Here is a 72,089-nt window from a genome sequence, read left to right on the forward strand (position 1 = left end):
TGAAACAGACATTGTGGTACACCGTTTTCCTCTCAAAGAGGATTGTCCTCCGGTCAAGCAGAAGCTCAGAAGAACTAGACTAGACATGGCTGTCAAGATAAAGGAAGAAGTGCAAAAACAGTTGGATGCAGGGTCCCTAGCAGTTACAAATTATCCGCCATGGGTTGCAAATATCGTTCCAGTACCTAAGAAGGATGGAAAGGTACAGATGTGTGTCGACTACCGGGATCTGAACAGAGCTAGTCCTAAAGATGATTTCCCATTACCTCACATCAACGTTTTGGTGGATAACACGGCTCAGTTCTCGGTATTCTCCTTTATGGATGGCTTTTCTGGCTATAATCAAATTAAGATGGCACCAGAAGACATGGAGAAGACAACTTTCACAACCCCATAGGGCACCTTCTGCTACAAGGTGATGCCGTTTGGTCTGAAAAATGCTGGGGCAACATATCAATGACCTATGGTAACTCTTTTCCATGATATGATTCATCATGAAATCGAGGTTTATTTTGATGATATGATTTCCAAATCTCAGACGGAAGAAGAACATCTGGTGAATTTGCAGAAACTATTTGAGCGTTTGAGGAAATTCAAGCTGAGGCTTAATCTGAACAAGTGTACTTTCGGGGTGAGATCTGGAAAATCTGCTGGGTTTTATTGTTAGTGAAAAAGGGATTGAGGTGGATCCGGCCAAAGTGAAAGCGATACAAGAAATGCCTGAGCAAAGAACAGAAAAACAAGTCCGTAGTTTCTTAGGAAGGTTGAACTACATCGCAAGGTTCATCTCTCACCTAACAGCCACGTGTGAGCCAATATTCAAATTGTTGAGAAAAGATCAGACCATCAGGTGGAATGATGATTGCCAAAGGGCTTTCAAGAAGATAAAAGAGTATTTGCAGAATCCTCCAATCCTTATGCCTCCAGTCCCAGGGAGACCGCTGATTATGTATTTGACAGTACTTGATAATTCCATGGGTTGTGTTCTCGGTCAACACGACGAGACAGGTAGGAAAGAGCATGCCATCTACTACCTGAGTAAAAAATTCACAGATTGCGAGTCGAGATACTCAATGCTTGAAAAGACATGTTGTGCACTTGCATGGGCTGCTAAGCGATTGAGACAATACATGCTGACTCACACGACCTTACTGATATCCAAAATGGATCCAGTCAAGTATATATTTGAGAAGCCATCTCTCACCGGAAGGGTTGCTCGTTGGCAAATGGTACTGACAGAGTATGATATCCAGTATACATCCCAGAAAGCCATCAAAGGGAGTATTCTGTCAGACTATCTTGCTCTGCAGCCAATTGATGATTATGAGCCTATGAAGTTTGATTTTCCGGATGAAGACATCATGTTCCTCAAGATGAAAGACTGTGAAGAGCCAGTTGTTGAGGAGGGACCTGATCTTGATGAAAAGTAGACTTTAATGTTTGATGGGGCTGTCAATGCCAAAGGAAGTGGAATTGGTGCTGTCATTACCACTCCGAAAGGTGCCCACATGCCTTTCACCGCTCGTCTGACTTTTGAGTGCACCAATAATGAAGCTGAGTATGAAGCATGTATCTTGGGTATTGAGCAAGCCATTGATTTGAGAATCAAGACTTTGGATATCTTCGGAGATTCAGCTCTAGTGATCAATCAAGTGAATGGTGATTGGAATACTCTCCAGCCTAATCTGGTCCCCTATAGAGATTACACGAGAAGACTGTTGACTTTCTTCACAACAGTAAAGCTGTATCATATACCTCGTGATGAGAACCATATGGCAGATGCTCTTGCTACTCTGTCCTCCATGATCAAGGTGATTCGGTGGAACTATGCTCCCAAGATCGATGTTATGCGCCTTGATAGGGTCGTATATGTGTTTGCTGCTGAACTAGTAGTTGATGACAAGCCCTGGTACCACGACATCAAGTGCTTTCTGAAGAATCAAGAGTACCCTGCAGGGGCATCCAACAATGATAGAAAGACTTTGAGAAGATTGGCAGACAGTTTCTTCTTGAACAAAGACGATGTGCTGTATAAGAGGAACTTCGACATGGTTTTGTTCAGATGTGTGGATAGACACGAAGCAGACATGTTAATGCAGGAAGTTCATGAAGGCTCCTTCGGTACTCATGCCGGCGGACATGCAATGGCTAAGAAATTGTTGAGAGAGGGTTATTACTGGATGACCATGGAATATGATTGTTTCAAATATGCTCGGAAGTGTCATAAATGCCAGATTTATGCTGATAAGGTGCATGTGCCGCCAAATCCTCTGAATGTGATGTCTTCACCGTGGCCGTTTTCTATGTGGGGCATTGATATGATTGGAAAGATTGAGCCGACTTCTTCCAATGGGCATCGCTTCATCCTTGTTGCCATCGACTATTTCACTAAGTGGGTCAAAGCAGCGTGATTTGCGAAGGTCACCAGACATGTGGTTTCCCGATTCATCAAGAAAGAAATCATTTGTCGTTATGGGATTCCCGAAAGAATTATTACTGATAATGGTTCTAATCTCAATAACAAAATGATGAAAGAGTTGTGCAAGAACTTCAACATTCAACATCACAAATCTTCCCCTTATCGTCCTAAGATGAACGGTGTTGTTGAGGCAGCAAATAAGAACATAAAGAAGATTATGCAGAAGATGGTCGTTACATACAAAGATTGGCATGAGATACTACCCTTCGCCTTGCATGGGTACGGTACTTCAGTACGTACATCGACCGGGGCAACCCCTTATTCCCTTGTGTATGGTATGGAAGCAGTCCTACCTGTTGAAGTGGAGATTCCTTCTCTAAGAGTCATGTTGGATGTCAAGTTAGACGAAGCTGAATGGATTCAGACAAGGTTCAATGAGTTGAGTCTTATCGAAGAGAAGTGAATGGCAGTCATTTGTCATGGGCAATTGTATCAGAGTGGGATGAAGAGAGCCTTTGATCAGAAAGTGCATCCTCGATGCTTCCAAGTCAGAGATTTGGTGTTGAAAAGGATCCTTCCTCCTCAGACAGATCACAAGGGCAGGTAGACTCCTAACTATGATGGACCGTATATTGTCACCAAGGTTTTGATGGTGGAGCCTTAATGCTTGCAACTATGTGTAGCACCTCAAATTTGCACCCTACCCTTTGTACATACATTCTCATATTAGGTCATAACATTAACATAGTTCACTGCATAACATTGCATTGTCCCTTTTGCCCAAGTGCAAGCCATTCAGAAGAATTAGGTCAAACTGGTCAGGAGATCAGTCAATCAAGCAAGTAAGTGCATTTTCCTTTGAGACAAGGCCCTAGGGTTGGTCTAACATGTTCACATGACCTAGGGGTCCTTTTGAAGTGTTTTGGTCAAAGATTGGGTGCCCAGAAGTCATCAGTCATGGCTCAGTTCACCAGAAACCCTAAAAAGTCAACCATGGTCAACTGTGGTCAACTGTGCCTGATTTTATGGATTTCAAGGTGGGAAATGGTTTGAAGGGGTTCATTCATGTCCATATAGGCCTCATATAACATGTCAAACATCATCATGGAAGAATTTGAAGTCAAACAAGAAATTTCCAAATATAGAAAGTTGACCTGTAATTGGAATTTGCCAAAAATGGAAAGTCTTGATCCTCAAAATTACATCATGATACAAGCTTCAAATGAATTTTTGCCCAACATGAAAGTTGAAGATCTTGTTCTCCCATTTTCAAAAAGTCCAAGAACACTCAATTCCCATGAATGGTTGGCAAGTTATGATCAAATCATTCTCAAACATTTTTGAACTTCAAAGTGGCATATCTTCCAAACCATTTGGCCAAATTGGGTGGGGTTTTTTGCTACAAGTCACATTTGATGCCCTCTTTCCAAATATGTCATCACAATTTACCAAAAACTCACCAATCAAAATGGCACTTTTTGAAGTGACTTGAATTATTTCAAGTGAGGTGAAAAAGTGATTTTGCAATTTAAGCCTTTCCAATATATTTTGCCAATTGAAATTGCTAAGAAATCATATTTGGAGTGTGTACAAGGCCCCCTTTCGCAACTGTAACCACAGACCTTGCCATTTGAGTGAAAATTGACAAATTAACCAAAACACCTCCAATTACAAAAATCCAATTACCACATAACTAACCAAGCTTAAGGACACTAAAACACAGTATATATTCTTCATTTTCTGCAGAAGAAACCCTAGCAGCCACTATTCACAAACAGAAAAAAACTCATTTCTCTCAAACACACCATTTTCTCATTTTGCATTTTCTGCCAAAAACCTCAAAAGAACTCGAGTTGGCCTTGGCTGCTGCATCATATACCATCATTTTCAAACTCATTGCAAGCCTCAAGCCATCACTGTAGCACCATTTTCCACGACTGTCTCAACAACCTTCATCCATGGCAGCCCACGATTTGAGCCGCCTTGGACACTCCTGAGCCAAAATCCTTCAACCATTCATCTCTTGGGAGCTTGTGGAGTCACTGTTTCAGCCATTTGCAACCAAACAACAACTGTAGCTCAACTGTACTCCAACTTTGGTCAGTTTTCGAATCTCCCATTTCTTAAAACTATGTTATGCTTTGTATAGATCTTTTCTTGCTGGTCATTATGAGCTTTGAGTCATTAAAAATGGTTGAGTGATGAGTGAGAAAAATGGATTCAAAGTTTCACACTCAAATATGTTTTTGATTAGTTCATCTTTGATAGCTCGATTTGAGGAAAATGAATGTTATATTATGGATGTGCATCGTTTGCTTGTTCGATTGTCATGCTTATTGTTAATTTCTGGAACAAATTTTTTGCATGATTTTGGAGATGATGATGAACAGTAGACAAACCCTAGGTCACTTTTCCAGAACACGTTTGGCTGTTGTCGTTTTCTGCCTTGCATGTGAATGACACTGTTCCATTGCCATGACCATTCCCAGCGTGCCACGCTTCTTTCCGCAACGCCGCGTTTCATTAACATTTCCAAGGAATTACACAAATGCCACTCCCGTGCCAATTGGTCTTATTAAGTCATGTTGTTTTCAATATTTATTTCATTTGGATGCTCAATCTTTGAAAATTCATAGCTCAATCATTTTTTATTCAAATTTCATGAGACTTTTTGCATCATGTTCATCTCAATCTCTAGTTTTTTATCATGTATTTTCCAGAATTTTTGCATGAGTGAATTTTAAATTGTGCTAGGGTTTGTGACATGTGCTCATTTTTTGTACCCTTTGCCAAATCCTTTGTGAAATGATGATGCTTTATCCAATGGCTTCCAAATTTTTTGTGCTCAAACTAGGCACATTCATGGTGATTTTGGTGTAGAGTTTGTGAATTTATCATCTCTGGTTTGTGAGCTATGATTTTTTGAATTAGGGTGTGACAATTTGTGTCACACCATTGATGTCCAACTTCATGATTTTCATTACCATGCTTCTTGACCTCCAATTGATGTGAATCTTTGCATGAATGTACTCTTGGATGTCTAGCTTACATGTGAATTTTCTTGGAATTATTTGTGGCATTTCCTAATTGTTTGGGATTTTCTCCCCTGTTTCACCAAAATGTTGACCTTTGTGATACATGTTCCCATTTCATTTGTGAAATTCTCATACTTTATTGGATGAACTTGAAATTTGACATGTGATTAGTAGACATCTTAAGCTTTGCCATGGTTTTAGTCCCATTCATTTCTCATATGTTGTCACTGATTTATGAATTATTGCAGTTGGTACATGTTTGGTTGACTTCTTTGAGCATGCTTAAACTTGCCTTGCCTTTCTGATTTTCGTTGACCAACTTCCCTTGATCCAAATGAGCTGAAATTTTATATGCATATCATATTATGGATAATTATTGATCATGAATTATTTGATGATTTATTGAATTGTTTATGATTGGTTTTGAGTTGAGTCTTGCTGTTGACTTCCATGAGCTTCCATATGCCATGCTTTGACCTAATTTGTTCATGAAATCATAATGATGAATGATATGAATGTGGAACCAATTGAGTTTGCTTCTTGATTGTTTAAACTTGATTTTGGTTGAATTTCATTTGTTGTTTTGACTTTCTTATCCCTTTTTGACCCTAGGCTTGTCCTAGTGGTCCTGTTGCTCATGTTTGAGTTCTTTTTTCAGGATAAGAAGCAGTTGCCTTAGAGAGATCAATACAAATTAATTGATGCCTGTTTGATTATCATTACTAACTTGTTTGTATTGTAGGTTGCTTGGCTCACATGCCTTGAGCCTTGTGCATTGCATATTTAATTGCTTGTGTTGACTGTTGACATCTGTCTCATTTTGATTTAGCTTTGACTTGTATACTGATGTTGTCTGACTGGTTTCAGGTACTTTTAGTTGCTTATAGTTCTTTAAGAACTTTGCTTTGCTTTGCTTAAGAGCAATTTTCATTGAGGTATAATTTCTTATCTTCATGTAGTCTGGAAGACCTGGCCTGTTACTTGGCCAGGCACCTGTCTGAAGTCCTCCTTAAGAGGCAATGTTTGTGACTGTTTACATTTGTCCTTGTATAGAGTCAAAGACCTCCTAAGTGAAGAGGCAATTGGCAGAACCCAAGGGATATGAAATCTATCACCTGCTATTCTATGTGTCATCTGCTTTGCTCACATCACTGTGTTGATGCATTGCAGATACAAACCCAAGATCTTGTACAATTGTCCAGTTGAGTCAGTTTTAAATGTGTAGAAGGGTTCCCCCTTTCTGAACCCACACATTCTTGTCTTAAGCTCTCCCAGGCCAGGGATAAGAGCTGTGAAGTCTTATCTTCACTCACCCTTCATCAGCTTCACCCTAACTCTCATTGTTAGGGTTAAGAGCTAACACTACCCAGTTACAGTGGTTTGTTTGTTGAGGTTGATATGACCCCTCGACTAAAACTTAACCTTGATTGAGCCCATTGCTTGCATATAGTGTGTGTTACTTGTGCTTGTGTGTTCGTCTGACTTGCTTCCTGTGCAAGATAGGTTTGGTTTGGCTTGCTTCTTGTGCAAGTCATGTTTAGGATAGGCTTGCTTCCTGTGCAAGTTAGCTAGCAACCTTAACTTAGGGATGATTTTGCATGACAACATCTAGGATCGAGTCGTAGTCTCCCTAGTGTTGTGTCTCCCTCTGTTATCTGGTTAAGCTAGTCCTTTTTCCCTCCGTAGGGGAACTACATCGCCCTGATTCTCATGTTCAGATGAGATACGTAGGCAGGAGATCGAGCGAGATCTCCCCGGGCGCCTTTTTTCTTTTTTCAAACCTTTCTGTTTCTTTTGACGTCTCAACGTCTCCTTCTCTTTTTGTTTATGTAACTATTAGGTTCGAGTTCCAGACTCCCTTTTAGTTTGTTCTTTCCACACCAGGGGAACTACGTCGCCCTGATTCTCATACCAGATGAGGTACGTAGGCAGGAGATCGTGCGAGATCTCTCCGGGCACCCTTTTTCTTTTTTCAACCTGTTGGTTTATTTTGACGTCTCAGCGTCTCTTCTTGTTTGTTTGACAGCTATTAGGTTCGAGTTCCAGACTCCCTATTAGTTTGTTGTCTCCTTTCCCCTGTTAAGGGGAACTACGTCGCCCTGATTCTCATACCAGATGAGGTACGTAGGCAGGAGATCGTGCGAGATCTCTCCGGGCACCCTTTTTCTTTTTTCAACCTGTTGGTTTATTTTGACGTCTCAGCGTCTCTTCTTGTTTGTTTGACAGCTATTAGGTTCGAGTTCCAGACTCCCTATTAGTTTGTTGTCTCCTTTCCCCTGTTAAGGGGAACTACGTCGCCCTGATTCTCATACCAGATGAGGTACGTAGGCAGGAGATCGTGCGAGATCTCTCCAGGCACCCTTTTTCTTTTTTGTGTGTGCTTGACAGTTATAGGCTCGAGTTCCCGACTCCCTATTAACTTGTTTGGTTGTTGTGTGCTTGGAAGCTGATGTAAGTCCATCGAGTGGCATTCGGGTTCCAGTGTGCGTGTGCTTTGGTTCGGATGCCGATGTAAGTCCAGTAATTGGCGTTCGGGCTCCATGTTTGCCTTTTTGTGTGTGTTTTGGTTCGGATGCTGATGTAAGTCCAGTGATTGGCACTCAGGCTCCATGTTTGCCTGCTCGTGTGTTTATTTGTTTGGCGTGCGTGAGCCGAACTACAACAACTCTGATTCTCATGTTCAGATGAGATACGTAGGCACAAGATGCGATGTCTTGCCGAGTTTGACTAACGACTAACAACTAATCTTTGTTTGCTTTCGCCCTGGTTGCGATCCTTTCTCTCGCCCTCGTTGCGATCGAGACCTTCCCTTTCTCTTGCCCTAGTTGCAATCGAGACCTTTGTTCCCGTAGTTAGCTGAACTACGTTTTGCTCTGATTCTCATTCCCGATGAGATACGTAGGCATAAGACGCGACGTCTTAGCGAGCACACTCCTCTTTAACCCATAGGTAGCCGAGCTACGAAGACTCTGATTCTCATATTCAGATGAGATACGTATGCAGTGGATGCGACATCCGTGGGAGTCATTTTCTTTGACCCTTTTAGTAAATAGTACATTAGATAAACACACACCCTTTAGACAAGAAACAACAAGAGTGGATCCCGTAGAGTACTACGGATGCGTAGGGGTGCTAATACCTTCCCTTCGCATAATCGACTCCCGAACCCAAGATTTGGTTGCGAGACCTTGTCTTTTCCTTTCCTCTTTCAGGTTTACTTCGAGCGTTTCCTTTCCCTCCTTTGGGATAAATAACGCACGGTGGTGACTCTTCTGTCATTTCTTTCTCGCCGGTTGTTTTTTTCGCCCTATGATTTTTTCAGGCTGCGACAGCTGGCGACTCTGCTGGGGACCCGGTTTCCCTAAGCGAGTCCCTCCTAGCTTTTGTAGGTTTCTTGTTTGTTGGGTGTTTATTCTTTTGAACAGTTATTTATTTTCAGCATTTACCTGCTTTACCTTATTGCATTCATGTACATATGTTTGTTGTATCTGTGGGTTCTGTGGGTTGACTGTCTGTTGGGATGGGATATTTCATGAGAGATAAGCCCGCTACCCAGGCTTGAGTGTACACATAGGTGTTAGAGTGGATAGTCATGAGGCTTGCGTGGTATGTTGCTACGTTAAGTCGTTCATGAGACCCATATTCCAGACGAGGTTTCTTTTGGATATATTTTGTCCTATGGGTGTTCCATAACGACAGATATTCCTTTAGAAATCGTCGACTCTGGTGACCATTTCCCGAGAACTCAGTCGAGGCCTCTCCTCCGAGACGTGATTATGTTAGCTCTGGTGGGCGCATTCTCGCTGCTCAATCTGAGGACCCCGAGACTGGGAACTTGCTTTAGGATATCCTGTTGAGGGGAGTCAGCAGAGGTCTTTTATCCCGTAATAATGCCAAACCTTCAGTGGTAAACGTATTATTCTCGACTGAAGGGCTGAAGCTGACAAACTTCTGTTCTTAGAACCTACCAGTAAGGGGAGGGTTTGATCTCTACAGATACGGTTTCTGCCAGTGGTGCTGTGATGGTGACTTTGGTTCAGCCAAATTTATGGACATTTATTTCTGGGACGCCGGAGTTCTGTCCGTGGTTTATCAATGGGTTCCGTTTATTTCGGATCCCCGGGTTGAATTTGAAAGTACCTGTTCAGAGGATCTGACTGTCATCCGTTCAGTGGATGTTCCTGTGATGATAGTGATGTAATCTCCAGTTCCGTTTATTTCGGAACTCCCCAAGTCGGATTCATGGTGACTCAGTTGACTGTGACTGGTTCAGAGAATGGGTCTTCAGATGACTCGACGGCACAGTGACTTGCATTCATGCATTTGCATCGCATTCATCTGCATTCAACTCATGTCTATCCGTACTCAGGGTCCACTTTTTGATTAAGATTCTGGTTGAGAGACATCCAGATGTCAGAATGTTATCGATGAAAAATTATCTGTCTCTGTGAAACCAAAATCAAAGGAATATTCCTGGTACGGATAGACATTGCATGCGTGAGTCATACTAACCCGTTTGCTGTTTTGTAGGTGTCAACCGGTGCGCATAGCTCTTCCATTCAGACATACAGTCAGACTCAACAAATCCAAGCTGATGGATCTTCCCAACGCCGACATCCTTGAACTGAAAGAGATGATGAGGGGATTGTTCAGTATTGTGCAAGGGCTTGCCTTGGGGCAGAAAGCCATGTCTGAGAGATTGGAAAGGATTGAGAGCTGGATGATCGAGGAGAAAGTTCAGGGAAAGGCTCCATCATCCGATGTAACAAATCCCTCTGGCTCGGTAGCAAAGAAACTCTCTGACAGTGGCCCGCTCAAAAAGGAGGTTGAGTCAAGTGGTGTGCCAGCAAAGAGAGAACGCAGTAAGGATCGTTATCATCCTTATGCTGTTGCTGTAACCACTCTTGTTGGTAACTCACCCGTACGCCCGCAACAACCACCACCTCAACAGAAGGCACCGAGAGCTAGGAGCCAGGTGAAGAAAAAAAAGGAGGATCGTCAGTTTGAGGAGCCACCTGTGACCTACACCCTTCTGTTCAGGAGATTGAGGGATTTGGGGTTAGTCCGGCCAAGGATTTTGATTCCCATAGCACAACAGAAGAGGCCTGCACACTATGATGAGAATGCCAGTTGTGAATTCCATTCTGAGGCACCCGGGCACAGTGTTGAGGGTTGTAGAGCTTTCAAGCATGTCGTCCAGGACATGGTGGACTCCAAGACCATTAGCTTGGCCCAGATAATGAATGGGGATGTCAACCCGATACCCAGGCAGGGTCCTGTAAAAGTGAAGATGGTGAAAAAGGTCAAGAAAGGAATGGAGATGACTGAGGAAGATCAGCTAAAGGTTCCCCTGGATGTGGTTCCAAAACCTCTGGTGCAGGATGGAGCTTTCCCTGTTTGTTGATTTTTGTTGTGCGACCGTCACCACAGAGGGGTGTGTATTGATGAAGGACATGACCCAAAAGATGAAGAAAGTAGAAATGGACGATGTAAGATGTAAAGCGCCCAGTCTGGCCGTTGAGACCGTCCCGGTGGAGAATGCCTTTGTTGCTGAGAAAGAGAAGAAGCTGTCCATTTCTTCTTATAAACAAGCTCTAGAAGTGGTGAAGAACAAAGAGGCCCAAGGCTGGGGAAGGATCATTGACATAGTGGTAAAAGCAGACATGTTTGGGGTCGGTTATCAGCCAGATCAAGAGTCGTCTAGACCAAACAGAGGATATCGCCCACCGTACCCCTTTGTCAGTGCAGGAATGTTGGATCCTGATCATGCTTGCTCAGTGAGTGAAGAGATTGACCGTGACCACAAGCTCGAGTTGTGGATAAAGTCGTGCGTACTAGGCAACTGGAAGGTCTCCAAAAGCATCACTGTCGCTCATCCGGAAGTGTAGTATTTCTGTTTTAATTTTGTTTGCATGAAAGCCATACGTTTTGCCCGAAACGTACTGGTCCATTGTAAGGGCCATCTCATGTGTTTCATTTTGCAACGTTTTGCATCAGTAATAAATGGATGTTTTTGTGATTAAAAGCGGTGTTCCTTGTTTTTCATTTTTTTTTACCGTTTAAAAAAAATGGCAATGTTTTTCGTTTTTCTTTTGAACTTGTCTCGTTCCAACCTCAAAAATGATTACCCTCCTGATCTCATCGATAACAATTTGGTTACACCTTTGTATGACTTCGACAATTCGATCTATCATGCCGAAGGAGAAGGCGAAGAAGATTGTGATTTGTTAAAATTAGCCGGGTCGTTGAAACCAGAGGAGAAGATGATTCAACCGCATGAGGAGTGTTCAGAATTGTTGCTCCAAGCACCGCCGAGGTCAGAAAGCGAATATTGAGGCCGCTTCAGAGGCAAGTCAAGAACAGGATGGTATATGTGCGCCTGGTTGTATCTAGATACACCAAGGTAAGATACCAATGTTGTGGAGGCACGAGTTACCATGGAGAGAAGACTGTCCTCCAGGGAAGCGGAAACCGGTGCTGAAAGATGAGAATGTGTGTGGACTGTCGAGATGTGAGCTGAGCCAAAAGATGAATTCCCGGTACGTCACAACGAGGTATTGGTTGATTATAATGCTCAGTTTATCTTCATGGATGGCTTCTTGGCCGAGACCAGATTGAACTGTTGCCAGATGATATGACGTAAACCATGTCCATCACACAAGGGGCACCTTCTGGTTATAAGGTGATGTCGTTCAGTATCGAGAAGGCCGGTGCCAAGTATCAGAAGTCTAGGGTGACTTTGTTTCATGATATGATTCATCGTGAAAGCAAATGCCATGTTGATGACATGATGGCAAAGTCCCAAGCAGAAGAGGGGCATCCGATGGATCAAGTTGTTTGACAGGTAGAGATAACTCATACTGTTGAGTTTGAATTAGCGCACTTATGGAGTGCTGTCCAGCAAGCTGCCGAGGCATGTTGCGAACGAAAGAGGAATCAAGGTTGATCCTGCAAAAAAAAAAAAAAAAAGGAACAGTACTAGAAACACCTGAACCATAAACAAACGAAAAAAGAAAGAAATCAAATGGTCAGATGGAATGAGGACTGCCAAGGGGCATGGAAAGACAAAAAAAAAGGGAGTAGTAGGAACCTCTGATTCTGATACCTTCCGGGGAAGAAATGACTGCTAATCTGGTACTTGACAGCCCTTAAGGGGTCTATGAGGTGCGTATTGAGTCAGTATGACTAGTCTTGTCGAAAAGAGCACGCAATTTACCTAAGCAAAAAGTTTATCGACTGTGAAACAATACACTCACTGCTCGAGAAAACTTGATGTACTTTGGCATAGGCTGCTCGCCGATTGAGACAGTGTATGTTGGTTCATACCACCTGGTGGATGTCCAAAATGGATCTGATCAAGTACGTGCTTGAGGAGCTAGCATCGAACGGACGGGTTGCGAGAGGGCAAGTGATGTCGACTGAATACGATATTCGGTATACCTCCCAAAAAGCAATCAAGAGGAGAGTGTTGTATGGTTATCTCGCACAACAACCCATCGTTGATTCTCAACCAAGGAAGTCTGAAGTCCCTGATGAGGACATCTCAAGGTACTCGAATCGAAAGATTGAGAGTGACCGATCCCGGAGGAGGGGCCTGACCCTGAATCCGAACGGATTTTGATGTCTGATGGGGAGAGTTTAAAGTGAGTGAGCAAGTGCTTCCCTGATAACATGTGAACGCACCAATGATAATGGCTGAGTACGAAGTTGGTATCCTGAGTGTCATACTTTGGTACGTGCATCTACTGGGGCAACGCCTTCCTCATGCGGTATGGGATGGAAGTGATATTGCCTGCTGGAGGCTAGATTTCATTGTGAAGAGTCCGGATGGATGAGAAGTTAGAAAAGGGCGAGTGGATGAGGACTCGGTATAACGCATTGAGCCTGATTGAGAAAAGAGGCTGACAGTTACTTGTCATGGGGCAGTTGTACCCAGTAAATGAAGCGTGTTGTTGACCGAGAAGTGCGACCTCGTGGGTAGCATGGAAGAGATGTGGTGTTGAAAAGGATCCTTCCTCCTCAAGACGATCGTGGGGCAAGTGGATAAACAATTATGAATGTCCGTTCGTGGTCAAAAAGGGTTTTCTCTGACAGAGCCTTGTTGCTGACGACCACGGATGATGAGGATTTTCCATCCCTTGTGAATGCGGACGCAGTTAAAAGATACTTCGTGAGAAAGAGACCCGCTGGACAAAAAGAATAAAAGAGTCCAGGCAAAAGGGCATCCCGGCGAACCAAAAAAAAAAGAAGAGAGAAAAGGTTCGGGCAAAAGTTAGGGATAATAAAAGAAAAGAACTGTACACCCGGCAAGTCGAAAACCCCACAAGGGCGACTTGGGCAAAAAAAAAAAAAGGGTATCCCGGTGGACTGAAACCCGAAAGGGCGGTCCAGGCAAAAGAGGGAATGAAACGAACAACTGTGTCTGGCATGATCGTTTGTGCTTTGATTAAGACATCACGGCTAGTCTCCGACAGAAATCGATTGGAAGCGTCTTGTTCAGAAGGCCGAAAGTGAGGAAAGTCTTGAGGACATATGGGGTATAACTGAGTTGGAACCCGATGAGATCACAGTTTCACATTGCCATTAGGATAGATATTTTTTCCTTTTGTGTGCAATCACCTCTTTCCAGGGTTTGCCTCCTGTGCGTCGCTCAGTTCTGGGCCGTCCTTTTTGTTTCAGTCAATAAATGCGTGTTCAGTCAAATAATTTTGTTTTTGTTTTCATTACCGTTTTGATTACGAAAACATCCATTCGTTTTGATAAGAATAGTTGCATTTGGAAACATAGAGGTCCCTTCCGATGCGTGCTTATAAGATTGAAATCTGGAAATCTTATTCAAAAATTTGAGTGACCAAGGTGTTGAAATATGGGGCACGCCTGGGGCACGCTTTTATCTAACAATCTCTTGTGCAGGTGCTGTTTGATATCTTCATTCACTAGCATGTAGTGGTATGAAACCTTTTGACAAAAGAGATCCCTGCAGAGCCCGACCAGGGGCAATGGATAGACTAACGGTGAAAAGCCCGTGACAGAGTTGCGACGACGATCCTGAAAGCTAATCAAGAAGACTCTTCAAAGTCTAAGGGCTGGAAAGTTTGTATGAATCCCAGGAATTCGATCTTCGTGGGATGAATCAGAAGAGTCTAGGCGAGTCTGGGTGTTCTCAGGAGAGGAAAGCCGACACTGTGGGTGGATGATGGATGCTGCTGTTCGGCGACTCGACAGGTGTTCCGTATCCAATAAGCTGTATTTCCCCAGTGGGTGTGAGAGGGTTACCTCCCTAACAGATTTGAGATCAGTGTCTCCTCAGCGAGCCTAAAGGTTACTGCCTTCCCAGTAGGGTTTGTGTTGATGGTTTTCCCTCAGCGAGGTCCCCAAGCGGATCGGGTTCGGAGAAAATCATCCCCAGTAGAGATAAGAATGGGTTGCCTCCCCTAGCAGGGTAATCTCCAAGCAATTCGGGTTCGATGGAGTGCATCCTCAGCAAGGTTTGTCTTTCCCCAAAAGGGTGGAAGTTGACGTGATTATAAGATCCTCAACACAGTTCCTGGAGTTCCCCGGTGTTGTCTCTGGAGGAGACGTGTGTTTATGCATTCATCATTTAGATAAGCATAGCATATCGCATCATTAGTGCATAGCATTTCCATGATCATGGGGCATTGTGTAAAACAAGAAAAAAAACTCATGCATCAACATTGCAACACATATCCATTAGCCCTAGGCCGTGGTGACCAGCCGAGATTGGTTTGTTGGAAAGAGTTTAGCATCGCGCCATTGGATCGGCTTCAGAATTGGGTTCATCAGCATGGTTGAGAGGTTGGTGCTTTCCCAACAAGTGACTCCTTAGTTGAGTGGGTATCCCCAGCAGTGTTACTCCTCGAAGTTGGCAGCATCTTGCAAGCTTGGGTCCATTCCCTTAGCAGAAGTGGGTGTGTCTGATCTCTCCATGTAGAGTCTACCCCTTAAGCAGAAAGTGTCTACCATTTCCTTCTGCGCTCCCCACTGAGTTACATCCTCGTGGATGACGGTTGTTTCCGTTCCCTCCCAACACACATTGGGATGGGTTTTCCCTATTGAGTTCTTTCCTCATTAGGATGAGTCTTGATTCAGTTTGCCTTCTTGGATCGATCCTAAATTGGCTTCTTGTTCGCTGTCTCTTGTACTTCTCTGGGGCATAAATGAATGGTTGCTCACTAACCGGCACTCATTCATCTCATCCTCAGCGGAATTTTTGGCTTCTACCAACGAACCGGTAGTTGTAAGTCTTATCTTTGTGGTTTTCTACCTACTAACTGGTAGTTGTAAAATCCCACTTTCATCCCCTAGCAGAGTTAACCCTTTGTGCTCATCCTGGTTGATGACTGGTTACTTTTCTGTGGTTTTCTGCCTACAAACCGGTAGATGTAATCCCCTCTTTGTGGTATTGATAGTCTTGTCCCCTTTGGATACTTGCCTTGATCAAGTAGTATTGTCCCCATTGGGTCTTCCCCTTCTTCTTGGATACTTGCTCCGAGTAAGCAACTTTATCCTCTTTTGATTGGTCATCTTTTGCATACCTAGTCTGGTACCCCGTTGCTTTTCTTTTCGGTCGTTTATCCATTTAACAACCTACAACCCGGTTATGGATAATCTTCCATGCGAGTGTATTATCTACGTTTTGACGGCTATAGATAATATATCTCATGCACTCTTTGGTCAATCTTTCGATTGTTATCCCCAACATGGGTCTTTGGCATGCGTGCCGACTCATTTATCACTGTTTTGTTATCTTCGCCGATGCTGATAGACATGAAGAATTTTCCGGTGTTCAGACCGAGGCGGTATTCAGACCGAAGTGGCGTTCAGGCCAATTTTCGATTTTCAGATCGAAGAAGTTTCCGACGATCAGGTCGATGTACTTATGGCATTCAGGCCAGTTTTCCGGTATCCAGACCGAAGTGGCATTCAGGCCAGTTCCCGGTATCCAGACCGAAGTGGCATTCATGCCAGTTTTCCCGGTATCCAGACCGAAGTGGCATTCAGGCCAGAGTTCCTGGTATCCAGACCGAAGTGGCATTCAGGCCAGTTCCCGGTATCCAGACCGAAGTGGCATTCAGGCTAGTTTTCCCGGTATCCAGACCGAAGTGGCATTCAGGCCAGAGTTCCCGGTATCCAGACCGAAGTGGCTTCAGGCCAGAGTTTCTGGTATCCAGACCGAAGTGGCATTCAGGCCAGTTCCCGGTATCCAGACCGAAGTGGCATTCATGCCAGAGTTCCCGGTATCCAGACCGAAGTGGCATTCAGGCCAATTCCCGGTATCCATACCGAAGTGGCATTCAGGCCAGTTCCCGGTATCCAGACCGAAGTGGCATTCAGGCCAGTTCCCGGTATCCAGACCGAAGTGGCATTCAGGCCAGAGTTCCCGGTATCCAGACCGAAGTGGCATTCAGGCCAGTTCCCGGTATCCAGACCGAAGTGGCATTCAGGCCAGTTTTCCCGGTATCCAGACCGAAGTGGCATTCAAGCCAGTCTTTCCCGATTTTCAGATCGAAGAAGTTTCCGGTATCCAGACCGAAGTGGTGTTCAGGCCAGTTTTTCCGGTATCCAGACCGAAGTGGCATTCAGGCCAGTTCCCGGTATCCAAACCGAAGTGGCATTCAGGCCAGTTTTTTTCCGGTATCCAGACCGAAGTGGCATTCAGGCCAATTCCCGGTATCCATACCGAAGTGGCATTCAGGCCAGTTCCCGGTATCCAGACCGAAGTGGCATTCAGGCCAGTTTCCGATTTTCAGATCGAAGAAGTTTCCGACGATCAAGTCGAAGTACTTGTGGCATTCAGGCCAATTTTCCGGTATTCAGACCGAAGTGGCATTCAGGCCAATTTCCGATTTTCAGATCGAAGAAGTTTCCGACGATCAGGTCGATGTACTTATGGCATTCAGGCCAATTTTCCGGTGTTCAGACCGAGGCGGTATCCAGACCGAATGTGGCGTCCAGGCCAATTTCCGATGTTTCAGATCGACATCAAATCTCTCATATTCCGAGGCTCAGTATTCAGACTGACGAGCGGCGCTCAGGCCATGGTTATCCCTATGTTACCATTTATTTTGGTATCCAGGTCGACGTTTCTGTTTCGGTATTCAGGCCGATTTCTTTTTTCGTTCCAGACGAATTTTTCTTTCAAGACTGTTTCTTCGCCGATCCTGACGGGCGTTGTTAATTATTTTCCCAACAGAGTGCAAATTTCTACGGTTCTTAGTATTCAATCCCTGTTTACCCTGAAAGTCTGACAGCCGTTGCTCTCATCCATTCGGGTTCCCAGCTGATTGAATAGGGGCAGCTGTAGCACCTCAAATTTGCACTCTACCCTTTGTACATACATTCTCATATTAGGTCATAACATTAACATAGTTCACTGCATAACATTGCATTGTCCCTTTTGCCCAAGTGCAAGCCATTCAGAAGAATTAGGTCAAACTGGTCAGGAGATCAGTCAATCAAGCAAGTAAGTGCATTTTCCTTTGAGACAAGGCCCTAGGGTTTGTCCAACATGTTCACATGACCTAGGGGTCCTTTTGAAGTGTTTTGGTCAAAGATTGGGTGCCCAGAAGTCATCAGTCATGGCTCAGTTCACCAGAAACCCTAAAAAGTCAACCATGGTCAACTATGGTCAACTGTGCCTGATTTTATGGATTTCAAGGTGGGAAATGGTTTGAAGGGGTTCATTCATGTCCATATAGGCCTCATATAACATGTCAAACATCATCATGGAAGAATTTGAAGTCAAACAAGAAATTTCCAAAAATAGAAAGTTGACCTGTAATTGGAATTTGCCAAAAATGGAAAGTCTTGATCCTCAAAATTACATCATGATACAAGCTTCAAATTAATTTTTGCCCAACATGAAAGTTGAAGATCTTGTTCTCCCATTTTCAAAAAGTCCAAGAACACTCAATTCCCATGAATGGTTGGCAAGTTATGATCAAATCATTCTCAAAAATGTTTGAACTTCAAAGTGGCATATCTTCCAAACCATTTGGCCAAATTGGGTGGGTTTTTTTGCTACAAGTCACATTTGATGCCCTCTTTCCAAATATGTCATCACAATTTACCAAAAACTCACCAATCAAAATGGCACTTTTTGAAGTGACTTGAATTATTTCAAGTGAGGTGAAAAAGTGATTTTGCAATTTAAGCCTTTCCAATATATTTTGCCAATTGAAATTGCTAAGAAATCATATTTGGAGTGTGTACAAGGCCCCCTTTCACAACTGTAACCACAGACCTTGCCATTTGAGTGAAAATTGACAAATTAACCAAAACACCTCCAATTACAAAAATCCAATTACCACATAACTAACCAAGCTTAAGGACACTAAAACACAGTATATTCTTCATTTTCTGCAGAAGAAACCCTAGCAGCCACTATTCACAAACAGAAAAAAACTCATTTCTCTCAAACACACCATTTTCTCATTTTGCATTTTCTGCCAAAAACCTCAAAAGAACTCGAGTTGGCCTTGGCTGCTGCATCATATACCATCATTTTCAAACTCATTGCAAGCCTCAAGCCATCACTGTAGCACCATTTATCCAATGGCTTCCAAATTTTTTGTGCTCAAACTAGACACATTCATGGTGATTTTGGTGTATAGTTTGTGAATTTATCATCTCTGGTTTGTGAGTTATGAGTTTTTGAATTAGGGTGTGACAATTTGTGTCACACCATTGATGTCCAACTTCATGATTTTCATTACCATGCTTCTTGACCTCCAATTGATGTGAATCTTTTCATGAATGTACTCTTGGATGTCTAGTTTACATGTGAATTTTCTTGGAATTATTTGTGGTATTTCCTAATTGTTTGGGATTTTCTCCTCTGTTTGACCAAAATGTTGACATTTGTGATACATGTTCCCATTTCATTTGTGAAATTCTCATACTTTATTGGATGCACTTGAAATTTGACATGTGATTAGTAGACATCTTAAGCTTTGCCATGGTTTTAGTCCCATTCATTTCTCATATGTTGTCACTGATTTATGAATTATTGAAGTTGGTACATGTTTGGTTGACTTCTTTGAGCATGCTTAAACTTGCCTTGCCTTTCTGATTTTCGTTGACCAACTTCCCTTGATCCAAATGAGCTGAAATTTTATATGCATATCATATTATGGATTATTATTGATCATGAATTATTTGATAATTTATTGAATTGTTTATGATTGGTTTTGAGTTGAGTCTTGCTGTTGACTTCCATGAGCTTCCATATGCCATGCTTTGACCTAATTTGTTCATGAAATCATAATGATGAATGATATGAATGTGGAACCAATTGAGTTTGCTTCTTGATTGTTTAAACTTGATTTTGGTTGAATTTCATTTGTTGTTTTGACTTTCTTATCCCTTTTTGACCCTAGGCTTGTCCTAGTGGTCCTGTTGCTCATGTTTGAGTTCTTTTTTCAGGATAAGAAGCAGTTGCCTTAGAGAGATCAATACAAATTAATTGATGCCTGTTTGATTATCATTACTAACTTGTTTGTCTTGTAGGTTTCTTGGCTCACATGCCTTGAGCCTTGTGCATTTCACATTTAATTGCTTGTGTTGACTGTTGACATCTGTCTCATTTTGATTTAGCTTTGACTTGTATACTGATGTTGTCTGACTGGTTTCAGGTACTTTTAGTTGCTTATAGTTCTTTAAGAACTTTGCTTTGCTTTGCTTAAGAGCAATTTGCATTGAGGTATAATTTCTTATCTTCATGTAGTCTGGAAGACCTGGCCTGTTACTTGGCAAGGCACCTGTCTGAAGTCCTCCTTAAGAGGCAATGTTTGTGACTGTTTACATTTGTCCTTGTATAGAGTCAAAGACCTCCTAAGTGAAGAGGCAATTGGCAGAACCCAAGGGATATGAAATCTATCCCCTGCTATTCTATGTGTCATCTGCTTTGCTCACATCACTGTGTTGATGCATTGCAGATACAAACCCAAGATCTTGTACAATTGTCCAGTTGAGTCAGTTTTAAATGTGTAGAAGGGTTCCCCCTTTCTGAACCCACACATTCTTGTCTTAAGCTCTCCCAGGCCAGGGATAAGAGCTGTGAAGTCTTATCTTCACTCACCCTTCATCAGCTTCACCCTAACTCTCATTGTTAGGGTTAAGAGCTAACACTACCCAGTTACAGTGGTTTGTTTGTTGAGGTTGATATGACCCCTCGACTAAAACTTAACCTTGATTGAGCCCATTGCTTGCATATAGTGTGTGTTACTTGTGCTTGTGTGTTCGTCTGACTTGCTTCCTGTTCAAGATAGGTTTGGTTTGGCTTGCTTCTTGTGCAAGTCATGTTTAGGATAGGCTTGCTTCCTGTGCAAGTTAGCTAGCAACCTTAACTTAGGGATGATTTTGCATGACAACATCTAGGATCGAGTCGTAGTCTCCCTAGTGTTGTGTCTCCCTCTGTTATCTGGTTAAGCTAGTCCTTTTTCCCTCCGTAGGGGAACTACGTCGCCCTGATTCTCATGTTCAGATGAGATACGTAGGCAGGAGATCGAGCGAGATCTCCCCGGGCGCCCTTTTTCTTTTTTCAAACCTTTCTGTTTCTTTTGACGTCTCAGCGTCTCCTTCTCTTTTTGTTTATGTAACTATTAGGTTCGAGTTCCAGACTCCCTTTTAGTTTGTTATTTCCACACCAGGGGAACTACGTCGCCCTGATTCTCATACCAGATGAGGTACGTAGGCAGGAGATCGTGCGAGATCTCTCTGGGCACCCTTTTTCTTTTTTCAACCTGTTGGTTTATTTTGACGTCTCAGCGTCTCTTCTTGTTTGTTTGACAGCTATTAGGTTCGAGTTCCAGACTCCCTATTAGTTTGTTGTCTCCTTTCCCCTGTTAAGGGGAACTACGTCGCCCTGATTCTCATACCAGATGAGGTACGTAGGCAGGAGATCGTGCGAGATCTCTCCGGGCACCCTTTTTCTTTTTTCAACCTGTTGGTTTATTTTGACGTCTCAGCGTCTCTTCTTGTTTGTTTGACAGCTATTAGGTTCGAGTTCCAGACTCCCTATTAGTTTGTTGTCTCCTTTCCCCTGTTAAGGGGAACTACGTCGCCCTGATTCTCATACCAGATGAGGTACGTAGGCAGGAGATCGTGCGAGATCTCTCCGGTCACCCTTTTTCTTTTTTGTGTGTGCTTGACAGTTATAGGCTCGAGTTCCCGACTCCCTATTAACTTGTTTGGTTGTTGTGTGCTTGGAAGCTGATGTAAGTCCATCGAGTGGCATTCGGGTTCCAGTGTGCGTGTGCTTTGGTTCGGATGCCGATGTAAGTCCAGTAATTGGCGTTCGGGCTCCACGTTTGCCTTTTTGTGTGTGTTTTGGTTCGGATGCTGATGTAAGTCCAGTGATTGGCACTCAGGCTCCATGTTTGCCTGCTTGTGTGTTTGTTTGTTTGGCGTGCGTGAGCCGAACTACGGCAACTCTGATTCTCATGTTCAGATGAGATACGTAGGCACAAGATGCGATGTCTTGCCGAGTTTGACTAACGACTAACAACTAATCTTTGTTTGCTTTCGACTTTCCTTTCTCTCGCCCTCGTTGCGATCGAGACCTTCCCTTTCTCTTGCCCTAGTTGCAATCGAGACCTTTGTTCCCGTAGTTAGCTGAACTACGTTTTGCTCTGATTCTCATTCCCGATGAGATACGTAGGCATAAGACGCGACGTCTTAGCGAGCACACTCCTCTTTAACCCATAGGTAGCCGAGCTACGAAGACTCTGATTCTCATATTCAGATGAGATACGTATGCAGTGGATGCGACATCCGTGCGAGTCATTTTCTTTGACCCTTTTAGTAAATAGTACATTAGATAAACACACACCCTTTAGACAAGAAACAACAAGAGTGGATCCCGTAGAGTACTACGGATGCGTAGGGGTGCTAATACCTTCCCTTCGCATAATCGACTCCCGAACCCAAGATTTGGTTGCGAGACCTTGTCTTTTCCTTTCCTCTTTCAGGTTTACTTCGAGCGTTTCCTTTCCCTCCTTTGGGATAAATAACGCACGGTGGCGACTCTTCTGTCATTTCTTTCTCGCCGGTTGTTTTTTTCTCCCTCTGATTTTTTCAGGCTGCGACACTATGGATGGTGAAAACTTCACTTCCCTTGTGAACTCAGACGCAGTTAAAAAATACTTCGCATAAAATAGACCCGCTGGACGATAAAGAGAATAGTCCAGGCAAAAAAATGGGCATCCCGGCGAACCAAGAAAATGAAAAAGGTTCGGGCAAAAGTTAGAGATTAAAAAATTAAAAGATTGTACACCCGGTAAGTTGAAAACCTGAAAGGGCAACTTAGGCAAAAATGGGTATCCCAGTGGATTGAAAACCCGAAAGGGCGATCCAGGCAAAAGTTAGGGATTAAGCGAACGACTGCGTTCTGAGTAGTTCTGAATCTCATCTCGTGTCGATAACTGGAAACTTTCGAAGGATAGGAAACCGTCTAATCACTTTCGGAAAGCTGATCATCCGGAGGATCTTGAAGACGAGCGAATCATAGCAGAATTGGAACTCGATAGAAATCCATTTCACATTGCCATTAGATTAATTTCTGTTTTTATCTGTTGTGCAATTACCTCTTTCCAGGGATTGCTTCTTGATGTAAATACCTATTCAGAGGCCACTCAATCAATAAAATCATGTTATTCAGTACATCTCTGTGTTCATTTTCATTTTACTGTTTTGTTTGCAAAAATGACGTCCGAATTTTTGATAAACATTGCATCATGAAACATAAGAGCTTTACAGGTACGTGCTTAATAAACATTGAAAATTGCTGTAAATTTTAAGTGCTTTGGATCGTCAATTTAGAACAGGTACACTCGGGGCATTTCCTTAAGGTCCCCATCAAATGATCGCGGATGTTTTTCCTCAACAGTTGGAATTTGGTATCTTATCCCTGCAGAGCTGGTCCGAGCGTTGAATTCTTCAATCCCCAACAGGCTCTCACTGCTATACTTCCCCAAGCATTTGTTTCAGATTATACATTCACCAGTAGAGTCGACAATGTCTGACTGTATATCCCGAGCGGAGTTGACAGTGCCAGACTGTATCTTCCCAGCAGAAGCGGCTGCTCCTCAGAGTTCGATGCCAGATCGATGATCTCGACGTTAGACCCATGGTCTCTTTCCTTGAAGCAGAATCTCGGTACCGTATCGGTGTTTGCTTCCCCTGTTGAGTCGTCTCTCTCCCAGATTATGGTTTCCAGAACCACTGTCGCTTTCCTCAGCAACAAGTTTTCAGTGCCATTATCTCCCCAGTCAGAGCCTCGGTATTTTGTTATTTGCCAGAACACCGTGTGGCGGGTCATTTCCCCACAGAGTTCTTTGTGCTGTGCATCTCCAACAGCCTTGCCAGGGTCCAGAAGATGGTAATCATTTCCCCAGCAGAATTCCTTGCCTCAGCTTGGCGTTCTCTCTAATCAAGCATTTTGCATCCCTGCATGTAGAATCATATTGCATTGCATCCTCCCAAATTGCGTAGCATTTCCATTTTCATGGAGCATTACGCTATTGAAAAATTCAAACATACGCATGTAAAGCATAAGGCATTCTCGGTATCCCAAGTGATAAGCCATAAGTTGTTTCCAGTACTCATACTGAAGATTGTTCATGACTTATCTTTATTATTCCCAGCAGGGGTCGTTGGACCATGCGCCGCCTCAATTATTATTTTCCCTATTTCTCCCGATGCTGACAGGCATGAAAGTTTCCGGTATTCAGATCGAAGTGGCATTCAGGCCAATTTTCCGATGTTCAGATCGAAGAAGTTTCCGACGTTCAGGTTGACGTAACTTGTGGCATTCAGGCCAAGTTTTCGGTATTCAGACCGAAGTGGCATTCAGGCCAGTTTTTCGATGTTCAGATCGAAGTGGCATTCATGCCAGTTTTTCGATGTTCAGATCGAAGAAGTTTCCGACGTTCAGGTCGACGCAACTTGTGGCATTCAGGCCAGTTTTCCGGTATTCAGACCGAAGCGGCATTCAGACCAGTTTTTCGATGTTCAGATCGAAGAAGTTTCCGACGTTCAGGTCGACGCAACTTGTGGCATTCAGGCCAGTTTTCCGGTATTCAGACCGAAGTGGCATTCAGGCCAGTTTCCCGGTGTTCAGACCGATGTTTGATAATCTAGTATCTTCCGATGCTCAGATCGGAGTCATTTCCAGTATTCATATTGATGAGAGACATTCAGGACGTGGTTATTTCTAAGTTACCATTTATTTTGGTATTCAGGCTAACATTCTTTTTTCGGTGTTCAGATCGACTGTCACCGTACCAGACGGATTCTTTGTTGAGACTCAGATCAAGATAACCTCTTTTCCGATCCTGACAGGCATTGTTACTTCATTTTTTCACTTCAGTGCAAATTTTTAGGCTTTTATCGTATTCAATCACTTGATACCTCGAAAGTGCGAAAGCCATTGTTATCTTCCTTTCGGGTTTCCAGTTGATTGAATAGGGGCAACTATAATACCCCAAAATTTACCCTTCATTTTTCCTGGAAGCATGGGATTATGTTTCACACTTCATTAGCATCATACTAGGTCATACTCATTGCATACTGCATTAGTGACATGGAAATCAGGTTTTGATTGATCACTCCTTAACATAAGGATCCCACACAAAACAAGATTCAGAATTGGACTTCATTTTCTAAGTATACAAGTCTCAAGGGTCTCAGGGGGTCCAAATATCTTATTATGGCCCTCAGTTCATCAGTGAAGGATTCAAAGCTATCAGAGTGTTCATCTGGATTTAATCAGAAATTAGGGTTTCATGGCTACCTGCAACAGGAAATGTTTGGTTGGAAGTAGAGGAGCTCATCCATGTCATGATTAGAGAGGCATCTTGGCCTAGGAAGATTCACAATTATCTCAGAAAGATCCATTGGCAATCAGTGCAATCAGTTCCTGATCATTTTGCCCTAAAACTAGGGTATGGTATAAAATCAGTTTATTTCTGATTCTTTGGGTGAAACTCTTTTCCATGGCCCTCCATATGTCCACAAGGGTCTACATACAAAAAATCAGCTCTTTATTTGAGCTAGAAGTGCTTCAATTGATCCATGGAATCGGGAATCAGACAGTTTGGGAAAAGTCAATTGTGGGGCCAGAAAAGTCAACTCTTGACATTTTGAGAGTGGAATCTCAAAATCCGTGCCTAGGGTATCCTACATGTGAAATTTGATCAAGGTTGGATCATGGATTCATCATTTAATCAGGAATCGGAAAAGTTACTTAATTTGGAAATGGTTGACTTTTCATTTAGGGCAAGTTTTCATGATCGTTGCACTCACATTAAACCCATTTTACATCAAGATAAAAGCTCCACTTGAATATTTCTCTAACATGAAAGTTGTTCCTCTTGTTCCAAGCTTTGTAGAGATATAAAGTTTTCTCCATTTGGATTATAATTGAGAAAGTTATGCTTAGTCAAAGTGAGACATTTTTTTAGGACACTTAGAAAAATTTCTAAGTCCAAAATCTTCAAAATTTGTCAAGACTTCTTGGCCAGTTTTCTTGCACTTCAAGGCATTATTTGAAAATACTTTCTTCACAACAATTGTACCTTGCCATGTCCTCTTTCACATCCTTTTGGAATCATCTCATTTGGATCCATGGTTTGAGAGATACATTCATTTAAAGTGGGCACCATGACTTGATTTTCTAGGCATATTTTGGGCCTGGCTGGCCCAATCAGATTTTCTAAGCATGCTGCACAAACCAGTCACGTTTTTTTACCTCTTTTGGCCATTCATTGGACATCCATTCACTTAAGTTTGGCCCAAAATAACAACATTTTACACCTCACTTCACACTTTTATTCTTATGGATAAATCACTTATTAAAAAGCCCATGAGAACACCTAATCCACCTTATTTAAGAAGCTGAAACCCTAACCCTAAAGGAGCATTAGAATTTTGTAGCAAGGAGGAAAAGCTTCATCACATATCAAATTTCATTCCACTTCTATTTTCCATTAGGTAATCATCTCTTCCATGACCATGTTTTGATATATCTACGCTTGCTTACCATGTTCATCACCATTAATCCTTCCATTTTCGTATTTCTTTTTCTTATTTAAAATATTTTCTTCGTCCATAAAATTACCCAAAAATATTTTTCACTTTTCTTAACGTTTTATTTAATTTTATATAATTTTTATTTTCGTATTTTTTTAATATTAATATTTTTTTAATTATTTATGATAACTGGTCCATTTTAACACACTTTTTTTTATTGATTTTATTTTTATGACTTAAAATTATTGTTAGCATTTGATTTTGGGGATGAAAGTTGACCACTGTCTCATGATCAACCTGACCTTTTCTTGAAATTTTATTTCACATTTTAAATTTATTTTGGATTTATTTTTGACCTAGTTTGGTTGGTTGACTTTTAATTTGACTTCTATTTTATTTTAATTAATTTGACCTAGTTGGGGGATGATGATTTCCTGACCCCACCTTATTTAGTTTAATTTTTCATAATTTTCTTGATTAATTTACTACTTATTCTTGATTTATTTCTAACCTAGTCTCATTAATTGACTTTTGGTTTGACCTCGGTTTTATTTTATTTAAGTCATGTACCAATTTTCGTTACTTTTAAAATATTTTTGGGGGATGATGATGTCCTGACCCCACCTTATTGAATTTAATTTTTCATAATTTTCTTGATTAATTTACTATTTGGTTTGACCTCGGTTTTATTTTAATTAATTTATGAACCAATTTTAGTTATTTTTAAAATATTTTTGGGGAATGATGATTTTCTGATCCCACCTTATTTAGTTTAATTTTTCATCATTTTCTTGATTAATTTTCTATTTAGTTGTTATTTTTTAAGTTGACTTGAATTTTTAGTTGACTTCTTTATGATCGATGTTTGACTTAGGGATTGCTTATGGCAATTGAAGAGATCTTTTGATCCTCCCTCGTTCATCTCATATGCCATGTATTAGAGGCCTTTTACCTTGATTTTATTTGGTCCTTACCTCATTTCCTGATTAAATTATTCAGTGGACCCTTCGTGTGTATATTTTCATCTGTTTGATTCATCTGTTATCTTTTTGTACTTGTTTCTCTCATTCATGCTTTCTATTGCTTGATTATTTAACATGTTCATACTCCCATGCATTGTTTAAATGCTCCATTATTTGATTCATTGGTTTAATTATATATTGTTTATTTATCCGATCTGATTGATAATTGTTGCCTACTTGTATGATGTATGAGGCATATATTCTTATTGTTTGTTTGCCATGAACAATCCCCATTCATAACAAATGTACCCCTCTCCCATAAAGTGTATAATATTTATTTCTTTATTTCTTTAGCTACCTATTAATACAAGAATTAAAATGAACATCCGATAACCATTTCAAAATAAGATCAAAAGCTCGATCCAACGTCGAGTAATCATTTTCAAAACTTAGCAGAACCAACACGCATTCATCCATCCTCTTGTAAGTCGATTGCCTCAGGCATCGCCATCTACTTGTAAGTCGATTGCCTCCGGCATCGCCATCTACCCTTATCCGTAGTTCCTCTCTGCGCTCCATCCGTTGTCTCTTGTTCCGTTTAGGTAGCACCCATTAGGTAGAACCCTTTGTATGATAACATAGGTAGAATTCCCTTATTCTTTGCATGCTAACATTAGGTAGATGTTCCCCTTTGTAAATCCTAACACATAGGTCCATATTGCATGACAACTCTAGAGCAGAGCTTCCCCACTTTCAGACCTTCCGTGCGTCTCCGATCTTGTGGCATGTCAGTCCGTTCTATTGCAAAGAGGTAACTGCCTAAGACTCGATTCAGCAAGCTGCGACACCTACCTCTAGGACGTTGAACACACTGCCCACCCTCCTTTGACACAGCTGGTGTCCTCTTTTGTAAGTCCATGTTCAGATGGCAATCCTTAACCCCTAGTTAGCCGAACTACGTTTTACTCTGATTCTCATTCCAAATGAGATACGTAGGCATAAGACGTGACGTCTTACCGAGCACACTTCTCTTTAACCCATAGGTAGCCGAGCTACGAAGACTCTGATTCTCATACTCAGATGAGATACGTAGGCAGTGGATGCGACATCCTCGCGAGTCATTTTCTTTTAACCTTCCTTTTAGTAAATATTACTTTAGATATACCTACACCCTTTAGATTAGAACAACACTTATGAAAAGGGCTCCCTAGGAGTACCTAGGATGTTTTGGGTGCTTAAAACCTTCCCATTGCATAACCAACCCCCTTACCCAGATCTCTGACATTTTTATTAGTTTTTCATTCGATAAAACTTTTAGGTTTTTGTTCGCTTTCTAACCATTCCTTTGGATAAATAGAAGTGTTGTGGCGACTCGACTTGTATGGTTTACCTTGGATTTAGTAAATATCTCTAATGGTAACAAATACCCCGCTACACCTACCTGATATGGAAGCAAGACAACTAGTGGCACAACACGGCCACCCATGTCAGCTGACACTGGCCGTGTTGGCCCAGACGCTAATTATTTCAGCTTTTCTGTTTTTTCTCAAGACTTGAGCAGAAAGGGCATTATGGGGATCTCCAACCAATGCTAAGGTATTTTAACTATTTTAGAAGAGTTTCTACGAGGAATTTTTAATACTTTTGGGCAGGAGTAAATATAGCTCATATAATTGTCAGACGATCAAGAATTGGAGAGATCGAGGAATTCAGAGAGCGAAACATTTTCATGAGCAGAAGCAATTGAAGATCCAAGTCATCAAATTACTTGTAATGTCTAATTTTTATCTTGAATTTGAGTTTGCGATTGCAATGAGAATATTGTTTTTTATAATTATGCTAATCTTTTGATGCGTGTAAAGCTTTCTCTTTCTAAATAATTGAGATTGATGTATGATTATCGACTAGGTTTGATAGCCATTGGTGAGGTTTTCATGAGATTACTTTGTAGTAGATATCATCTAGGACTAAGGATACCCTGTATGAACCAGATGATTCTTGATACAATAAGGCTTAATTTCACCGGTAATTTTCTATGAACATAGAGATTAGGGTTGAATGATTAAAGGTTTTCTCACCAATGCCTTGGGAGAAAATACCCTTGAGAACTGATAGTAATTAACTGATATTTGTTGATGCAATAATGACTCAAAGTTGTTACAGGGACAAATTATACACCTTCCCTGACATGTTCCTTTCTCCCTGAAACCCTTGTTTTATAGTATTATTCATTTTATTTGCCCCTATTTTTATAAGTTTGAATCTAAAACCCCAACACTAGTTTTTGTTTAATTGAACAATAATTTGAACTTGATATTAACACGCAATCCTTGAGATCAACATTTGGAGAAGTCCCCCTTTATTACTACAAAAGGCAAAATAGTACACTTGCTATATTTCCGATCAAGTTTTTGGCGCCGTTGTCGGGAATTGCCAAAATATAAAGTTTGATTTTAGTTTAGTTAAAATTTTGTTGCTCTACAGTAAAATTATTTTTCTATCATGTATATAATTTCACTCACTAATCTATCTAATTTATTTATGTGAGGAGATCCCTTAACTAAATTTCTTTTTGACTCAGAAATCGAGAGAACCCTTCACTAGAGACTCAAACATGCTAGAGTGGCTAGACTGAATTCCAAAGAAGAAGTTCCCTCAACTCACTCAGATTTAGATTCAGAAATAGAAACTATGGCTGAAGTTCCTCCAATTCCACTTCCACCTCCGGAAAGACTCCTTAGTGATTATGGAGGTGCAAATGCACCGAGTAGTAGATTAACAATTGTCAACCAACCGGTGAATGTGAATAATTTTCAACTACATCCTAGCATAATCAATCAACTTGAAAGAAAACCTTTCACCAGAAAAGTGAATGAAGATGCAAACAAGCACTTGTAGAGATTTCTAACCATGAGTACCACTTTGAATATTAATGGTCATACAGATGAAAAAGAGAAGTTAAAAATGCTCCTGTTCACTTCAGTTGAAGAGGAGGAAGAATGGTTCTATTCTCTCCCTGTTGGCAGTATTACATCATGGGAAGAGATGGAAACGACTTTCTAAAATGAGCATTTTCTAGCATCGGTATTTCTGAGAAAAAGGTATGAAATCTCGAACTTCAAATAGAAGGAGGGTGAGTCTTTGAGAGATGCCTATAAAAGATTTAAAAGGGTTATGGTAGCTTACCCAACTCATAATATATCGACTGAACAAATGCAGATGTTTGTTAATGGGCTCAAAATAAAGACAAAACAATTGATTGATACAGCAGCTGGTGGCTCAACAAATTTCTCAACATCCATCGATATTAAAAAGATCATTGAAGCGATAGCTGTAAATGAGCATCTGGAATTGTATGATAGGTGTACGAGCAAACCTAAGGGAGTTATTGATCTGAAGCTGGAAACTAGTAAAATCTGGTTGAAGATACAGTAGTTGTTGAGGTGGAAAAGAAGTTGAAAGCTATGAATATAGGTACTCAACAGGTAAATCAAGTTCAACCTACTCAAACCATCACTTATGAAATTTGTAATGGACCTCATCACACCGTGCATGGCTTTGCAACCCCTGGACAAATTGAAGAGATACATTTTTTGAAGAAGAATAATCCATACTCTAACACTTACAGTCCAGGTTGGAAGAATCATCCAAACTTATCCTGGAAAGATCAGATGGGGAATGTTCCACCACAAGGTCAAGGTCAATACCAGACTCAATATCAACAACAACAACAACAAGCTCCAAAGAAAGAAGTCTGGGAGATTTCCATTGAAAAAATGGTCGCTCACATTATTCAGTTCCAAGAAAAGACTTGAAATAATTAGAAAAACACCACTGCCTCTATAAAAAATCTTGAAGTTCAGATGGGTCAGATAGGACAACAATTAGACTCAAATTCACAAGCTCTAGGTACCTTTCCTAGTGGTACAGTGACAGATCCTCGTGAAAATAATAATGTTAACATTGTGGTGACCTGAAATGGTAAGTCTCCTGAGAAACCGGAAGAAAACATTACAGAAGAAGATGGGTTGTTGGAAGTCGAGTTAGAAATCAAAGAAACAAAGAAAACGGAGAAGGATGTTGTGATAATTCCTATAAAGGAGAAAGAAAAAGTTGTCAAGCCAATCATTAAACTTCCTTATGCTCTGAGACAAAAGAAGAAAGGCCAACATAAGAAGAATTTTGAGAAGTTTTTGGAAATGTCTAAGAAACTTGAGATAAAAATTCCATTTTCTAAAGCTTTGGAGCAGATGCCAATATATGCCAAATTCATGAAAGACATCATCTCCAAAAAGAGCTCCACAAATATAGACCCAATCATCCTCACTGAAACTTGTTGTGTTATTCTCCAAGGTATGAAAATTCCTGTGAAAGAGAAAGATAGAGGTTATGTTACTATTCCTTGCACCATTGGTGATAGAAAATTCAAGAAGGCTCTGATTGATTTAGGAACTAGTGTGAGTTTGATATCGTTGTCCATTTATAAAAAATTGGAACTTGGCACCGTTCAAGACACTATGATGACTCTTCAGTTTGCTGATCGCTCAGTTAAGCGACCTTATGGAATTATGGAAGATGTTCTGGTAAAGATAGATAAATTTGTGTTTCTAGTTGACTTTGTCATTCTTGAGATGCCTGAATATGAGGAGATCCCTCTCATATTGGGAAGCCTTTTTTTTAGAAATGATGAAGAATTGAAAATTGATGCTCGAAACATTATGCAATACAAATATGATGTTGGCACGAGTCACACTGTAGGGGTAATAGATCAAGTGATTGCTCAAGGAATTGAAATGAAAACACCCCAGTTACCTTTAGAACGTGTTTTGAGTTTGTCAATTTTTGGAAGTGATGAAAATGAAAGAGAGTCATAAGTTTTAGCCATTATGGAAGCACAACCTCAGTGGATCAGATCTAAAACACACCGGTGGGAAGATTTAAGACCACCCCAATCATCAAAAAATACCTAAGAGCCTAAAAAGTGGACAGTTTTGAAACAACTACCTGAGAATCTGAAGTATGTGTTTCTTGATGGTGAAAAAGAAGGGCCCTACCATTATCAATTCTGGCTTAAAAAGTTTTCGAGAATAAGAACTCATCCAAGTACTCAAGAAATACAAGATTTCTATTGGATAGGCGATTGAGGGTTTGAAAGGTATTAGCCCAACAATTTGCATGCACAAGATTTTGATGGAAGATGATCTTAAGTCGGTGGTTCAAGCACAACGAAGATTTAATCCAGCTATGAAAGAAGTCGTGCACAACGAAGATTTAATACAGGTTGGAGAGTGTGCATTGATTACAGAAGGTTGAATATTTCAACAAAAAAGGACCATATCCCTTTTCCATTCATTGATCAAATGTTGGAAAGGTTGGCCGATCATGATTATTATTGTTTCCTTAACGGATACTCGGGGTACAATCAGATTGCAGTGGCCCCTGAAGATCAAGAGAAGACCGCTTTTACATGTCATTATGGTATTTTTGCAAATAGGAGAACGTCATTTGGGTTGTGCAACGCACCTGCCACGTTTCAGAGGTGTATGACATCCATATTCGCTGACATGCTTGAAAAACATATGGAAGTGTTTATGGATGACTTTTCTGTTTTCAGTTCTTCTTTTGATAAATGTTTGACTAACTTGTCTCTTGTGCTCGAAATATGCCAGCACACAAATTTGATCCTAAATTGGGAGAAGTGCCATTTTATGGTACGTGAAGGTATAATGTTGGGACACAAAATTTCCAACAAAGGCAAAAAAGTCGACAAAGCAAAAGTGGAGCTAATAGCTAATTTACCATCACCGATGAATGAAAAAGGTATAAGAAGCTTCTTGGGACATGCATGTTTTTACCACAGGTTCATCAGAGACTTTTCAAAGATCGCCAAACCGTTGACGAGCTTACTTGTGAAGGACACACCTTTTCTTTTTAACAAAAAGTGTAGTGAAGCATTTGAAATCTTGAAGAGGGAGTTGGTGTTTGCTCCTATAGTGATTGCCCCTGATTGGTCTCCCCTTTTGAGATCATGTGTGATGCAAGGGATACTTCAGTAGGGGCAGTGATCTTGCATGTGATTTGTTATGCAAGTCACGTGTTGAATTATGCCCAAATGAATTATGCAACCACGGAAAAAGAGTTGCTCACGGTTGTGTACGCTTTTGACAAATTCAGGTCTTACCTATTAGGATCAAAGGTAATTGTTTATACTGACCATGCTGCTTTGAAATATCTTTTTGCTAAACAGGAATCTAAACCAAGGTTGCTGAGATGGATTCTACTTTTGCAAGAGTTTGATACGGAAATCAGAGACTAAAAGGAATGTGAAAATATTGTTGCTGATCACTTATCCTGGATGTCCCTGATAAAAGAAACAAAGGAGAAACAACCAATCAAGGATGAGTTCATCGATGAACGAATCATAGATTTTACTGGTGTTCCATGTTTCGCAGACTATGGGAACTATTTAGTAGGTGGAATAATACGTGACGATTTTAATTCTAACTGTCGCATCTCGAAAAATATGATTCCTCGCGATGGTTATGGAAAAAATTAGTTCGAACAGAGTCGCCACCAAACTTTATTTATTCCAATGAAGGAATAGGAAAATATCGATAAAACCTTTAAAAATAGAATAATGGTCATTGCAACCATATTCGGGTTCAGGAGTCGATTACGCTAGGGGAAGGTATTAGCACCCCTCACGTCCGTTGTACTCAACAAGAACCTTTTAGTTAAATTTACGATTTGAATGTTAGCTAAATGTTATTTGTTTTCTTCGAGTGAATATAGGATTAAAAATAGAGATGGATGGAAACCTCAGAAAGGGGGAAATGGGAGTTTTTTTTATTAGTGTGCTCGCGAAGATCTAGCAATCTCCTGCCTACGTATCTTTATAGTTGAATAAGGAAATCAGAGCATTCGTAGTTCGGGGAACTACGGTTGGTTGGTGTCTTTTAGTGAACAACTGTTTAGATCACGTTCTAAAGGCTAAACGTTGGCTTGTTTACTCTCGGCGGAGGCTTAAGCACTAGTTTGTTGTGCGCGTTAGAAGGGATTAAACAACGTTCTTTCTAAAAAGAGTTTTGATCACACGGGGGTGACAAGTTGGATTAATATGTTGGATGTTTGGTTTGATTGGTTTAGATCACACGTGGGCGAGAAAAAGATAGATTTGATGTGTTAAGATATTTTGTTGGATGATGATTACTTGGATAGTCGAGTAAGGCAACTCGTATCGTAATAGTCGAGGAAAAGAATCGAAGGCTCTAGAACATATACCGCTTCATCCTTAATTGCAAAAGAATTTGATAATAATTAAGGTGTTTTAAATGGACGACAAATACTCGGATAGTCGAGTAAGACAACTCGTATCCTAATAGTCGAGGAGAGGAATCGAAGGCTCTAGACCATCCCCAATTTCATCCTTTCTTATAAAAGGGTTTGATAATAGTTAAGATGTTTTCGAATAGATGACGAATACTCAGATAGTCGATTAAGACAACTCGTATCCTAATAATCGAGGAGAGGAATTGAAGGCTCTAGACCGTCTCCCTTATTATCCTTAATTGATTATGAAAATAAATTTGTGTATGGTTGATGTATTTGATATAAACGACAAATGATCGGATAATCGAGTAAGGAAACTCGTATCCAAGTATTTGAGGAGAGGAATTGAAGGCTTAAGACCATCTACCTTTTTGTTCAGTTTATTATAAAAATGATTGTTCAAAAGAGCTAGAAGTTTGTAAAGAAGTAACAATTGTTTTGACTAACCGAGTAAGGGAACTCGTATTCAAACAATCGAGGAGAGGAGTTGAAGCCTCAAAACCATCCCCCTTTTCATTTCTAAATGAAGTGATTTTTAATCGTGATTTAGGTATTTTGAATTTAACTTGAATAAGAATACTCGATGTTGGATCGAGGTTTTTAATTTTTTTGTGTGGATAAATTGAATTATATTGAGCGTATCAATCATCTAACTGATTAATTAATAACCGAATAGGTCTTATTGTAAAAAAGCCAAAGAGTAAGCTATGTGAGGTTGATGGAGATGCTTAAAAGCAATCGACTTACAAAGGTATTCGAAGAATGGGCTTGATATTAAATCGAGTAGTTGTGATTTTAGTGGTTTGTATTAATGATGAAATGGAGTTGGTGATTGAAATTGTGATAATGAAAGAAATCGACCAACGTTTAATTATCGAAATTAATTTTAAAATTCAGTCAAATTGATTAATTCAATTAATTAAGATTAATTGTCAAAAATTATTTAATTGGAAATTAATATAATAAAATAATTAAGTTAATTAAATATAAAAAAATTATCTAATTAATCAATACTTTAATTGAATAATTAATTTTTTGAAAAAAAAGAAATAAGTGACAATATTGAAAATAGTTGAATTGAATTGGCCACTATGTGCTCATAAACCGGTTTGTGTGAGATGACAACATGAGTAATGTCATACGCAAAATCATAACTCGGTGAAAATATTCAATTGATATACTGAAAATTGAGTGACATAACGACATATAAATGTCGAATCCACGGATTTAATTTGACTTTATACGATGAAATAATCAAAACAACAACCCAAGCATATCAATACAAATATTATGAATTTTATAGTGATCAAAATATGAAATAAAAATGAACACATACATCGTAATTGAACCAAAATATACATTAAAGCCAAAAAACAAGAATTAGAACTCTACTTAATCAACGTATGAAATCTATTTGGGAAAGAACAAGAACAACATCTTTATCATTTAAACACAACTAGTACTTACTTCAACAAACTAGTTCTAAATAATAGTCAAAACATCCTACTGATTCTAAATAATAGTTAAAATATTCTACTGATTCTAAATAATAGTTAGAATGTTCTACTTGGCTAAATCACATTAATAAAAAGATGAGTAATAACTAAAGTAAGGTAGAAAGAAAAAATAATAATATAAAAGAAAGACGAAACAGAGTATGAATTCATATACCCTCACTGAGTTGGACTTGGATCAATAAGGACCGCATATGCGACGTCTACTCCCTTTTAAAAGCTAACTACTCAGCTTTAGTAAATCAGATGCGAATGATATCCATACTTGAGCAAGAATGAGTGTAGCGGGATTTTCGTTACCTTTAGGTTTATTGACTAAACCAAAACTCAACATACAATTCGAGTCGCCACCGCACTTTTATTTATCCAAAGGAAAGGCTAAAAAGCGAACAAAGGCCAAGGTAAGAAGTTTTTTAAATCAAACACTAATAAAAATGTCAGGGATCTAGGTAGGGGGTTGGTTATGAAATGGGAAGGTTTTACGCACCCAAAACATCCTTAGTACTCTAAGGGAACCCTTTTTGCAAATATGTGTTGTGGGTGGGTATTTGTGAAAATATTTGTACAAAAGATTGGGGGGATGAGAAAAGCATAGATTATATTTACAAATTTTGTTGTTTGAATGGATGAACCCATTGCCTATGTACCATCACAAGGGAGGATCAAAACCTCGTAGTTCGGGGCAAAAATCTCAAAGATTGGTGAATTAATTTTAATCAAAAGCCTTAAGGTCTTTTGTTATTAAACGGAGAAAACTCATCCTAAACCAACAATACACCATGTGAGGAAGGCTTCAACATGCTAGTTAGGGGTTAACCCTATAATAAGCATGGAATTCTTATAATCCAACACTAAGGATGAGGTGAGATTCACATCAACAACTATGATAACTCAAACCTATGACTAATGTTTTTGAAAAGGTTTTAACAAGTGGCCATTGGAACCACAAAACAACTTGAAATGGGTTATATTTACAAGTTAAAGTTATTTACAAAATGAAATCAAAGTTGAATTAAAGTTTATTCACAATGAGTGTTTATGAAAAAGAGTTTTAAAAAAAAAGTCAAAGGCTTAAGGCCTAGGTTTCTAATTTGAAACAAAGTCAAAGTTTGAAGAAAAAAATATTTTTGGCTTGGTTAGAGTGGGGAGAAGAAGAGAAGGGCTAGCCCTAAAGCATACAAAGATAAGAGAAGAAAGATAAAACCCTTGGAGTTCCTTTTCTTGAAGTCATAAAGATGACTCAAGATGCTCCTTTCCTTTGGACTTAGCACACAAACAAGTAATCAAACAATTTAGATTCAAGCTCCTAGGACCTCCATTTGGCTTGTCTCTTAACTTGGCTACTCATGACAATGGTCCTCTTTTCAATCTCAAAGTGGGATCCCTATCACACAAAAGCAAACATCAAAAAGTTCACAACACAATAAGGGGAATGGACAAAGAATAAGTTTGGGATGAGAAGTCCTTTAAGATCAACTTGGAATTTTAGCATTCTAAAGGCATGAGGCCTAGTTGCTCTTCAACAAATTTAGTATTCTAAAGGCATGAGGCCTAGTTGCTCTTGAACTGCTTTAAGCATAGGTAAGTCCTAATTCTAAGTCCTTTCTCCTTTTACATTTTGGTTCACACAAGACAAACACAAAAAAAACACAAGATAGCAATATATTTATATACAATAATGGGCTCAAATGAGCAAAAGAAAAATGACATAAACATAAAATATGTGCTCAAGTGAGCAAAGTGAAAATCAATATGAATAAATGAGCAAGAAATAAATGGCATTAAAAGTAAATGGCAAGAAATTAAATAATCAAATTAAAGTTAGTAGTTAGTTTGGTTATGTTAGTTTGTCATAAGACAATGTAGCGCTATGTTAAGCAAACGTAAGTGGACTAATGTAGTAGTCACACCTATCTGAGGTTGGTCAATAAAGATATAGGCAAATAAACACAAGTTAGAGATCATGACTACTAAGCCAAGATCCATAAACTTGCCATGCCAAAACAAAAGGGGAAGGGCCTTGTATTGTCTTTAGGTTATTTGCTTGACCAAGAAGCAACCTATCTTGGACACAAAACAACTCACTTGATCATGGATCAAGTTGAGTTTGGTTTGGATCAAAGAAGGTTAAACCTCTCATTTGTCAACACCAACCATAAGAACTTAACTCATTGGCCATTGATGAAAAGAATGGGGTGAAGATGAAAGGGAGGAGAAAAGAATACATCAATCAAATTCCAATTGATCAAATATGGATCAAACCAACATCAATCAACACCAAACAGAAAAGAAATGAAGATTACAAGTCAACAATTTTTTTTTTGGTATTTTTGAATTAAAATAAAATGCAAATAAAAAAATAAACAAATAAAGTCAAACCTCAAATTCAATTCAAATCAACTTCAACAAGTCCAATTAAATTCTCATAGGTTCAACATGGTCAAACAAGCTTTGACTAATTTTCTCAACAATTTTGGAAATGATAAAGTATTTAAAAAAATTGAAAACAATTAAAAATAGCACAAAATGGACTAAAATCTCAAATAAATCTCAAATCAAACAAGAAATTGATGAGACTATTTTTCATTGATTTATCATGATCCATAAATGCTAGGAAAACATTGTTGGATTTTTCAAAAGTCAGAAAGTATTTTAAAATGAATTAAAACTATTAAAAACCAAATAATTCACAAAAAGTATTAAATGAAGCCACAAAAATAATTAAAAATCAAAATATGAAACTATATTTTTCAAAATTTTTTTTGGAGTTGGTCTCATATTTTTATGAATTCAAATAAATTTTTTATGAATTTTTGAAAATAAAAAGAATTAACTGAAAATAAAATGAAAATAGAAATAATGGAAAATCCAACGCCACAAGATGGATTCATTAATTGACGTGGCAAGGTTGAATGGCTCATATATGAGGGCGCATGATATATATTAGTCAAGCGCGCAACATCTTGAATTAAAATAAGTAAACACAATGGATGAATGAGATTAAAACGTGGAAGCCAGATCCAAGGGCTGGGAAGCAAGACACGTTGTAGTGGTGGTGGAAACCACCGTCTTCTCCGGAGAGCCAACAGAATCCGGCCACCAGTTGCAGAGAAAAAAAGTTTAACAAAAATGGAAAGTAAGGACATGGAAACGAAGCTCGTGTGATGGAGATCACCATGTATCCATGGATCTTTCTCACTCTTCCTATATTGAGAGGAATGTGAAATGAAAGATCATGGTGTTCAAACTGAAAGTGCATGAAATGGAAAATTGAAACCACCATTGGCTTGCCTAAATGTGAGGACTTTAGAAAACCACACAAACACAAGAATACTACATTGAAATGAGAGTTTTAGATCCAAATTTTTTGAAGGTATACCTCTGAATTGAAGCTCTTCAGGCCACAAAATCTTCAAGATATTGGTTCCTCTTTGCTCTAGGGATGCAGTGGAAGTGAAAGGCTAAGGAATTAAACTTTGAAGATCAGCTAATGATGTTGAATTTCAAGCTCGAAAGTGAGAAAAAAATTGATCAAATTCCTTTGGTATGGCTATGGTTTCAATGATGTAGCAATTCAGAGTCCAAAAGGTTGATGAATGAATGAGAGGGTGGCTCTATTTATAGCTGAAAGTCTCAAATGATCACACTTCTCATGTGTGCATGGCAAATTGAAATTGGATGCATGAGCCTGTACAGGCGCGTGTGAGGCCCAATGATGAGTGAAACATCTTGCTGAGTTCATATGGAATGGATTTGGATGTGTACATGAAATGAAATCAGCTTGCATACCATGAAATAAAATGAAATATCCAAAATGCACATTCATGGAGAGGTCTTCGAAACTCCCAAATGGTAAGTCCAAAAGAGCATTGTGAGTACTGGTTGGAAAGCCCTTGAAATAAGGAACAAAAGTCGTGCTGGGAAAAAAATTCATTTGGCATTTGGAAATTGATGAAAACTGGCTTGGAAAATCCAAGTACAAAACATGTTCAAAGTACTTTGAAATTTTTTCCCAAAAGCAAGCTTAATCAAACACTTCTTTTTGCATGATGCAAGCTTCAAATGGAAACACCTACAACATAAAAGTTGTATATCTTTTCAAGGTGATCATTTTAGACTCAAAGTTTGCATCATTTGGATTTTCTATGACAAAGTTATGGGCATTTGAAGTTGGGTACTTTTTCAAATTCAATAAATTAGGTCCAATGTGACCTATAATGTTTTGTATTAGCACATGTATTTATTTTAGGATTATGAAATTTTTTCCAACATAACATTTGAAGTAAACATCTCAAGATTTCCAATGCATTTTGTCCCACGTCAAAATCATAAAAATTAAGGAGGTTATGCCCTTGGTAGGTTGACCCAAAATCAGGGTTTCAATCAAAAGGACCTATAATGTTTTGAAATGAATGATGACTTTCCAAGTTTCAAATGGATTTTTTATGAACATGAAAGTTGTTCATATGGGTTTTAAGAACATTTTTCTCTTAGGTTCATCTTCATTTCACAAAGACATAAAAAGTTATATCTCAATGGTGCTCAGCTTAGTCAGATGACTTGACTGGTCAACTTTTCAAGGCCAAACTTCCAATATTGATGAATAAATGATTGAGGGGCCTCAAATAGGCTCACATATGCATAAAATGATGAATGAAAGAACTTACCTTTCTTAAATTTAATCATAGGTTGAGGTTGCTTCATGGGCAAGGCACAATCAAAGCTTAGTTGAATTAGGGTTTCCTTGGGAGATATATATGATGATTAGGAGTTTTGTGGACCATTCATGCTTTTTCTCATCCTCATCTAGCCATTTCATTGAGATTAGGAGCCTCCTAGGAGCATTATGGAGCACATGATCACTTGAGCTTCAAAACAAAAAGATTTAGTGACATATTTTTGTGCTTTTGGTTAGTAATCAAAATAAGAAAAGCAATAATATACAATACAAGCATGCTTGGTGGTCTCAAAACACTCAAACAAGTCCCAACCCTAGGGTTAAGGAGCCAAACATGCTATGATCCTTGAGGCAATGCACTTGTGCAAAAACATGATGCCATGAGGGATCTTAGGGTCAAAATTAGGGTCTTACAATGAGCAAAGGCAGCATGGTGACAAACACAAAAGTGTGGTAAGGACGATGGAGTTCTAGTCGCGGACGAAGGGAACTCTTTTGCTATCTTCCCATTAGGAACCAATATTTGAGGCACCAACACCAAGCGAAAATTGAGCAGTAGATCTTCGAGATACTTTTTTTTCTATTTACCATCTATGACTTATATCAGGGGAGCACATCATTGAGAGTCGTTATTGGGGTTTAGTGAGTTATTGAGTGGTTTATGGGTTGGTTCAGAGGTGTGGCGTATGATGGTGACTTCAACTGAGGTTTTTCGGTGGAATGATTCTGATGATGGAAAAGTGCGAAGAGGAATGAGGGAGGTGTGCTTATAGATGGTGAAGGTTCATAGATCTGGAAGTTTCGAAGGGTGGTCTTGGAGTTTGTTGCGGTATTCACGGTGAGGTGTGTTGTGTGGCGGTATCTGTTGGTGATGGAGAGTGAATAAGATGTAGTGGTACCGTGGATGTTGGAGGTAACACTATGAAGAAGAAGGAGGTAGGGATTATGGTGTGGAGCGGTGAATGTAAGTGGAAGGATTTCCAGAAACAGAGGGAGAGAAAAAGTTGAAGGAGATGATCGTCATGTGAGAGAAGGTGGAGGGATCGCTTTTCTTGGTTTTTCTGGTGAGAGAGGGTCTTTTCGTTAATCCCCTAAGTGGGGAGCCAAAACATGGAATCCTTCCCCTTTTCCTCTGTCCGTGAAAACCTATTTTTTCCTCATGCTTTTTGGTTTTCTCTTTTTCTTTTTCGAAGAGAGAGAGAGTCCTTTTTCTCTTAAGAGATTCTCCTCCTTTTGTCTGAAAAATGCTAGATGTTCCTCTTTCTTAGTAACATCTCTTTTTTTAGGTGTGTGGTCCCCTCCTCCATGAAGCGATCCGTTGGCCTTTAAGAGAGCCTTTTTCCTCTTTGAGATAGGGACGCCACTTGTCCCATTGCCAATGGAGAGATAGTGTAGAGGTGCATGTAATCTTATTAGGAGGAGAAAATCTTTTAATTTTTCTGATTTTTTTTATTTAACTATTTATTTAAACTTCTATTTTATGATTTGATGAATAAAATAAGACAAGGATTGCAAAAATAGGTTGTTGATTAATTCGAATCAACGATTCAGATTGAATCAAAGAAGCACAAAAAGAAACACATCTCTTTAAATAATTTGAAATGTCTAAAATGCCCTTTCTAGATTATTTAACTAATTTAAATAATTCAAATCAATTAAGTCAAATAAAATTGACAATTCTCTAAAATAAATGTGATAAAAATAAAATGAAGACATGGTCATTCCTATTTAAATTTTCTTAATATTTTGATGAAAGAATAAAAATAAAATAACTGAAAATGAATAAATGTTGGGCAAAAATTTGCTCAAAAAATTAAATCGAATGCACTAAAATGATCAACACGAAGTATACTTATTGAAAAAATGCAGCGTTTCTTTAAATTTTGAAATAAATTTTGATCGGTTAAAAGGTTCAGCCGGGTCGAAATGCGACTGAAAAAGTCATCGAAAAATAAAATGAGCATACCAGATTAAGCTACGTGAACCGTAGATTAATAATACTGACATCTGCAAGCTTGATTTCGAAACGTTTTACCTGCTGATTTTTCCCGTGCTTGAGGAATGATTTAACCAATTTGTCTGTATATTCAAGAATTTATTTTAACAGATATTTTAGGTATTATTCATGATGAAATGCATGTTATGTTGTACATATGATGCAAACTGAAATTAAAATCGAATTTATGAAAGTTTTAAAAATGTCCGGACAAAATTGGGGTATGACACTAACAAAAAGAAAAAGTTTTTGCATGATTGCAGGTTTTCTTTGTGGGACGATTCGTTCTTGTACAAAAAGGGGATACACGGGTTGGTTCGAAGGTGTGTTCTGGAGGAAGAACAAAGGGACATCCTCAAAGCATGCCATGACTCGGAATATGGAGGACACTTTAGTGGAGATAGAACAACATCAAAACTCCTCCAGTATGGGTTATACTGGCCTACACTATTCAAGGATGCTCAAAGCATAGTGAAGGAATGTGATGGATGTCAGATGATGGGTAATATTTTGAAGAGAAATCAGATGCCTTAAAATGCTATGTTGGAGGTTGAGTTGTTTGATGTATGGGGAATAGACTTCATGGGACCATTTTCACCTTCATTTAGAAAGCATTACATCTTGGTCGCTGTTGATTATGTGTCAAAGTGGGTAGAAGTTGTAGCATTACCCATAAATGATGCTAAAGTTGTGGTCAATTTCCTCAAAAACTACATTTTTTCTAGGTTTGAGGTACCAAGAGCATTAATTAGTGACGAAGGTACTCACTTTCTAAACAAGTTGATGGAGAATCTATTAAGGAAATACAACTTGAAGCACAAATTGCAACACCTTATTATCATCAAACGAGTGGACATGTTGAAGTATCTAACAGACAAATAAAGAAGATTCTAGAAAAGACTGTTAGTGCTTCTCGAAAAGATTGGTCAATAAAGTTGGAGGATGCACTATGGGCGTACAGAACAACATTCAAAACCCCAATAGGTATGTCCCTTTATCAATTGGTCTACGGTAAAGCATGTCATTTATCGCTCGAACTAGAGCACAAAGCATTTTGTGCCTCCAAATTCCTGAACCGTGATCTTTCAAAAGCCGATGAATCCCTGATTATTCAAATACATGAGTTATAAGAGTATAGAAATCAGGCTTATGAAAATGCCAAAAGATACAAAGAGCAAACAAAAAAATGGCATGACCAAAGAATTCAGAAGAAGGAATTTTAGGAGGTATAGTTGGTTTTGTTGTTTAATTCCAGGTTGAAGCTATTTCCTAGAAAGGTGAGGTCAAGATGGTCCGGATCATTTGTGATTCATAAATTATTCTCGCATGGAGAAATCGAGCTCGAAAATCCATCCAACGGGAACACTTTTAAGGTGAATGGGAAGAGATTAAAACCATACTACCAAGGACAAGATAGTGGTCTGGTAGATGATGTTTGTCTTACTGGATAAGATGGGCGACCGTCGAGCCATGCGATGTTAAACAATGCGCTTCGTGGGAGGAAACCCTTGCGTTTTATTTCTAATTATTGTTTTTGTTTTTGTTTGGTGTTTTAGGTTTTTTTAGGTATGCACAGTGCCTTACATAAAAGGGTGGAAGGACTCAAGTAAATATGGAATTTGCATAAGCATCCGGGAAGGAAGTTGTACCGGGAGGAAAGATCAAATCCGAAAAAAAGAGAGAGGATTTTTTTGAAGATAAACCAGCCACCTGACACAGCCACCCGTGGCCTTTGACATGTCCCATGTCAGGATCACTGAAGGAGGGTTTCAAAATGGGAATTGCAGGAGCCTGACACGGCCAACCATGGCGCTTGACATGACCCGTGTCAGGAGAACTGAAGGAAGCCATCCAACATTGAAATTACAACAGCCTGACAAGGCCGTCTGTGGTGCTTGACACGACCCGTGTCAGGACCACTAAAACATGTTGTCCAAATTTGGAGTGATGGAAGCCTGACACAATCAACCGTGGTGCTTGACATGGCCTGTGTCAGGCCTGCAATTTGAAAATTTGAAATTTGTTTAGAATCTTTTGTGGACCCTACCCCTTATTAAACCCACTAACCACACTCCAAAATATGATTTTCTCTCATATTCTCTCATTATTTCTCATTATCTCTCATAAACCTCATATTCTTCACCTCTAATCTCTCTCATAACCAAAACCTCTATTAGAACCTCCACAAAATCTTCCACCTTTACCATATTCTCCACCCTAATTTAAAAACTTCCGTCAGCAAACCTTCATTATTTTTTATCCCCGTCACATTCACGGTGTCCGTTTTTCCTAATTTCAATTTTGAAACTCTCTTATTTTTTTTCAGGTACGAAAATGCCCCCGAATAGGATTGTTAAAGGTAAGCAACAAATGGCTAAGACCTCAAGGCCACGGAAGAGGAGTAGTCGTACACCAAACTTGTATAACATTGTCTTCAATAACTCGGAGCAAGAGCGACGGTACGCCATTCATAGAAAGTGGAAGTTGACCCCCACAAGGTACATGTGTGAGCAAACCCTTCATGACTTAGGCTTAAAAATTGGAATTGATCAGAAGTTCCATTGTTGGGAATGTTGGAACTCATGTGTCTCGAGGCGCCTACTTATGAGCACATCACACTTGAATTTTTAAGTACACTTGAGTTCCAACTGGAGAAACGGTAGATTGACACTACGAGGTACTACTATGGTACGCTCAAATTCCATATTTTTAATAATAATCATGGGTTATCTTTTGAGGAGTTGGATGGTATTCTCTGACTTCCACTGTACGTACCTGGCAGGGTCCCTAAAGAGTTTGCTCCACACGATTTTTCGACTGCTATAACAGGGAGGACTGATTACACCTCCAAATGTGCAAAGGCCTCAGGCATCCTGAACACTTGCTTCCGATATGCCCAAAAAGAACTGGCATATAATTTGTTTGAATAGGGTGATAGGACGAGCGTGGTAACTTAGAGGGAGTTATTCTTCCCGTACTCTATAGCATAAAATCAGTCCATCAATGTTGTTGCCTTTGCAACTGACTATTTGGGGAGAGTTGGATGGGCAGACTCCTGTGGTATTTCTGTTGGGGGCATGATTACCCAGATTGCTGAACATTTTGGTTATCATGCGGTTTTTCTTAAGGAGACCCCTGTGGCAGGTAAGACCAAAATTTATATGTCAACTCTCATTCAATAAGGGATGATTTCTATTTCCCGTGATTATTACTCTGTGGTGACCCATAAAAGGTTTATCATTGCCTTACCTAATCCTGACAGAGTAAGTATTTCTGATTATGCTAACTGGTTATATATGAGTGCTGACCCTGGTGACAAGGAATGCTACAATGATGAAAATGTGGTTACAGGTGAACCTATGCATGAACACGATCAACATCAGGAGCAAGATCCAACCCAACAGGGTGTTAGGTCCTTATCCATGAATCAAGACCAATGGGATTGGGTATATACTGAGCTCGGTGACCTTAGAACTAAGCAATCAAGACAAGGAATCGAGCAGGCGCGGCAAGGGGAAGTTTTGGATGAGATGGACATGATGATGTGACAGTTAATGTTGCATTTTCCGCCACAACCTCTTCACTAGGGCACTGTGAGTCACCCTCCTCAATTTTTTTCTAAAACATTGAGGCTAATATTTAGTTCAAGCGTGGGGGAGGTTTAATTATGCTTTTAGTTTCTATTTCCTTTTTTTTCCTTTTTGTTTAACTGTTTTACATTGGTTTGTCTGTTACTGTTGGGTTTCATTTGCTGCATGTATTTCAGGTTCTTGGTGTTGTTGTTGGTTAGGTGATGACAATTAATGGTAATGGATGAAATTATCACTCAACTTACTATTTCTTGTTTTTGAATGATCCTCCCAAAAGTTGATACTGCTGAAGAAAAGGATCAGACGCAATTGTCTCAAGCATGATTGATATAGGATCTTTGTGCATCTCGAGCTGAGTAAGAATCCGCACCATACTAGAGGTACTTTGGATTTTGTCAAGCTTTACCTAACATGGTGAGCGCATAAAAGCCAAACACATTTTCCATCATGAGCGATGGTTCAGGTATGTCTTTATCACTTTGAGTTTGCATAAGTTCTCTTGGAATATCACTACATGTATACACACACTGATGCACTTTGTTTGTGTTATAAGCCCTGAGCCTTTCTAGACATCCCTATGAATAATATCCTTTATTAACCCCATTGAGACTATATCCTTTGTTTGTATATAACAACACATGAATGTAACCCGCAACCCAAACACTTCCTTACCCTGTTCAGAGATAGTGTTATGTTCTTTAAGCTGTATTCAACTCTAAGTTTGGGGTAGCCCCATAAGAAGCGGAACGTAAGGTGAGTGTGAAAAATAATAATATAAAAAATGACCATACAAAAAGGAGGCAAAATAAATAAATAAATTTGATGGAACAAGAAAAGCACTCATCGAATGAGAAGCACTCAGTTGGGTATAAAAATCAAAGATAGAAAGAACTGAGTAACGAAAATGAAAAAGAAAGAGAAAATGTATATCATATGTTAGAACAAACACAGTGAAAAGAATAATGACATTGACTCTGAACCCAAAACCATTTGTTTTTCCTTTTGTTTGTGTTTACCCCACCGTAACCCAAGCCCTATTACAACCCAAAGGACCTCAAAAAGTGCGCGTTGTGTGTAGTTGGTATGAAATGAGAAGCTATTCAAATTTATGAGTTGATATTGCATATTCTGAAATTTGAGTGTAAACACTTTAACCCGGAGATAATTGGTAAGAGTGTGAAATAAGGTGACGGGTGAAGCTGTAAGTCTATGTGGAAGTGCGACAGAAAATCAATTGTGGAAAGCAGGACTATGAAATAAAGAGTGAGGGATAGTGGCAAAAGATCTCAGTAGTATTGTGGTAAGAAAATTTCATGTATTTTGGGGGTGACACACTCGGTTGTTTAAAACATTACTTGAGGACAAGCAATGAGCTAAGTTTGGGGATGTGATAGGTCACCATTTGTATTGTATTTTCATCACTTATTCGACAAGAAGCCAAGGATTCTAGAGTACTTTGTTCGTATAATGCTACCTTTCGAGTCATTTTTAATTTCTGTAAGTTAATTGCGCATTTTATCATTTTTGAGTTTTATTTTGTGTTTTCTGGATTTTATGCTTTGGGTGTCTGTTTTGATTCTCTTCAGGTCCAAGTAGAAGACCCAAATGACTCAGTACAAGAAAGTAGAGAAATCAGGCGTTTAATAAAGGAAATTACTAAGTTACAGGAAGCCTGACATGGCCACCCGTGTCACCTGACACGGGCCGTGTCAGGAAGAGGGCCTTAACAAGCTTTAGGAGAAGGGAATACAATGGTGTGACACTGACACCCATGTCAGCCTACCTGAGATGCATGTAACACAACTAGTGGCACAACACAGCCACCAATGTCAGCTGACACGGGCCGTGTTGGCCAAGGCGCTAATTATTCCATCTTTTGTGTTTTTTCTCAAGACTTGAGCAGAAAGGGCATTATGGGGATTTCTAATCAATGCTAAGGGATTTTCAATATTTTATAAGAGTTTCTATGAGGAATTTTGGATACTTTTGGCCAGGAGTGAATAGAGCACAGAGAATTGTCAGACGATCAAGAATTGGAGAGAATGAGGAGTTCAGAGAACATAATGTTTTCATGAGAGGAAGCAATTGAAGATCCAAATCATCAAATTACTTGTAATGTCTAATTTTTATCTTGAATCTGTTTTGAAAAATATGAGTAGCTAAACCCCCCAATGCTAAGGGGTGTCCCTAATTTATATCTGTAATGAATTTCAGTTTGCGATTGCAATGAAATAGTGTTTGTATAATTACATTAATCTTTTGATGTGTGTAAAGCTTTCTTTTTCTATGGACATAGAGATTAGGGTTGAATGATTAAAGGTTTTCTCACCAATGCCCTGGGAGAAAATACCCTTCATAACTGGTAGTAATTAATTGATATTTGTTGATGCAATAATGTCTCAGAGTTGTTACATGGACAAATTATACACCTTCCCTGGCATGTTCCTTTTTCCTTGAAACCCTTGTTTTACAGTATTATTCATTTTATTTTCCCCTATTTTTATAAGTTTGAATCTAAAACCCCAACACTAGTTTTTGTTTAATTGAACAATTATTTAAACTTGATATTAACATGCAGTCCTTGAGATCGACATTCGGGGAAGTTCCCATTTATTACTACAAAAAGGAAAAATAGTACACTTGCTATTTTTCTAATCATTCAGACTATCATCAGAAGTAGACACCCTGAAGGATGTTGGAATTACAGGTCAATAAGGATCGCTCTGGATTGGGATACAACTCCCAAGACTTGAAGAAGCCAACGCTGATGACTGTAAAGGGGCACGGGCTCTCCTTATTATATTTCTTCTCAAGCATCAGGAACCTTGTGGATGGCCATATCTATACCTTGGAAGAGGATGATGAAGTTGAAGAGGGAGGATTGACCTATAAGAATACTAAAGGAAGAGGAGTAACCAACTGGACTATGGGTATGTTAACCGAAGTAACAATGATGGAGAAGTAATTTACTTATTTTTTTATTTTCCCTTAAAAAAAATAAAAGAACCCATGTCGTGCCTAATGCATGGGGAAATCATTTGTAGGGCCTCCATAAAATTTCCCTTTTCAATCAATTAATGAAATATCATCACGTTTCACATTCAAATTTGTGACCCTTGTCTTTCATTTTTATCTTTTCGCTTCATCAAAAAAATGGCAATGATTTTCTTTAAAGTTTTTTAAATCATTTTTTCTCCCTTTCATACAAATAAAAGCATGAATCCTAAATCGTGCAGATTACCCTCGATTACCACCAACAACCACTCTGTTATGGTCCCATATGACTTCAACAATCCGATTAATCACGCTGGCGAAGATTATGACGAAGATTACGAGCTCCCTGAAGAGTTAGCACAACTACTCAAACAAGAGTCAAAGGTCATACAACTGCACGCAAAATCGGTAGAAGTGGCCAACCTCGAAACAGAGGAGGAACCTAAAGAGGTCAGAGTAGGCTCAACTCTACAATATGAAGTAAAGACAAAGTTGGTCAAACTCTTACAAGACTACATGGATCTGTTTGCATGGTATTACCAAGACATGCTAGGGATCGATATTGATATCGTGGTCCAACATCTACCCCTTAAAGAGGATTGCGCTCCCGTGAAGAAAAAGATAAGAAGGACTCGTCCCGACATGGCTATGAATATCAAGGAGGAAGTGCAAAAACAACTCAACCCAGGTTTTCTAGCAGTTTCCAATTACCCTCAATGGATTTCCAATATTGTGTATGTACCCCAAAAGGAAGGAAAGGTATTCATGTGTGTAGATTACAAAGACTTGAATAGAGCAAGTCCCAAAGAAGACTTCCCACTACCCCACATTGATGTGCTAGTGGAAAACATCGCTCAATTCTCTATTTTCTCCTTCATGGTGGCTTCTCTAGTTACAACCAAATCAGGATGGCTCCAGAGGACATGGATAATACCACTTTCATAATCCCATTGGGTACTTTCTACCATAAGGTCATGCCCTTCGGATTAAAGAATGCTGGTGCAACATACCAATGGGCCATGGTCACACTCTTTCATGATATGATTCATAGAGAGATTGAGGTCTACGTTGATGATATGATCACCAAATCCCAAACCGAAAAGGAGAGTCTTATCAATCTGGAGAAAATATTTGAACGGCTAAGGAAATTCAAGTTGAGGCTTAATCCCAACAAATGCGCGTTTGGAGTAAGGTATGGCAAGCTGCTAGGTTTTATCGTCAGCCAATGTGGCATTGAGGTGGACCTTGAAAAGGTAAAGGCCATATAAGTTATGCTTGTATCAAAAATTGAGAAGGAAGTATGAGGATTTCTAGGTAGATTGAACTACATAGCTAGATTCATATCTCACCTTATGGCCACTTGTGAGCCCATCTTCAAACTGCTTCAAAAGGATCAAGCCATCATTTGGAACAACGACTGCCAAAATGCTTTCTAGAAGATAAAGGAGTATTTGCAAGAACCTCATACTTTGATGACTCTTATGCTTGGAAGACATTTAATCATGTATCTTACCATTCTTGAAGGATCCATGGGATGTGTCCCCGGCCAACAAGACGAGAATGGTAGGAAAGAACATGCCATATACTACTTAAGCAAGAAGTTTACCGATTACGAGAGTAAATATTCGATGCTTGAAAAGACTTGTTGTACACATGCTTTGGCTGCCAAACACCTAATACAAAATATGCTCACCCATACAACACTATTAACGTATAAGATGGACCCAATCAAGCACATCTTCGAGAAGCCTGCTCTAACCGGTAGAGTAGCCCATTGGTAAATGGATTGGTACGACATCCAACATGTCACTCAAAAGGCTATCAAAGGGAGTGTTTTGTTCGACTATCTTGCACATCAACCATTGGAGGACTACCAGTCTATGCACTTTGAGTTCCCGAACGTGGACATCATGCTGATAAGAGACTACAACATGCCCGACCCCGAGGAAATACCAGAACCTGGATCTCGGTGGAGTCTTGTATTTGATGGAGGTTCTAACACTTACGACAATGGTATCAGGGAAATCATCACCTTCCCAACTGGTTTTCATTTACCTGTCACTGCAAGGTTGTGTTTCAAATGTACCAACAATATGGCAGAATATGAGGCTTGTATCTTCGGTATTGAAGCTGCGATTGATCTTAGGATCAAAATTCTAGAAGTCTATGGAGATTTAGCCTTGGTCATTAACCAAGTTAAAGGAGAGCGGGAAGCTCGAGATTACAAGCTCATCCCTTACAAAGAAAATGTCTTGAAGCTAATCCCATGCTTTGACGAGATTGCGTTCAACCATATCCCCATAGAGGAAAATCAGCTGGTCGATTCCCTGGCCACTTTATCATCCATGTTTAAGGTCAAATGGAAAAATGAAGCACCGAATTTTCACCTTGACTACTTGGACGAGCATGCCTACAGTTTGGCAGCCGAAGACAAAGTTGATGGTCATCCTTGGTTTTACGACATCATGAAGTTCTTTGAAATCCAGGAGTACCCTGAGAACGCATCCATCACCTATAAGAAGTGTCTTCGGAAGCTATCATCCAAGTTCTTCTTAAGCGGATGGGTATTTTATAAGAGGAATTACGATTCGGTTTTTCTTAGATGTGTGAACAAGCAAGAAGCAAACAAAATTATAATGGAAATCCATGAGGGATCCTTTGGGACACATGCCGGTGGACATACCTAGGTGAAGAAAATCTTGAGGGCCGATTACTATTGGATGACCATGGAGGTTGACTGTTATCGCCACATCCAAACATGACACAAGTTCCAAATCTATGCCGACAAGATTCATGTACCATCGATGTCGCTTAATGTCCTAACATCACCTTGGCCTTTTTCCATGTGGGGCATTGCCGTGATCAGACGTATTGAGCTTACTTCCTCGAACGGAAATCGCTTCATCTTGGTAGCCATAGACTACTTCACTAAATGGTTGGAAGCAGTCTCCTGGACCAACGTCACAAGACAAGTAGTGGCTCGATTCATAAGAAAGGAAGTGATTTATCGTTATGGGGTCGTTAACAAGACCATTATTGACAATGGATCTAACCTAAATAACAAAATGATGAAAGAGTTGTGTCAAAGCTTCAAAATCGAACATCACAATTCTTCACCTTGTAGGCCCAAGATGAACAACACTATTGAGGCAGCTAATAAAAATATCAAGAAGATCATGCAGAAAATGGAAGGAACCTATAAAGATGGCACAAAATGATCCCATTTGTATTACATGGCTATTATACCTCAATATGCACCTCCACTGGGGAAACTCCTTTCTCTCTAGTGTACGACATGAATGCAGTCCTGCCTATTCAAGTAGAGATTCCTTCCTTAAGGATTTTGACCGATGTCAAGCTTGATGAAGCCGAGTGGGTACAAGCCCGATTTGACCAGCTAAACCTCATTGATGAGAAGCGTTTGGCGGGCATCTTCCACGACCAGATATACCAAAAGCTCATCAAAAGGGCCCATGACAAGAAAGTCTTCCCCCGTAGCCTCATGGCCTAATACCTCATTTTGAAGAAGATTCTACCAATTCATACTGACCCAAGGGGAAAATGGACACCAAAATACAAAGGCCCATATGTTGTGGAAAAGGTTTTCTCTGGAGAAGTTTTAATCCTTGCAACTATGGATGGTGAAGATCTTCCATGCCCCATAAACGCAGATGCAGTAAAAAAATATTACGCTTAAAAAAAGAGCCCGATAATTTGAAAACCCGAAAGGGCGACGTCTGCAAAAAAAAGGTATCTCGGTAGGCTGAAAACCCAAAAGGGAGGTCTAGGAAAAAATTAGGGATTCATAAAAGCGAGAGGCTGCATTCTGCAAAAAAAAATCTTCTTCACTTCCCACCGAGTCAATCTAGTCACCCTCCTTCTAAAGGAGGATCTAAGGATAGTCAAGGACATAAGGACTATAGTAGAATTGAAACTTGGTGGAAATCCGAGTTATTTCATTTCCATTATAGTTTTTCAATTTATTTCTGCAATCACCACTTTGGGGGCCATTTTATCAATAAAATTAAGTCCATCATATATGCTTAGTGTTTTTTTTACTTTTACTGCTTTGTTTGCGAAATGTGACTTTTCTTAAACTGACCTCACAATGGAAATTTTTCAATAAATATTATTTACTAAAAAAACTTTTAAGGGAAAACATTGAATTACTTCTCTTTCAAAAGTATATAAAGGTAACCAAAGTCCAACATGCTTGGTATATCTCAGCATCATAAAGTCTTTCGGACTTAGCCTAATTGGAGTTTCCCCTTAGCAGAAATCCTCAGCCATTGTGCCTGTCGTAGCTCGGACATTAGAAATTCCAGGATTTCTATGTCGGGAAGTCAGTCCACTCCCCAAAAAAATTCCAAGCCCAATAATCATTTGCACTCCTAACATGTTATCCCCCGCAGAGCCGAATTATACTTGGCATAACCTACAAAGCTTGCATTTGCATATCCCTAAAAGCCCGAACATGCATCGGCATCTTGCATACATAACATTGCATCATACGTTTCTTATGAAATTCACACCTTATTTGTACTCAAGAACGATTCATCAAACTTCGGAACTTCCCAACCGTTGTTAGGGTTTTCCCCCAATAAAGTCATCACTAATTCTCAAGATTCATCCCTAATTAGATGTCAAGTATTCCAGCCAATGCTAGGAATCATCACTGAACTACTTTGTTTCCTCTCAAGTCTCCCCAAAAGAGTCAGGTATTCTAGCTGTTGCTAAAGAATTATTGCTTAAATTCTTACCTCCCCTGCAAAGTCAGATATCCCAATTGTTACTAAGAATCTTCATTACATTTTCATTTATCCCCAACCAGGGTCAGATATTCCTAGTCTTCACTAGGAATCGTCACTAAAATACTTTCCCCGAGCAAGAGTCATCTTTGAACCTTTTTCCTCTGTCGAATCGTAGCTAAGAATCGTCTTCGAACTTCTTTCTCCAACATAAGTCAAGTATTTTAATCTATGTAAGGAATTGTCAATGATCCGCTCTCTTCTCCAGCTAGACTAAGGTATTCTAGTCGTTGCTAGGATTTTCACTGAATTTTCAATCCCCCTCAAACAAAGTCAAGTATTCCAACCTTTGTAAGGAATCGTCATTGAGTAGTTTGATCTCCCAACAAATGTCGGGTATTCCAGCTATTACTAGGAATCATCATTAAGCTTTTATATATCCTCAGTAGAGTCGGGTATTCTAGCTATTGCTAAGAATTGTCGTTGTACCCTCTTGAAAAGTTTATCTCTGAACAAAGTCATGTATTTCTAGTTGTTATAAGGAATCATCGCTGAACTATTTGGGTTTATATCTCTAGTTGAGTCAGGTATTCCAGCCTTTGCTAGGAATTGTCACTGAATGACTTCTTTTCCCCCACAGAGTCGGGTATTCTAGCTGTCGCTAAGAATCGTCACCATACCACATCATTTTCTCCAGCAAATTCGGGTATTCTAGCATTAGTTAAGAATCATCACCATGCCATATATCATCACCACTGAGACAAATATTCTAGTTGTTGCTAAAAATCGTTGTTGAATTCACTTGCTAGGAATCATCGATGAATCTATTTTTCCCCATCAAAGTTAGATGTTCCAGCAGTTGCTTCACGAAGTCCTCAAATCACTTTGATTTGATCCCATTTGTCCCCAAACACATTGCAAAACACATCAGGACAAGAATGAAAGTCAACTTGGATGGAAAAACCTCTCACATTTGAAAACCTGATGCCATGTGAAAAGTGAAAAATTTCCCCAAAATGGCCAAAGTTCAAATGCACAACAGGTTATTTCCTTGCCTTTGTATGTTCCCAATTGATGCTAAGAACCAAAACCAACTAGTCTGGAGTGAAAGCAAGGTCAGATTGTACCATTCCATGTCTCCCCAAGTTCAACCTTGAGAGTGTTCAAACCATCATCCTTTTCTGATCAAATCCCTTCATTCTTCCCCCAAAACCATCCCATCACCTTCCCTATAAATAAGGGAAGGTTTTCCATTCATTTTATAAGCTTCACAAGCCAAAAACACCCTGCTGCAAACCCAAACTGAACCATCCAAAATAGAGTTTCAATTTTTGAGATTCAAAGCATTTCAGTTCCAAATAACCACCTAGAATCCATCCCTGAACATCCTTGAATCTTTCCCAAACACTAAGTCACCTTCCCAACACCTCACCTGAGCTGCACAAAGTCATCAGAGAATCACTCTAAAACCGTTTATGATCAGGTAGTTCCACTCACCCCTCCACTCAAACAAGTTACCATTCTACTCGAAATAACTCACTGATCATTAACCATATGCTTTGAGTTCTGATTAACTAATACCCACCATTAAATTTTTAAATTAGGTTAACTTGTTCATCTGAGTTTCTTGAAAATACTCCACACTCAGAGACAATCAATGGCTTATGAGTGTGGAGGATGAATCAAATATGTGTATGTAACTTATTTCCATGATCAAATCCAGTAAAAAAACATCATATCTGAGGTTTGGATTTTGGATGTTTTAAGGAAGAAGACGATGTTCTTTGCGTGATTTTGCATTCAAAAGAGTTCAGTGTCCCGCTCTAATTGGTTTATTCTCTAGCGCGTTTTATTTTAACTATTGTTTTATTATTTTATTTATTAAACGCGCTTCCTGGTTACAAGCGGGCGCTTGGCCCAGTCGAAGATGGGGTTGATCCCCCATGACTCCAAGGTAAGGGGTCAACCCTTAGCGGATGCACTTTGTTCCTTTTTTTTTCTTTTCACTTCTATTTTATTTATTTTCCATCATATTTATTTCCAATTTCATTTTAATTTTTACCCCACTTATTTTTATTATTCTGAAAATATTTCCAACATGGACCATTGATATTTTTGTCTCTATTATTAATGTATGCTTTGTTTCATGTCATTTGGACATTGTTTGGCTGACTTATGAGGTCTTGAACCAAGTGGCTAATGAAGTCTACATTTGTCATGATATTAGATCGTTTGGGGTTGCTTGAACCTTTCTTGTTTCAAACCTACTATTGAATGATCAAGCGTTCATTCATGGTACTTTGAAGCATGGATAGTTTGCATAACTTTCAGTGTTTCAAACCTATTGTAAGTTGATCATTTCATCATCTTCAATACTTTGGATCAGTGATAAGTTATCCCCTAATGCACCATATTTTGAACCTTTTGACCAAAGGATAGAAAATCCTCAAGTATTGAACTTGTAAATATTATTAACTTCACTTAAACTTTACTAACTTTGATTACCACTAATCATTGTTATTGTGTTATTACCATTGTTATCTTGCTATTTACTTTTATATTGTTACTTTGTAACTTATATTCAAGTATTCATCATCATCACACTCATTGTATAAACTCATCATGCATGTTTATTACTGTCATTTATCTTTATTGCTATCATACAATTAAAAAACAACATGAAAAAATGATAAGACAAAAAATATTCATTCCACTTAATCAACTTGGACTTAGAGGATCTCATTTAAGACCTTTTCTTGGAGGCCTTATCCTTACCCTTGTAATACTCTGTAAAATTTGGATTTCATTTGTAACTTGAATACCGGTTGTAAGAATGGCACCATGGTACCACCCTAGGGAGACATGTTTGCAAAATCATTATCCTTTGTTTAGCTTAGGTCACTTTTACACACTGTCGCAACGCGAAAAACAACCGGCGGGAAAACACAGAGCCGCCACCGACGCTATTCATCCTCTGACGAAAAGGGAGCGCATGAATAACCTAAGAAAGGGAAAGGAACGGTCTTACGACCAGAGATTGCAAGGTACGGGAGTCGATTATGCAAGGGGAAGGTATTAACACCCCTCACGTCCGCCGTACTCGACGGGATCCACGCTCAAAAGAATAGGAAAAGGTTGCTAATAAACTGCTCAAAAATGGCACAAACTGGAATAACAAAACAGGTGGAAGACGGAGGAAGGGGACTCGGCAGGATGTCGCATCCAGGGCCTACGTAGTTTGTCAGAAACAAACATCAGAGTTAACGTAGCTCGACTAACGCACGCCGAAACAAAACACTGAAAAGAGAAGCTGAGACATCAAAAGAAACACTCAAAAGGAAACAGAATGCCAATAGATGGACTTACTTCCGACTCCTCAAAACAAACAAGCAACAAACAGGAAACAGAATGCCAATAGATGGTCTTACATCCGACTCCAAACACACAAACAACAAACAAGAAACAGAATGCAAATAGATGGTCTTACATCCGACTCCAAACACACACAAAAAGGAAAAAGGTGAATACACACACAAAAAAAAAACAAAAGGGTGCCCGGAGATATCTCGCTCAATCTCCTGCCTACGTATCTCATCTAGTATGAGAATCAGGGCGACGTAGTTCCCCTTAACAGGGGAGAAACTCTCTCCTAACCAGAGACTAGGGAGATAACAAACTAATAGGGAGACTACGACTCGAGCCTAAAAGTTGTCATGCAAACGACCCCTAAGTTGAGGTCTCTAATCAGAACCTAACTCACACAGGAAGCAAGTCAGCTCAAACAGCAAATAAACATCATCACAAGTGAACAGGCATCACTCACTATATGCAAACAAGGGGCTCAGACAAATGGTTGGGCTTTAGTCAAGAGGGGTCATATCAACCTCGACAAACAAGCCAAAACTGTAGGGGTATTCTGAAGCTCTTAACCACTAACATTGAGAGTTAGGGTGAAGCTGATGAAAGGTGTAATGAGGATTAGACCTCATGCTCTTAACCCTGGTCTGGGTGAGCTCAAATCAAAGAAGGTGTGGGGATCCAGAAAGAGGGACCCTATTCCACTTGACTGACTCTATACAAAGATCTTGGGTTATGTTCAATAGCATCAGCACGTAGTGCGAGCATAATGAACAACTCACTGAATAACAGGGGATTGATTGCTAATCCCTTCTATCTGTCAATTGCCTCTTCACTCAGGAGGACTTAACAAGTAACATGCCTCACTTGGAGGTCTTTGACACAAATGTAAACAATCAAAATCATGGCCTCTTAAGGAGGACTTCAGCCAAATGCCTGCCAAAAAGAGGGCAGGACTTCCAGACTACATGGAGTACAAGAGTGGCTACCTAAGTTATGTATCAACCACACTCCAAAGCAAAGCTCAAGCAAGAGCTAAAAGCAACTAATGTACCTGTACAAAAGCCAAACAGTCAATATCTCAGACAGAAAAAAAACAACTGACAACAACAGTGGAACTTTCTAATATCTACACAATGCAAGTCATAAGTGCAAGCACTCAAGTGAATTCATCACATCAATAGACCTATAACACAACAAGAGTTAGTGATCAAAGCAATTGGCATCTCACATAATGAGACCAAACCAACCATTAGTGTTAAATGCTCAAACCTGAAACACAAAACACAATTGGTAAGTACAAACCACTAGTACAAAGACTAGGGTCAAAGGCAAGTCAAATGATCAAAACAGAAGTCAATATTTTGCATGAAGCACATTCAATCAAACAAGAAAGAGTCCTCAAAAGGACCAAAGCCAATTCATAAGGAAAAGCCATCAAATGATCAAGGTAAAGCCAAGGCAAGCAATGTGATCAAAGTTGGACATCAAAAATAGAAAATCCAAATCAAAACAAAAAAGCACCCACTAATCATGAAATTTTTTATGTGAGCTTATCATGTTATGAATGATCACCATGCAAAAAATTAAAACCAGAAGAGCTCAAATGGTATATGAATGAAAATGTACAAAGGCAAGGTCAAGATTGTGACACCAAATGTTACACTTCATGTTCATGTGTCCAAAACAGTGATGGTATGTGATAAAAATCTCAAGCCAAAGCCAGAAAATCATGTCACATGTTAGGACCAAGCATGCAAAATTTCAAGTCAATTGAATTAAACATGAGCATTTCACAATCAAATGAATGCAACATATCAATATGGCATCATGTTCAATCAAACAATCACAATTAAAAATCCAGCATCAGACAAATCATGAAATAAATCCTATAAAAATCTAGAGATTAAAACAAGAAAGTTAAAAAAAGTTTGGATCAATTTTTTATGATTTTTCAAAGTTGAAGAAATATTATGAAATAAAATGAAATAAAGTGGAAAATGAAATTCAAAGGAAAATCAACATATGCACATCAGCAGGTATCGAACACACGCGTATAGACTCCATGAGAATATTTAAATTGGAAGTTAGAAAATACATGCGCCAGGTTCGAACTCAGGTACAAGGGATCATAGGCGCTTGGCAAAACGCAGCGTTCCAAGGGGAAAAAGAAATCAAATGGAATAAAAAAATGCATAGCGAAGGTATCAAACACAGGTGCGGACGGTTCAAACGAATATCAAAAATTAAATCCAAAGCATACGCACACCAGGATCGAACGCAGGTAATGAAGGTTCAAGGCGTTGGAATCAAAACCCTAAGCCACTGAACAAGATAGCCGGAATAGTGTTTCCGGTCGTCTTCTCCGGTTGAACTCCGGTGAACACGCATCCAAAAATTTCCAGAAACGCATAAAATTGGTACCGTCCGAAAGGTCTTTCTATGAGGAACTCGAATATCAAAATCATTAGTCCTAATTCTCCATGAATCAACCGGATCGAGCGAAAACATTTTTGATGTCAAAACTTAAAGTTCATGTATCTAACTCATTTCTTAACCAAATCAAGATCTACAGCTATCAGAATCATCAGCATCAAAAGATCTACAGGTTTATGTACATTAAACAGCAAAATATGATGATCGAATTTTCACTTACTTGAACTTGCAGTGATTGGATTCGTGTGTACAGCTCTCCAACTTTCCAGATCTTCTCCTATAACCTTAACTTGAAGCTTGATGCAAGATTTACCAATGGAAACGGCTTGAATCTTTCTTAATTTCATAAAACCAACTTCATGTTCATGCACTTGTTCTGTTCAAGATCTTGATCAATTGCCACGAATGATGAATGCTTCTTGCTCAAAACTCTTCCATGATCATGGATGTGCAAAGAAAATGCAGGTTTGTGTGAAGAAAATTTGATTTCAAAGAGAGAGAAAAATTAGGAGGGAAGTGAAATTTTGATCCAAATTCTGTTATCCTTTTTCCAATTGTGATTAAGATTTGGCTTATATACTCCTCCTTAATCACACTGAAATTAAGATTAGGCATTGGTTAATTGGGATTAAGGAAATATGAAGTGGAATACAAAAAATGCAAATGTGAATATGCATGGCTAAATTGCACGTGAACAGTGCCATGTTATGCCTCAATTCCACTTAAAATCAGTCAATAAGCAACATTGGATTGGTATTAAGATTTGGCTTGCATGATCCACCAAATTCAAATTATTCAATTTCCCTCCAAAATGCACATGTATGGACACTTGATCATGTGAGATTCCTTCATGCAAGGAAATGAATGATTTGGAAAGTATTGGTCACAAGGAGCATTTTGCAAAAAGAGTGGTCCAATTTGGAGGTTTGAAGCCAAAGTTATGCCATGTTGAACTTCCATGTACACTTTGTGATCATTTGGCGATAACTTCTCAACCAATAATCAGATGATCATGATATTGGACTTTTTGAAAAGGGGAGAGAAAGATCTTCAACTTTCATGTTAACCAAAAATCCATTTGAAGCTTCTTTGATGTTAAAAAATCAAGTTGAATATGGACCAAAAACTTGCCATTTTTGGAAACTTTGAATTACAGGTCATTTTCCATTTTTGGAAACTTTGGATTTGACTTCAAAATCTTCAAGATAGATGTTTGAGATGATGAACATGCCTTGTTTGAACATGAATGAAGTGTCTCAACTCATTTCCCCCTCAAAGCCCTCAGTTGACTGCACAATTGACTTTTATGGTCCTCAAATGACCTAGAAATGCACTGATGAATTTGGGCCTCTACCACTTGGTAAAATGGCTTCAAAATGAACCCTAGCTCATATAAGCTCTTTAGAATAATCAAGTGGCCTTCATCTCAAAGAAGGACTTGCTCTTTTTCACTGCTGAATTCTCTTGATGCCAATTCTGACTGCCATGGTGCAATGCAATATGGAATGATAAATGACCTAAGAAAAATGAAATGAATGCATGAATGGGGGAGGGAAAATTTGAGGTGCTACAGCTGCCCCTATTCAATCAACTGAGAACCTAAACGGATGAAAGCAACGACTATCATACTTTCAAGGTAAACAAGGATTGAATACCAAAAGAACCAGAGAATTTGCACTCCGTTAGGTGATGAATCAAGGAAAGCGAGGCCATTTACCGATGGTGGCTTCAAAACAAGAATTGATATTTACCGATATCAAGGAAAGCGAGGCCATTTACCCATGGCGGCTTCCACTGGGGAGGAAAAAAGATGTTTACAACTGGAATAAGACCAGACATTCACTGATGACTCTACTGAGGAATTGATATTTATCAAAGAAAGGATACATGACAAGGCATTTACCGATGACTGGGAAGAAAGGATACACGACCAGACATTTACCGATGACTGGGAAGAAAGGATACACGACCAGACATTTACCGATGACTGGGAAGAAAGGATACACGACCAGACATTTACCGATGACTGGGCAGAAAGGATACATGACCATACGTTTACCGATGACTGGGAAGAAAGGATACACGACCAGACATTTACCGATGACTGGGAAGAAAGGATACACGACCAGACATTTACCGATGACTGGGAAGAAATGATACACGACCAGACATTTACTAATGACTAGGAAGAAAGGATACACAACCAGACATTTACCGATGACTGGGAAGAAAGGATACACGACCAGACATTTACCGATGACTTGGAAGAAAGGATACACGACCAGATGTTTACCGATGACTGGGAAGAAAGGATACACGACCAGACATTTACCGATGATTGGGAAGAAAGGATACACGACCAGACATTTACCGATGACTGGGAAGAAAGGATACACGACCAGACATTTACCGATGACTGGGCAGAAAGGATACATGACCAGACATTTACCGATGATTGGGAAGAAAGGATACATGACCAGACATTTACCGATGACTGGGAAGAAATGATACACGACCAGAAATTTACCAATGACTGGGAAGAAAGGATACACAACCAGACATTTATCGATGACTGGGAAGAAAGGATACATGACCAGACATTTACCGATGACTTGGATAAAAGGATACACGACCAGACGTTTACCGATGACTGGGAAGAAAGGATACACGACCAGACATTTACCGATGACTGGGAAGAAAGGATACACGACCAGACATTTACCGATGACTGGGAAGAAAGGATACACCACCAGACATTTACCGATGATTGGGCAGAAAGGATACATGACCAGACATTTACCGATGACTGGGAAGAAATGATACACAACCAGACATTTACCGATGACTGGGTAGAAAGGATACATGACCAGACATTTACCGATGACTGGGAAGAAAGGATACACGACCAGACATTTACCGATGACTAGGAAGAAATGATACACGACCAGACATTTACCGATGACTGGGAAGAAAGGATACACGACCAGACATTTACCGATGACTGGGAAGAAAGGATACACAACCAGACATTTACCGATGACTGGGAAGAAAGGATACACGACCAGACATTTACCGATGACTGGGAAGAAAGGATACACGACCAGACATTTACCGATGACTGGGAAGAAAGGATACACGACCAGACATTTACCGATGACTGGGAATAAATGATACACGACCAGACATTTACCGATGACTGGGAAGAAAGGATACACGACCAGACATTTACCAATGACTGGGAAGAAAGGATACACGACCATACATTTACCGATGATTGGGAAGAAAGGATACACGACCAGACATTTACCGATGACTGGGAAGAAAGGATACACGACCAGACATTTACTGATGACTGGGAAGGAACTCGATGTTTACCGACATCGGAAGATGATGTTTACAAGTGAAACAAGACCAGACATTTACCGATGACTGGGAATGAACTCGACGTTTACCGACATCGAACAAAGGATACACGACCAAACATTTACCGGTGACTGGGAAGGAACTCGATGTTTACCGACATCGGAAGATGATGTGTACCGACACCAAAAAAAACAGACCTTACGGGGATCAACACGACACTTACCAATATCGCAAGGATGACATCTACATATGTCAAAATAAGGCAGACACTTGTCAGGGACTAAACTGGGGAGAGAATCAAGCTTTCCTTTCACGGACTGATGAGGACATAAATCTCACTGGGGGATTATCGATTCTGAACGTTGCCAAGAGCAACTGCTGCAAACGTGCCATGCTGATGTTGAAAAAATGATCCGCCTCTGCTGGGGATATGATCAAGCCTGCAAGATGCAAGGGGAGGAAAACTCCTGCTGGGAAAGAAAATGATCACTTTGCTGAGCACACAATTCCTGATTCGATCTCCCAACTCTGTGGGGAGTAGCATTGCTGGTGATACTTACTGATCTGACATTCTCGGAACGTCAGAGAAACCAACTTAACTATGGAGTCACTTATTGGGGAAACACCAACCTCTCGACCATGCTGGAGAAACAAATTCTGAAATCGACCTAGATGACCCAACGTCGCGATGCTAAACTCCTCAGAGTAACATCTTCACCAACCAGCTAAACCAATCCTCGAACGGTAACCACGACTTGGGACTAGCTTATGCTTGCAATGCTGATGCATGAATTTTACAGCGTAATGCTCCATAACCATGGAAATGCTACACATTTATGATGCAATATGCTATGCTTCTCTAAATGATGAATGCATAAAAAATATCCCCTTCCGGGGTCAGAACGAGCAACTCTACTGCGGAACTTAATATCACTCCAATCTCCACCCTGTTGGGAAATAGCACTGCTGCTGGGGAAATGATAATCCTCACTGGGGATGACCTCCACCGAACTCGATCCGCTTGGGGACTTCGCTGGGGAAAAACTACCAACGCAAACCTCCGCTGGGGAAACAGCAACCTTCAGACTTTCTGGGGAAATAACACTTTCAACCCTGCTAGAGGAAACAACAAACTTTAGGCCTGGCTGCTGAGGAAACACCGATCTCGAATCCGCTGGGGAGGTACGGAATTTTTTACATGGAACACCTGTCGACTCGTCGAACACTGGTGTTCAACATCTAACCACAGTGTCAGCTTTCCACCTTTGAGAACTCCCAGACTCATCCCGTCTCTTCTGATTCATCACCTTGTATTCTCGACTTCTCTCTACTTCGAGACAATCGATCTCCTCAGATCCGGGCCAACTCTCTAGTCCTCAGACTTTGAAGAGTCTTCTTGATTAACCCTCTAGGACCATCGCAATTCTTTCGTCGTCTTTTCACCATTCTTCTATCCCTCGTCCCTGATTGGACTTCAAAGGTTTCTTTTGTCAAAAGGCTTCCTATTACAACCTGCAAGTGAGTGAAAATAACCAACAACACCTGCAAAAGAGATCGTTAGATAAAACATGCCCCAGGCGTGCCAAAGTTTCAACACCTAGGTCACTCAACCTTCCGAATAAGATTTCCGATTTTCAATCTTATAAACATGCATTGGAAGGGAACCCTATGTCTCAAAATGCAAAGATTCTTTATCAAAATAAACGGATGTTTTTGCAATCAAAGCAGTTATGAAAACAAAAACAAATTTTTTTGACTGAATATGCATTTTATTGGTTGAACAAAAGTGGCTCGTAACTGAGCAATACACAGGAAGCAATCCCTGAAAAGAGGTAATTCTGCACAAAAGGAAAATTTATGCTAATGGCAATGTGAACACGTGATCTCATCGAGTTCCAACTCGGTTACACCCCATATGTCCTCAAGACTCTCCGTGCTTTCTGCCTTCTGAACAAGACGCTTCCGATCGATCCCTGCTGGGGGATTATCCAGGTGTCTTAACCACAGTACAAATGATCATGCTGGACGCAGTTGTTCGTTTCATTCCCTCTTTTGCCTGGACCGCCCTTCCGGGTTTTCAGTCCACCGGGATACCCTTTTTTGCCCAAGCCGCCCTTGTGGGGTTTTCGACTTGCCGGGTGTACAATTCTTGCCTTTTTATCCCTAATTTTTGCCCGAACCTTTTTCATTTTTTTTTGGTTCGCCGGGATGCCCCTTTTTGCCTGGACTATTTTATTCTTTTCGTCCAGCGGGTCTCTTATACGAAGTATTTTTTAACTGCGTCCGCATTCACAGGGAATGGAAAATCCTCGCCATCCATGGTCGATCAATAACAAGGCTCCGCCAGAGAAAACCTTCTTGACCACGAATGGACATTCATAATTAGGTGTCCACTTGCCCCGACGATCGTTCTGAGGAGGAAGGATCCTTTTCAACACCATATCTCCCACGTGATACACACGAGGTCGTACCTTTCGGTCAAAAGCACGCTTCATTCGCTGCTGGTACAACTGTCCATGACAAATGGCCGCCAGCCTCTTTTCCTCAATTAGGCTCAACTCTTCATACCGAGTCCTTATCCATTCAACCTCTTCCAATTTCACATCCATCAGGACTCTCAATGACGGAGTCCGGACCTCGACCGGTAGCACGGATTCCATCCCATACACAAGCGAGAAGGGCGTTGCCCCAGTAGATGTACGCTCCGAGGTTTGATACCCAGGATACAAGCTTCGTATTCAGCCACATTGTTGGTGTATTCAGATGTTGGCCGGGCAGCAAAAAGAGTGTGGGATCCCTTCGGCGTAACCAAAGCAGCACCAACTTCGCTACCATTCACGTTAACGGCCCCATCAAACATCAGAATCCATTCGGATTCAGGGTCAGGCCCCTCCTCCGGGATCGGTTCCTCACAATATTTTGATTTGAGAAACATGATGTCCTCATCCGGGCACTCAAATTTCATCGGTTGATAATCCTCAATGGGTTGCTGGGCGAGGTAATCAGACAATACACTCCCCTTTATCGCTCTTTGAGAAGTGTAATGAATATCGTATTCAGTCAAAATCATTTGCCATCTCGCAACCCGTCCGGTCAATGCTGGCTTCTCAAATATATACTTGATCGGATCCATCTTGGAAATCAACAAAGTGGTATGAACCAGCATGTACTGTCTCAATCGGTGAGCAGCCCATGCCAAAGCACAGCAAGTTTTCTCGAGCAGTGAATATCTTGTTTCACAGTCGGTAAACTTTTTGCTAAGGTAGTGAATTGCATGCTCTTTTCGACCAGACTCGTCATGCTGCCCCAGTACACACCCCATAGACCCCTCGAGGACTGTCAAGTACAGGATTAACGATCGTCCCTCCGCAGCAGGCATCAGAATCGGAGGCTCCTGCAAATATTCTTTTATTTTTTCAAATTCCGCTTGGCAATCATCATTCCACCTGACCGTTTGATCTTTTCTCAATAACTTGAATATGGGTTCACACGTGGCTGTTAGATGCGATATGAACCGTGAAATGTACTTCAATCTACCTAAGAAACCACGAACCTCCTTTTCTGTTCTCGGTTCAGGCATTTCTTGTATTGCTTTTACTTTAGCAGGATCAACCTCAATTCCTCTTTCACTCACAATAAACCCCAGCAACTTACCGGACCGCACTCCGAAAGTGCACTTATTCGGATTCAACCTCAATTTGAATTGTCTCAACCGGTCAAATAGCTTGGCCAAGTCCACCGACTGCCCCTCTTCTGTTTGGGACTTCGCTATCATGTCATCAACATAGCATTCAATCTCATGATGAATCATATCATGAAACAAAGTCACCATACCTCTTTGATACGTGGCACCAGCATTCTTGAGACCGAATGGCATCACCTTATAACAAAAAGTGCCCCATGGTGTGATGAACGTTGTTTTCTCCATATCATCTGGCGACATTTTAATTTGATTATAGCCAGAAAAGCCATCCATGAAGGAAAACACCGAGAATTGAGCTGTGTTATCTACCAACACCTCGATGTGAGGTAATGGGAAATCATCCTCCGGGCTAGCTCTGTTCAAATCCTGGTAGTCCACACACATCCTCACCTTCCATCCTTTTTCGGCACCGACACAATGTTTGCGACCCACAGCGGATAATTAGTGACAGCTAGGAAACCAGCATCCAACTGCTTTTGCACCTCCTCTTTGATTTTCATGGCCATCTCGGGTCGAGTTCTGCGCAACTTCTGCTTCACTAAAGGACAATCTTCTCTTAATGGCAACCTGTGCACAACAATATCGGTATCCAACCCTAGCATATCTTGATAAGACCAGGCGAAGATATCAACATACTCTTTCAACAGGGCTACCATTCTGCTCTTGACATTTACCTCCAAAGCGGCCCCAATTTTCACTTCCTTTCTGACTTCCTTGGTGCCTGGATTAACAATCTCAACTCGCTCCTCGTGCGGTTGAATCACCTTCTCCTCTTGTTTCAACAACCTGGCTAATTCTTCCGGCAGATCACAATCTTCTTCGCCTTCTTCTTCGGCATGATAAATCGGATTGTCGAAGTCATATAGGGGTGTAACAGGATTGTTATCAATGAGATCCGGAGAATGATCGCATCTGCATGAATGTTGATTCATGCATTGCTTTTAGAACCGGAACGAGACAAATCGGAAGAAAAATAAAACTGAAAATAAACATTGCCATTTCTATTTCACTTTATTTAAACTGCAAAAATAAATGAAAAACAGGGAGCACCGTTTTTAATGCGAAAAACATCCATTTATTACTGATGCAAATGTTGCAAAATGAAACACATGAGGTGGCCCTTACAATGAACCATGACGTTTCGGGCAAAACGTATGGCTTTCATGCAAACAGAATTGAAAAACAGAAACATTACTCTTCACACAGAGTGACAGTGGTGATCTTTTCGGCCTTCCAGTTCTGGATTTCCATCCCTGGTACGCACGGTTTTATCCACGATTCGAGCTCGCAGTCACTGCCAATCTCTCCACCCACCGCATAGACGCGATTTGGATCTAGCATCCCAGTACTGGTGAACGTGAATGGTTGACGACGTCTTCTATTCTGCCCCGACGAGCCTTGGCCCGACTGATAGCCAACCCCGAACCTATCTGCTTTCATCGCAATGTCTATCATTCTTCCCTAGCCTTGGGCCTCTCCATTTCTCACCACCTCCATGGCCTGTTTGTAGGAAGAAATATACGGCTTTTTCTCTTCTTTAGCAAAAATGGCATTCTCCACCTTGACGGTTTCAAACGCCTAACATGGTGTTTCACATATTTCACCGTCCATTTCCACCTCCATCATCCTCTGAATCGTCTCCCTCATCATTACACACCCATTCATAGCGACAGCCGCACAACAATTATCACAACCAGGGAAAACTCCACTCTTCATCAGATGTCTCTTGACCACAGCCATTGGAGTCCTCAACTGATCCACATCTGTCACCTCTATTTTTCTATTATCCTTTGACATCACGTTCACCCCCATAGGACCATGCATCGACGTGGGGTTAGCATTAACATTCGGCGTCGGTGCAAAATTGATGGCTTTAGAATCCACCAAATCTTGAACGACATGCTTAAAAGCTCTACAACCCTCGATGTTATGCCCGGGTGCACCAGAATCGAACTCATCGTGACTTGCAGACCCTTGATCTAGTCCTACCGGAGCCAACGTCCTCGGCTAAACTAACTCAAAATCCTTCAACCTCTTAAACAGAAAGGTATACGTCACGGGTGACCTATCAAACTGACGAAATGTCATCCTTCTTCTCACTTGGCACTCAGCTCTCTGTGTTCTCTGTTGAGGTGACTGCTGTTGCTGTTGCACAGATTGATTAGCAGCAGGAATCGCTACTGTAGCATCATACGGGTGGTAACGATCCCTACTGTGTCCCCTTTGGGCATACACATCACTTGATTCACCCTCCTTGTTGCGTTGACCATTACCAAAGGGCTTCTTTACTCCAGATGACGGAGCATTTCCCTGTATTTTCCCCATTCTCAGCCAGCTTTCAATCCTCTCCACTTTCTCGGTGATTGCCTTCTGCCCCAAGGCGAACCCTTGCCTGGCGTTGATTAACTCACTCATCTTCTCTTTCAGCTCGAGAATGTCAGCGCTGAGTGGATCCATCAGTCTGGGTTTGTTACGTCTGGTAGTGTATCCGTGCGGACGAGCTACGTGCAAATGAATGATTCTACGTGCGCAAGCAACGATTCCTGAGTAAGTCAAACACGTTAGAAATTGACACCTGCAAAACAGAAGACAGGTTATTATGACTCACGCATGAATGCAATGTCTATCCGTATGAGGAATATTCTGTCCTTTGATTCTGGCTTCATCGAGATGGATAATAATTTGACAATAACATTCAGACATCAGGATGTCTCTCAACCAGAATCTCAATCGAGAATGTACCCTCCATATGGATAAACATGAGTTAGATGCGAATGAATGCAAAATGGGAATGATGCAGATGCATGAATGCAAGTCACAGTGTCATCCTCCAAGTCATCTGAACATCAACTGTACGGAAGGTCCGGTCTCTGAACTAATCAAAACCACCTAAGGGACTAGGTAACCATAAATCCTACTCAGGGTTCCAAAATAAACGGAATGGAGGATATACCACCATCATCACAAGACAATCACTGGACAAATAGCCACAAGATCCTCTGAACAAGTACCTTCAAATTCAACCCAGGGATCCGAAATAAACGGAATCCGCTGATAAATACGACAGACAGAACTCCGGCGCGTCAGAAAATAAATATCCATAAACCAACTGAACCAAAGTCACCATCACGGAATCACTGTCAGAACCTGTGCTTGTAAGAATCAAACCCTCCCCTCATAGGTGAATTCTAATAAGGTCATCCTAAAGCGGATAATGGTCTCGACAATTGGACAAGATACTCAACGGGTTTGCCCTTTCGGGTGTGCCGTGCAGCTCTCATAAGATCATCTAAACCAAAGATCCGGGAAAGAACGGTCACCGAAGTCAACAGCTCAAAAGAGATAACCCAACCAGAGTGGAATACTCCAAATGGAAGAGCTCTCTCAAAAGAACCTCGTCCGGCTATGGTATGTCACGTCTCAACATCATGTCATACAACATGTGAGGAAACATGAGACCACACTAATCCTAGGTGTATACTCGGGCCTGGGTTTTAGCCCCACTCAGAACACCCACCCCAAATCAGAGGAACCAACCTGTACAGAATCCAGCACAATGATAATATGATGCATGCAAACATGTATGCAAATATATACAATCACAGTATAATTATCATAAATGCAATAAATAAAACAGTAAAAGCAACCAAAACTATCCTAAAGAGCGCTAGGATTGACTCGCTTAGGGGATAGTCCCCAGCAGAGTCGCCAACTGTCGCACCGCGAAAAACAACCGGCGGGAAAACACAGAGCCGCCACCGATGCTATTCATCCTCTGACGGAAAGGGAGCGCAGGAATAACCTAAGAAAGGGAAAGGAACGGTCTTACGACCAGAGATTGCAAGGTACGGGAGTCGATTACACAAGGGGAAGGTATTAGCACCCCTCACGTCCGCGGTACTCGATGGGATCCACTCTCAAAAGAATAGGAAAAGGTTGCTAATAAACTGCTCAAAAGTGGCACAAACTGGAATAGCAAAAGATGTGGAAGACGGAGGAAGGGGACTCAGCAGGATGTCGCATCCTGGGCCTACGTAGTTTGTCAGAAACAAACATCAGAGTTAACGTAGCTCGGCTAACGTCCGCCGAAACAAAACACTGAAAAGAGACGATGAGACGTCAAAAGAAACACTCAAAAGGAAACAGAATGCCAATAGATGGACTTACTTCCGACTCCTCAAAACAAACAAACAACAAACAGGAAACAAAATGCCAATAGATGGTCTTACATCCGACTCCAAACACACAAACAACAAACAGGAAATAGAATGCCAATAGATGGTCTTACATCCGACTCCAAACACACACAAAAAGGAAAAAGTTGAACACAAAAAAAAAGGGTGCCCGGAGATATCTCACTCAATCTCTTGCCTACGTATCTCATCTGGTATGAGAATCAGGGCGACGTAGTTCCCCTTAACAGGGGAGAAACTCTCTCCTAACCAGAGACTAGGGAGATAACAAACTAATAGGGAGACTACGACTCGAGCCTAAAAGTTGTCATGCAAACGATCCCTAAGTTAAGGTCTCTAATCAGAACCTAACTCACACAGGAAGCAAGTCAGCTCAAACAGCAAATAAACATCATCACAAGTGAACAGGCATCACTCACTATATGCAAACAAGGGGCTCAGACAAATGGTTTGGCTTTAGTCAAGAGGGGTCATATCAACCTCGACAAACAAGCCAAAACTGTAGGGGTGTTCTGAAGCTCTTAACCACTAACATTGAGAGTTAGGGTGAAGCTGATGAAAGGTGTAATGAGGATTAGACCTCATGCTCTTAACCCTGGCCTGGGTGAGCTCAAATCAAAGAAGGTGTGGGGATCCAGAAAGAGGGACCCTATTCCAATTAACTGACTCTATACAAAGATCTTGGGTTATGTTCAATAGCATCAGCACGTAGTGCGAGCAT

General features: G+C 40.2%; 2 protein-coding genes across 2 annotated transcripts; both read left to right on the forward strand.

The window, feature by feature from the left end:
- Positions 1-30,931: 30,931 nt before the first annotated feature.
- On the forward strand, positions 30,932-32,341 carry LOC127131632 (uncharacterized). The gene is made up of 2 exons (XM_051060544.1): positions 30,932-30,952; positions 31,454-32,341. The coding sequence occupies exons 1-2, from the start codon at positions 30,932-30,934 to the stop codon at positions 32,339-32,341; spliced, it is 909 nt and encodes a 302-aa protein (XP_050916501.1).
- Positions 32,342-51,349: 19,008 nt separating this feature from the next.
- On the forward strand, positions 51,350-52,255 carry LOC127131634 (uncharacterized). Its single transcript, XM_051060545.1, has one exon. It carries the CDS (start codon positions 51,350-51,352, stop codon positions 52,253-52,255), a length of 906 nt encoding a protein of 301 aa, XP_050916502.1.
- The last annotated feature ends 19,834 nt before the right edge of the window (positions 52,256-72,089 follow it).

Source organism: Lathyrus oleraceus, chromosome 3 (genome assembly GCF_024323335.1).
Source record: "Lathyrus oleraceus cultivar Zhongwan6 chromosome 3, CAAS_Psat_ZW6_1.0, whole genome shotgun sequence".
NCBI lineage: Eukaryota > Viridiplantae > Streptophyta > Magnoliopsida > Fabales > Fabaceae > Lathyrus > Lathyrus oleraceus.

What these genes read in the sequence shown, in the direction of transcription:
- LOC127131632 (XM_051060544.1), top strand. Translation starts at nt 30,932, where the DNA reads ATGAATATAGGTACTCAACAG. An exon ending in TGAATATAGGTACTCAACAG is followed by an intron (nt 30,953 to 31,453) that starts GTAAATCAAGTT and finishes TGAAATGGTAAG; the next exon opens with TCTCCTGAGAAACCGGAAGA.
- LOC127131634 (XM_051060545.1), top strand. Translation starts at nt 51,350, where the DNA reads ATGGATTGGTACGACATCCAACATGTCACTCAAAAGGCTATCAAAGGG.